This window comes from Ammospiza caudacuta, chromosome 1 (assembly GCF_027887145.1).
Source record: "Ammospiza caudacuta isolate bAmmCau1 chromosome 1, bAmmCau1.pri, whole genome shotgun sequence".
NCBI classification, from domain to species: domain Eukaryota; kingdom Metazoa; phylum Chordata; class Aves; order Passeriformes; family Passerellidae; genus Ammospiza; species Ammospiza caudacuta.
This window is the reverse complement of record NC_080593.1, coordinates 126,546,048-126,618,136: the sequence shown is the minus strand read 5'-3', so window position 1 is coordinate 126,618,136 and position 72,089 is coordinate 126,546,048. Positions and strand designations below refer to the sequence as shown.

The 72,089-nt window shown below is 38.9% G+C and overlaps 1 protein-coding gene across 2 annotated transcripts; it reads left to right on the top strand.

Moving 5' to 3' along the window:
• Positions 1 to 35,611: 35,611 nt before the first annotated feature.
• On the top strand, positions 35,612 to 62,337 carry SNX16 (sorting nexin 16). 2 transcript variants are annotated; one of them, XM_058810164.1, is made up of 9 exons: positions 35,612 to 35,651; positions 40,096 to 40,560; positions 44,511 to 44,597; positions 47,915 to 48,063; positions 52,613 to 52,682; positions 57,168 to 57,304; positions 60,158 to 60,274; positions 60,536 to 60,671; positions 62,078 to 62,337. In XM_058810164.1, the coding sequence occupies exons 2-8, from the start codon at positions 40,189 to 40,191 to the stop codon at positions 60,639 to 60,641; spliced, it is 1,038 nt and encodes a 345-aa protein (XP_058666147.1). In that variant the 5' UTR covers positions 35,612 to 35,651; positions 40,096 to 40,188; the 3' UTR covers positions 60,642 to 60,671; positions 62,078 to 62,337. The 2 variants fall into 2 exon arrangements, with proteins under 2 accessions (XP_058666147.1, XP_058666138.1); XM_058810155.1 differs by lacking the exons at positions 35,612 to 35,651; positions 62,078 to 62,337 and adding an exon at positions 36,928 to 37,033 and having other exon boundaries at positions 60,536 to 62,051.
• The last annotated feature ends 9,752 nt before the right edge of the window (positions 62,338 to 72,089 follow it).

The following is a 72,089-nucleotide window of genomic DNA, read 5'->3' as shown; positions in this document are numbered from 1 at the left end:
ATTACCCATTAGGCTGAGGAGTTTTATTTTCCCCCTTTCATTGAATAAGTGCTGAATTACCCATATCACTGAGCCATCTCACTAAATGTGGTGGCTGGCTGCTGCTTGCCAAATAATCATTAAAAGTTTATCTGTGAGGAACTCCAGGCATTTAAATACATGAAAGCTGCCTCTGCTAATAACAGAGATTTTTATTCCATTCTGAGAGGGGTGTACACAAATTCTAAAACTCACTATACATGCTAGTATAAATGCTCTGTGAATACTTGTGGATTAAGTCTCTTCCTTTCATAAGAAGAATTTAGCAATCTTCAGGGACAGGGTTGATGAAAATTTGACATGAAATCACTAGTGAAGATTTATAATCTTCTAAATTCTAAGAGTCCCCTGTTCCATATGGATTGTATTTTGAATTGATAGCCAGCAGCCATTCCAAACATCAAATTTCCTATTTTAATGAAATATTTAATTTCACTTTTTCTCTAGCTTCATGTTATTTTTAATTTTCTCTTTTTAATCAATTTACTTCACAATAGCAAAAAAATGCAACCATTAGGCAGTCTATATCTTCCAATCTAACTTGATGCTACCTATGTATTAATGTGTTTCTCTAATTAAATTGACTTAAAAAAATAGAAATCACTTAAAATGTACTGCTGCTGTCACCTAAATGTATGCTGTACTGTGCCACACAAAGATCTGCTTATTAATGTCTCTGTGGAGCTTGAGAATAAATAAATTTATATCAAAAATATTTTTATTGAGAATAAAAAAAAAACAGAGAGGTGTTCTAGAACTGTATGGAAGAATCCTCCTAGCTACTATATATAAGCTTTTTCATGTATTTTATTCACTGTTTATACGTGGAGTTAACTGCTTCATGGTTTGCAGAAACAGGAACAATGAGGCAGGTTTAGTCACTCCATTGAAAATAATGGAATAAGACCTAGTTACTGGACCAAATTTGACCCATTTAGGATTTTCACTTATTGGATGTGCTGTGGATTACCATTTTATTTTTCAGCAAAAATTTTTATTAATCATGTGCAATAAGCTCTGATAAACCTAGTCAAGAAAGACACACATCAATTCAAAGCTTTTTCAATTGTCCTTCACATTTTTTGACAATTATTTTAGATGTTTAAGTGGCTTTTTTTCTGCTCCCTTAAAACTAGAGCTTTACACACCAGTCCAAAGATGGTGGGGTCCCTGCCCAGGAAGAGGTTGAGGCAGAGCTCAGTGGTAGCTCTCCAACCAAGCTTCAAGCAGTGATGAAATCAGTTTGACTACTGTACAAGAAAGAAGTACTTCTTATTTTCCAAAAATTTTAATATAGCTGATTAATGCCAATAAGCTAAGTCACATGCTCAGTGTTTTCAAAAGCATCAGAAAAAGTAAGCCCAAATAATTAATCCATTTGCTTGGTAACTGGAATAAAGATAGGCCGGAGAGGTAGGTCAGATCATCATAAAGCAAATCTCAGTCCAAGCTCAGTCCTAAGCATGCTGTAAATTAAATTGTTTGCTTTGGCCTTCAGGCATTTTTAGGCCATGTACCAGAAATGCAAATTTCAGTCATTTATCAGTCTTCTGTATTGAACTTCATCAATTGAACTTCAACAATTCAAAAATAACTCAATCTTATTTCCATTCAGTCAGATTTTGTCATCTTTTATGTCAGAGAAACTGCTTGCCCAGTGAAGTACCCCACCACATGCAGCATCCTTCTCCTCACAACTCATGTACGGTCTGAAGACAAAAAAAAATAATTAACATTTAAGCCATTATTATTACATCTCAGTTTTCAACTCACCTCTCCAATAAATACATACCAACAATGGCAATAGATAAATGTACTATTATTGATTTAAAGACTTTTCATCTGGTACTATTCTGCTGAATTAAGATCTTGCATACTTTCAGAACACAGACTCGGATTAAGATTCCCAAAATTGTTCTGCAGACATGAAAGAAAACTGACTTCTATGCGACTGCCTTTGGTTACTGGAAGTGAAGTGCTTGTACACAGCATGCTGCCTCTGCCAAATCCAGCTGAACCCAATTTTACAGAGAAAAAATTCTATGCAGGAATTTCAGACAATTACAAGTGAGTAGTGCTTTTAATTCTGAACATATTGAAAACTTAGAGTAGATAAAATTACCTATACAAATGGCAAGACTGAAGAAATTATTCAAATCAAAGTGTGTTAAGTACAATTAGAAGTTTAGGTGGAATAAATGCACAGTGTGACACAAGAATGATAATGACTCACTTTCCTGTTTCACAAGCTATTTTTCCTACCTTCTTGGGATCTGATTACAGATCTAGTCTAGAAACGTTATTTTTCTTATCATTTCCCAAAAATCAGCATTTGTCTCATAATTTCCACAAAATTAGCTCTAGATCTACTCCAAAAAAAAGTTCCAAAAGGGTCTGTTTGGTGGCCAAAACCAAACAGAACCAGCTCCTGTGACAGCACACCTTTGTGCTCCCACCTGGTCCGTACAATCACTTCATGAGATACCTCCAGCTGCACGATGACATGGACACTCCAACTTAGTATCCTAAAAATATCCCTCTGCCACAGCCAGGGTGCATCAAATTCAGAAACTCTGAAGAATTTCGTTCAACAAGTCAGACAAGTCAGACATGATTTGTCAGGACATTTCAAATATTTCACGATTTTTGCTCCTAAAACAAATTTTGAGTTTAATCAAGTTTCTGAGGAAAATACACTCACTTTCAACTAACGAACTTAATGGAATGCTAACTTAAAAGAATTGACTAAGAAAAACTGCTTTCCTCTTCTTTTTTTTTTTTTTAATTCCATAATTTTGTGAATAAAAGTGTTTCTAACTGACTCAGTCTCAAGATAAATTTAATACTTCAACAATACTCCTCAGAAATTAGCTGTGGTGACAAAATCAGCACATATTGCATGTATTAAAATGCTACTGAATTTTCTGATTGCAAAGGAAACATTTTAAGATCGTCCTTGAATCACATGCACCTTCATTGGAAAAGAAGGGAAAAAAGAAAAAAAAAAGAAAAAATACTCTCTGTGAACTGCTGCTATCTACTGGAAATTAAATAGAAAGGCATTTGGTTTATATATGACTAGAATAAGTCAAACCAAGGAAAATAAAGCAGCATACTCTCTACAATACTACCCATAATATGTGCCTTGCTGACTTGATCTAATAAGAAAATAGTTTTAGCTACTTGTGCTATTGCTTCAGCTAGATTCATACACAGATTTGTCTGAACTCGTGGGCTTTGTGGGCTTTATTTTCGAGTTTGTTTTTTTCTTAAATGGTCTCAGATGATTTATTCCAATATATCACCTTCTCATCGCTCAATAAACAAGCTGTTATTTATACTAGGTAGTACATTTATACTAGATAGTACAGTTCTTCAGACTAGGAATATGCCACTTTTTTTACAATACCCTGAACATCAAAGGTTCCAGCACATGGCAGAGGTAACACTTCAAATACCAAGAGATGCCCCTCACCGAACTCCAGCTGTCACAAAGACCAGCATCAAGTTCAGTGTTACCATTGAGGCTTCTCTGCAGTCGATGGAGAAAGACAGACACCTCCAGAGCGTGATTCACCTCCTCTGTTCCAGGAGAGAGAAAGCACTCACTGGAAGTACCTGCCTCTCTCCTGAGGTGACCAACCAGTCCAGAATGGATAGCTAACCCTCCGACACCTTCAGTTAAATGAGATGACTCCCACCCTGGCTGCCTGAGGCTGTACCTAATTACCCAGAAAAAAACAGGGCTTACTCCAGGATTTTCATTGTTGATCTGGGATCTTCCAGGACTTTGCTTGGTTTTCCTTTCTGCAGAAATCAGAGCAGCGAGATGAAAGGAGGAAGCAGCCTCATGCACTCCAGGGTCACAGCCTGAGCAGGAGGCAGGATGCAGGCTCTGACAGCCCCTCAACAAGATTAGCAATGGCAGCTTACAGCTGTACAACCTTTCCCTGCTGCAGGTGTGCCTGCTCAGCGTGGTGCAGTGCTGCAGAGAGAGCCCCGAGGCTCCCTGGAACGAGCCAGTCCAGAAGCAAGGCAGCTGCCTTGACCCAGCCCTGTGTATCAGCTTTTCATCACAGCTAATTAGCTACTTTAATTCAGCACACTATCCTTGTTATACAGGCTCTACGCAGTTCAAAGACAGCTTGGTTATATCTTCATTTTGGATTTAGCCAGAATGCCTGGGAGCTCACACAGATTTAACTTACTTGTACTTTTAAAGGTGCCTCTGCAACTAAAGGATTGGAAACACATTTTCCCCACATGAAAATTTATTTTCTGGAGCATACTTCAGGCTCAGGGAAGATAAGAGAGGAGACCAGTACAAGGACAAGCCCTGAACTACAGGGCTAGAGACAGTCTACAAAAACACAAGAAAAAGGTATTTCCACATTCAGGAACCTCCACAACTCCAAGGTCAACCTATTCCCAGTTCTTATAGGCTCAGATAAGCTTATAAAGTAGAGGTGAAAAACAAGTGTCTCTATCTATTCCTTCAAAAATTTTGAATGCTAAAAATTTCAATCATGTGTTACAACCTGGTATTATGTAAATTTTTTCCTTTTTGATCTATGTTTCAATTAAGAGGTTTTGAGAGGGACCTTTGCAATCTCCAGCAATGACAGAGCCGCCACTCCACACTTAGGTCTGGATGGCTGAGGCATGGGCTCAGAATCACCAGAACCAGTGAGTTCTGTGCAGTGTCCATCCTGCACAGCTTGATTTCTTCCAAAAACTGGCATAAATAGTACAATTACCTAGGACAGTCGGTGAATTCAGTGCACAGTGATGGTATATATGCTGTAAGTCTTTCCCACACATCATCTCTTTCTTTTGTTGGATTTAGCCTGTATGGTTTTTGGGAAAGAAGGCTTCTGGCTCACAATACACCGAGTCAACAGTGAAATGACTTTTTTTGCTGGTTTTGTCTGGGGTAGTTAAATTTCTCCACAGTATGGGGCTATGTTAACAGTGTTGATAATTCAGGGAGGTTTTTGTTATTGCTGATTGATGCCAAAGCTTTCTATACCTCTCCCACTGCCCCAGCAGTGAGCAGGCTGGGCATGCATGAGGAGTTGGGAGGGGAAATAGCCAGGACAGCTGACTCCAACTGACCAAGTGATATCTGATACCATATGACATCATTCTTAGCATAAAAAGCTGGGGGGAAGGAGGAGGAATTGGGCAGATATTCAGAGCTGAGCTATTTGTCTTCCCAAGTCACCTCTATGTGCCATGGAGCCCTGCTTTCCTGGACATGACTGAACACCTGCCTGCCTATGGGAAGTGGTGAATTAATTCCTTGGTTTGCTTTTCATGTGTGCACAGCTTTTGCTTTGCCTGTCACGCTGTCTTTATCTCAACCCACAGGTTTTCTCACTTGTACCCTTTTGATTGCCTCCCCCCCCGCACCAGGGGTGAGTAAGCAAGAGCCTGTGTGGGGATTTATTGCTGGCTGGGGTTAAACCATGACATTTTCGGAGTATTCATGAGCAGACATCAAAATGACATAGAACTTAACTTTGATATATATTTTTTTCTCAGTTTCTGAGGGCAAGGAGCAGTTTAATACATCTACAATATGTAAGGCCAAATGCTCCACTTCCACAGTCATGTTCATAGTGTGAAGAAATGAGTTGTACATTCCTCCTTCTCATAACCCCCCAGGTAAAGGGAGCTCTCAGAAGAAACAGGCCCTCAGCATCACCTTTACAAAAGGCTCTAAAAACAGTGATGGGGACTGAGAGGAACACAATATCTCCTGGCAGTCTCCAGCTAGTATAGAAGATATTGCAAACTCATAAAACACTCAGCTTCAAGCTTCATATTGCCCCACCACCAATAATGGCAGCTGAACAATCCTCCTTTTTTCTTTTTCCACACAGCAGAAGAGAATCCATTTCAGAAAGATTTGATCCTTTGTCCATTAGGAACAATAACAAAATTTGCTAGAGATAGATGTGGGCTTTTGATGGTTCACTGAAGTTATATCTGTGCAATAAAACTACCTAGCTTTGAATTCTGTGTTCTAAAGATGATTTGGTAGGATATGAAAAGGAACCGGTATTCTTCCATGGGTTTCTGAGCATAGTAATTCCACATTCTGAAAGTTTCCATTTTCACCATCACAATAAATATACCAGACCACTCGCTGACATCCACTACTGAATATGTATAAGTCTTAAACAAAGTTTACTTTGCTGAAGCCTGATACACTGTGTCAATGAAATCCAAGTGCAGTTTATTCAGGACCTGTAAGAAAGGGTTCTGAGGTATATCAGCATGCTCTGACTCTCAGCACAAACAAACACAGTCACTGAATAGAGTAGCCCAGTCTGCTAATACAGTCTTGGAAATAAATGTCAGGCATGCTTTCATCCACACTCAAAACTGAACCAAGTTGTCTAAAGGAACAACGTACCCTTTCCCATACTCACCAATCTAGAATGAAACGCTTTCACCATGGTACATGAGACTGGGGAAAAAAAATAAGAAACTAATTCCAACTCTGAGAGGAACTCTTTTTCTTGTTTTGTTTTTAATTTACAGATTTTCACACATTACTCTCTCTGTCTAGTTTAAAATGTCTGATGGAAATTGGCTTCAGAGTTGATGACAAATCTTGATCTCATGGGACATAAGGAGACAACAGCTTGAGCTACAAATGAAAGTGCAATTAGAGTTACTTACATCATGCTTTCATTTTTAGTCACCCCACAGTATCAATCACACATAGTTTGTACTGGAAAATAAACACCAAGGAACTTGGGTTAAAAATGATGTAACTAAAAAGAAGTAAAAGGAATCATCAGTACCTTTCTACCCCCCCAACCTTGTGGGGAGGGGCCTGATTCCCCCTGAGAAAGATAAATGAAGGTGTGTTTACTGTCTTCAAGAAGGATGCCTTGCCCCACAAAGAATCACAGAATCACAGAAATTCAAGGCTGGAAGAGACCTATAAGATCATCAAGTCCAACCCATGTTCTAACTATTCAACTAGATCATGGCAGCAAGTGCCACATCCAGTCTTTTTTTGAACTCTTCGAGAGTTGGTGCAAATCAGATTCAACACATATATTCCTTGAAGGAAACAGTCACCTGCACCAAATATAACTCAAATTTTATAAAATACAGATAAGATTTTTTGAGAAGGGATATACAGTTCGTACAGTCTCTTCCCTGTACAACTAAAATATTAGCAGATTTTTATTTTTAATTAATTTGCTGTTTGGATAGTTCTAATTCTAACTACCCTCACATGGCTCCTACTAATCATTTATTGAGGAAAAACATGTGTTTATCAATTCATATTTCCTACACAATAATATGAATCCTAGCTCCTCAATGTTCAGGAGAAATGCCTAAGAGCAAGCATTTTGTTTAAACACAACTTGGTTAAAACTAAACATAATGCAATTGCCCATAAGTGATGAAACAGCTAAAACAATCTCCAGCTCCCTTCTGAGTGGTGGGGGGAGAAAGGAGATTCAAAATGAAAAATTAGTTTCAGATTTTAAAATGAAATTATGTGAGCCATCCAGACCTAGTGTAAACACCACTGAACATTAAGCCAAACAGATAATCCTCTGCTCAGGGAAGAAAAAAGAAGTTCAATCTAAATTAATGTTCAAGCATGGGATTAAGTAAGTAAAATTACAGTCTAACCTCTGTTCCACCAACCCCAATCATAAGCAGCCCAATTCTGCAAAGAAACAAGTACAGTGCTTTCACACTGAATGCCAGTAAAGCCAATGTTTGCCAGGGCTGTATCTTGGGTTGTTGTTTATGCCATGTTCACAGTCAGCATCGACTGGCGAAGACACCAGACCAGAGCTGACTCCCAGCTGGGCTGTTTGCCTTACCATTGGTTTAGCAAGACAGAAACAGGGAAGAACTAGGTGTCTCAATTTCTCAGTTTCTGACAGTAGCTGCTGACTCCTCCTTTACAGACAAGGAGACAAATTCCCAATTTAACAGGATTGCAGAGTAGTTTCACATGCAACCCTAGCAGAATCATGATGAAATCAAAGAAAGAGACCATAAATGAATCCTTCAGTGTGATAACAGGAATCTCAGCCCAAGCTCCAGGCACACTGTGGTAGCAGAACTGATGTAGGTCCATCATCCACTGTTCACTGAGGTGTGAAAGCGTTTGTGCAGACATGAAGAGAAATCCTTTCTCCAAAGAGAACCCAGGATAAAACTAAATTTTCTCACTGTGTGGTGATTATCCCAAGTGGCCTTGTACCAAACACCCTTCACAACCATTTGTACCACTCAAACCTTCTGAACTCTCTCTCCTTGCAGGTGCCCCTATGTAGCGTACAAGCACAGGCACACTCTCAGGGTGCTTCTTACCTTAAATAACCTTCAGTCCATGATCCTGGTCCAGGAAAGGATTTAATGGCATATATCTATGCTCTTTTAAGCAAAGCAAGAAACATGCATTTAAACATCTGATATATTGGCATTTAAGTTATGTGTAAACACTCTGCAAAATAAGCTTTTTCTAGAAGAAGAATGGGAGAAAGGATGAACTATCAACACTCCTCCTTTCTTTTACCAGACACAGAAGGAGGCTCAGGACCAGTCAAAATATCTTCAGAAGAGCTCTTGGTACTAGTCTTACTGTTGGTAAGTTTAATAATTTTAACATCAAAACATTTTATGTATTAGAAGAGTAATTTTTGCATGCAACTGGATAGAAGAGTAGGCAATAAGGTGGAATGCAATACTACAACAATAAGAAACCATGCCTCCGTCATTAAAAAAATGTGAAAGCCAATATAAATGTTTTACCATAATATACCCATTTTTTAAATGTGTGGCCTACTAATCAGATAGAAAAAAATCTTTCAACAGACCAAGACTGTAAGAATTCAAAATTATCATTATGATCTGCAAAATATTACTATTTTTAAAATTCTGAATTATGATGTCAAACATCTGTACTGTTGTGTGTGTGTCAAGAAAGTGAAACATTCTTATCTGTGTCTCAGGTAAACAGAGGACCACATCCAAGGAAATGGCAAAACCTTCCAAGCACACCAATTAGTCCAGACATACTTTTATTATTTTTTATTCCTTGTAACCTGTTAGTCAGGTTTTTGATTTTAAAATAAATTTCTTCTCCCTCCTTTCACTTCAAGAAAAATGGACAAAAAAGGTTCAACAAAAATTCCTTTGCATTTGTAAAATATATCTTCCCCTTCAGCTAGAACTCATAAAAGGACATTTTCCTTATGTCAAATTTTGCCACAAAAATGTAATTCTGGCTCAGTTACTTTAATTTCTCTTCTCACCTGCTTGATCAATTCAAATTATACAACTGGCAAGAGTTGTTAACTGAGCTGCAGCTTAGTTAGTTCAAAGGCAGCTGGGAACAATAGGTATCTTCCAGAACATGCCCAAAGAAGAGGAGAAACCTTCACATTTTGCAGGGGAAAGTCAGACTACAAAAGTTTTAGAAAGAATTAAACTAGGCAGGAATAATGTTCCATTTTGCCAGATGCATTCAACATTTTTAAACTGAATGGCAGAGTTGCAAGCTCAGGATTTCTCCCCTGCTGCCTGCCAAGCAAGTCAGACCTTCAGCCCTTTCTTTTTACTTCAGTCTACTTAATGGATGGCAACACAAGACAAAATCCTTGATTCAGTTCTGAGCCCATTTACAATCCATCAGTCCAAGAAAGAGAGTAGATCCCGAGTGTTTTGCTAATAAGCTAAACTCAAAATAAGCCCATCTTTGTCTTTAATATACAGACTTTAGCAGAGAAGTGTCATTTTCCCAGGAAAAATACAATAGAGTTTTTTTAAATAACTGGTGAAGCTGCAATGAGCTTCTACATAATATGTCATCAAGTCTAAACATCAATGTTGACATCCATATTAAAACTTCCAACTTTTAAAATCACAAATTATCACTTGTTTTTACCTCCAAAGAGTCAGCAAATGCAAAATTCAGTTATTTTGAAGACACAGGGCAGAGGCCTTACTCAGGTAAGGGGATGTACTAGCAAGCTAGGTGAAAAAAAAAATGTTAAGCTAAACCTAATTTCTAATGAAACTTCATTACATGCAAAGATTTCCAGAATGAAGCATTTGTACTTTTGTGTTGGAAGCATGTCTTAGATTCGTTTGCCATGTTAGAGAACTGATGAAGAATGACCTAGCAGAAGTGCCAAATGGCAAATTGTATTGTGTTGATCTCAGAAAAGAGACAACTATGTTTAAGTCTTTATTTCAGGCCAAGGAAAGCAGAGACTTTTATTTACCATTATGTACTTTTAGTGTCCTAAACCCCTGAATAGTTCCTGTTCCATTATAGCAGGCTTTCACCTTTGTATTTATTATTGTCTAGCAAATTTCAATCTCAAGTGTTCCTTATGTTCAACCAAGGCTAACAAGCAAGGTTTATTTCAGATGGTGTTCTGTGCACTCAGAAGCTTTGCAAACCCAGCTCATAGCTCATTATACCACACTCAGCTCTGCATAAGCAATTCCATTGACTTGAACAGATTTGTGCCCAATTCCTCCAGGTCTGACTAAACAGTGATCTCTAAAACACTCTAGAGCAGACCTCAGAGCTGCTTCCATTTATTACTTTGTCCCACAAGCAGCTATTCTACTATCCAGCATTAACTTCAAATTAATTGCACAGCACCGCAGCCAGCTAGTTATCTAAATATACCTGAGGTAGGTAAGGAGTGAAGAGCACACAGAAGAAATTCATCACCAATTCAGATGGATATCAAAAAAATCTATAATCAGCAAGATACTGCATGAATATATAAGAACTTAGACCCATTTTGTGAGTTAATTCTCTTGTATTTCATTATGAACAACTTTCAATCATTTCTTTTTCTCATATTGATTAATTGGTTGGAGTGAACAAGACAATTTTTAAATAGTATAAGTCTGTGCACAGAGCCCATGATGTAGTCCATAAAAATCAGTGATTTATTTTTTTACTGTTCTTGACAGAATTATTTCAATGGCAGGCTCCAGCCAGCACCCAGACCATCTGGCAAATTTTGTCTTGGCTAGGGTCTAGGTGTGGATTTCACTGGTGAAACTCCCCACATGGATTTTCTCACCATCCTCCAGCCCATGACAGCAGCTCCAGCATCACAGCAGATCCCAGGCACAGGAGAGCAGATTGCACAGCAGATCCAGACCTGGCACACAGCTTCAGGCAGAGCAGACCCTGGCAAGAGCAGCCAGCAAGTCACCAATAATGGACTGAGGAGCAGCAAATAAAAAGGGAGGGCTCAGAGGGACCAAAAAATGGGACAGCTCCAATGAAAAACCAGCACAGGTGGAAACTCTGATGCTGTTCTCAAGCCAGGCACTCTGAGAACGTGCTTAGAGATGTTGTGGAATAGACCAGGAACCCTGAGTGAATCTTGACAATTCATTTGGTATATGACATATCTATTAGATAATAAGAGCAGCTCAAGAGCAGTAGGAAAAACATGCTGAAGGAATACTCCTCATGATCAAGAGCAAGCCAATGAAAACAATAGGGAGTGGCTCCTTTTCTCTTATTTCAGCTTCCTCCCATGAGAATTTTCTTGGGTCTTAGAAGCATTTGGATATTTATTCTTCTTATTTTATAGATGCAAAGACAGCTGGAATTACAAATTCCTCTTATATACTGGGATTTCAATTTTGTGCCACACATGACTGTAGAAAAGCAAGTAATAATGAAAGACTGTGGAACATCTACTGTCAGTCAAAGCCTCAAATCCACTCCATTTGTACAGTAGATTGGTTTTGTTGCTTCTTTTAATTTAAGGGCAATAAAAAGTTTTATTTTAGAATGAATAACATGCAAGGCTTTGGAGCTCTGCATCCAAACAAGGCTTTAGCAGTGAAAGCATACACTCATGTCTTATTGTTGCTATTATTACTATCAATATTACTGTTATGTGATTTTCTTTCCCAAAGCTTTGTTACCTGGGTGAGTTCTACCCTTATCTATCATTGGAATAATTTATCAGTCCCATACCCATTGGAAAAGGACAGGTCTTCTTTTCTTCTTCCTTGAATGTTGTCTGCTCCAAGATAAAATATAAAACCTGCTGTTTTCTATCAAATATGTATGAATAGGGGAAAAAAATAACATTATATTTGATATTGTACATCTTTGTGAATGTCACATACTTTTCCATGTAATATACAATTAAGCATACACACAAGAAAAACAAAACTAAAAATAAGGATCAAGCTAAGTCTGCTTTTCTAAGCAAAAGGAGAAGCAAATGTAAAAATTGGTCATTTTACAGAAGCTCCTGGCCCTACAGGTCTTCAGAGAGGCTTCTGATGGGTGCTGGGAGCTCTGCTGGGAGTTATAGGGAGGGCAGGGATTGGTGTGCTGCAATGCCCAGCCCACCCCACAATGGAGATCCCAGCCCTGTGGCACCTGCAATGAGCCAGCCTTTGGGCTAACACAGCCTCAGGAGTGCTCACTGACAGGGGTGCTCACCTCACTGTATGTGTTAATGGTGGATTTGATGCTCCTGGAGGTCTTTCCCAACCTTAACAATTCTATGATAAACAGTATCCATACCCTTTTGTAGCATGAAGGAAGAAAAACACTTTAACAGACACTTAAACAAACTAGAAAGGCCAGAGTGATTCTGGGGCTGAAGAAGAACTTTGACATATTTTGCATCCCATTTTGTCAGATGCTGGATCGTGGTGAGGATGCAAGTCTGTGCCTGTGCATGCACCCCACTTTCTTTAACACACACAGACACACTCTGGTCCCCTGCAAACATCTGCTGGCACTGAGAGTCCTTGTGCCTGATGTACCAATGCCCTGGTGTCCTTGCCCAGATGTGTTTATTCCAGAAAAAACTGCAATCTTGAAGAGGATACTGAAAGCATCCCATAATTTTCCCGTTACAAACCATACCCTCAGCAAGAGCACTTTGATAGCAGAGATCAGCACAACCCCACCAGCACATCCATACCAGCAGTGTCTGGCCTGAGGTCCTGCATCTTGACCTCTCTTTCGTCTTCAGCTTTCACCTGTCTGAATTACCACCTTTCACTTTCTCTTACAGCTTTTTCCTTCAGCCTTGATCATCAATTTCCCTGCTGCACAAAGGATGCTGAGGCAGGATTATGTGCACTAAGATTTATTAACAGGATGCACTGCTGATGACACACATCAACTCTAATAGAAAAAGTAATCTTGAGGGAAAAAAAAACAAAAACAAAAGCAGAGAAGGGCAGAGAAAAGAACAGGAGAGAGGAAAATGCAGAGAGGGAGAGAAAAAAACTCCCTGACAGCCAGTTAGTAAGGGCAGCCATGAGGTCCCAGGTGAGCCTCACCCTGTGGACAGTGTCTCCAGTGATGATGAAGGAGGAGGACATTTCTCCTCATCCTAAATGTTTCACTGAAACACACTTAAATTCCCTATGGACTGCTGCTGCTTATGATGGTGTTAGCACAGACCAGAGTACACTAATATGATTCAAGCCCTATACATCAACTGATTTTTAAGGTTTTTTCCACTTATATTATTAGATAATGTTTACTGAGCATTTGTATTACTATTATCTACTTGTTGTACAAAGCGCTCATTTTCTCTAATATAAATTAAAGCCTATTCATATTTTATTGATTGTAATTATCTCACAGTCTTTCCTAATATTTCTCTCAACTTCTACTGAGGTAGCAATGCCAGAACTAGGCATCTGTCTGCAGATTAAAACAGAACAGAGCTTTCTGAGTTCCAAAGACTGAAACCAGAATTTGTACCATCCTATCCTTGAATTAAACTAGTAGGCTCATTACATTTCTAGTTATCACAGGCAGGGCAGGTTTGTATACAAAAGCAGACTCCAAACCAGCAGGGGTATCTCAGCAAGGAGGCCAAGGACTAAATGCACATGGTGAGTAAATTATCCTCTCATCTTCCAAACTGCTCCCTCTGGATGGCATAAATGGCATGCATTAGTTGTGTGCACCAGCACAGAAAAAATTGAGGCATGTTTCTGAACGATTAATGATCACTTTATCAAGATGGAACAGGTGGACTACATAGGATGGCAGCAGCTAGACAAATAAACCAAATTGTGAAATAAACAATTTGTGAACTTAATTTTATTTCCAAGGATTAGCTCTAATCACTCCATTTGGATTCTGTCCTCAGCTTCCATTACAGCAAGGTAAACTCCCAAGTGTTTGAGATATGTGTAGCCTTGCTGAGCCACTGACCATGTTTCTCTGAATAAAGACAGGATTCAATTACTAGCATTCAAAGGTTAATAGGAGAAAAAAAGAAGACCAAAAATTACTCAGAAAGTTCCAGAAAATGCACTGAATGTCAAAGACTGCAATCCAAGCAGTTACTTTCTATCATAACATATGATTAGATGACTAAATCTACCTGTCAACATTACAGGTTGCTAAATATGGGAGGCGACCACTGAACCTGAAAGATCCAGAGCAAGACAAGACAAGGCAGACAAGCTTAATTACTCCAGTCCCTGAAAAAGTTACAAGTGATTTGCTGACATTGGCATGGAGGGAAGAATACAGGCCCACTACCCTGCATCAGGATTGTGGCTCAGCCCACAGGGCATCACCTGGGAACGGTGACAGGCAGTGACAGGCAGAGGGGCTTCCAAGAAGCCCACTCATTCCACAGAAGAAGGGAAATGGGTCAGTGCAGCCCATTCCCTGGGAAGCACACCTGTGCTTATCTGGTGATCCAGCCAAGCAAAGCACGTGCCACTCCCCAGAAACAGGGCCTGAAATCTCAGTTTCCCTTGATTCTTGTGTAGAAGATGTTGACTTTCAGTGTTCCCTGACTCTTATGGAAGATGGGTGACGATTCCAACGCCAGACTGGAAATTAGGACCACCCTGTGTGTCCTGTGGGTTTCCTTTCTCAGATGAAACGTCCCAGTGCGAGTGAATTCCAGTCCACGCTAGGGATGCTCCATTCCCTAGGCTGCCAGTAGAGAGAGGAAGGAAGACTTCACATTAGGAAGACTATATCCTCGTTCAATGCTGGTGACTTTTCTTATGCCAATTTCAAGACATTTCCACCCTTACTTAGAATATTCAAAATTCATTTCCAAAGTGGTGATATTTGTAAATATTGATCTCCTGGGTTTCTTCTAAACAACCCAAACTAAACCTGATACAGCAGCACTCCAGCAAACAAAAATGCTTAGGTGATAGTATCTTTTTTATTTCATGAAGAATATATGAAGTTCATTTGGAAAAAGAACAAAAGACAGGACAAAAAATAGGCCAGAAGGGTAATTTCAGAAAATTGGTAACAAGAAGCGAGTCTTTCAGCTCCCACAAACCCCATAGACACAAAACCATTAAAGCACATACTGTGGCAATGGAATAATTTGCCCTTCAGGTACCTATAAAAACTCAATTGTAAAAATATTGAATATATAGTATGCTGTTAACTCAGAGATTACTTGTGTGCCATCTTTTACAAGAAGCTGTTATTCATTAAACAATAATATAGAAAATGGGACAACTGATTTATGTTCCAAGAGGCTGTAGTTGCAGTTACAGATAGGATGGATGATCATCCTGTACTCTAAACTTCACCATTACAAAAGTTTGGTATAAACCAGAAAGTATCACCCAGTTGGAAAGTTTTATAAAGAAGTCTTGAAAAAGAATAAACATAAAACCATTTCCAAGAAGCCTCCAGGTCCTTCTGAGATGTGCACTAACCTTTGAAGAATCGATCTACACATAGTCCTCAGCCACATTGTGCTAGTGCTTAAAACTAACAAACTCTTGCTAAAACTGTGTGATTTAAATTGTCCTGGGTTATCTTAAACTTCTCAGAAAACCTCCTACTGCACAGCACCACAGGAGTGAATTGGTTTAAAGCACATGACATCCTCCAAGTACAAAGTTACCACCAGAGCCTTGTTTCTGACCCAGAAACTGAGACTGCCTTTTTGTTACAGAACAGATGGTAGCAGGAAATCAGCACTAATGCATGCATCTTACAATTGGCATTTAGCACTGTTTGTAGTTTCTAAATGTGGTTTTCCTCTAAATAAATGCAACCAAAGCATTGTGAGAATTGCATTTTTGTCTTCTTATAGATTTGCAGGTTAAATAGCTCAATATACCAGCACAGTTACTTTTTCTTCTGAATCTCAGGCCCACAAATTCACTCTGGGGAACAGGAAGTCAAGCTGGGTTTTTTCCATCTTAAACATTACTACCAGAAATAAAGGCTTCACAAGACAAATTTAACTCTCAGCTGTGCTTCTGTAAATTCCCTACCTTTAAAGCAAGCTTCTAGTTTTGAACACCAGATCAGGTTAACTTAAATCTTAGATGGTTCTCAGGGCAAATATTTAGGTTTTGGAGCTGAGTTTGGAGGGATAGAAGTTATAGGAACACATCTAATGCAGGGACTTGGGACCCAGATGCATATTGTCCAATGAAGGGTCTCTGCTAGTGGTCAGCCCCACTCAGCACACTTGAGTCTCTGAGCATGACTTGTTGCAATGTCTGCTGGTTAGTCCTCAAAATCCTTTGGCCTTCAGACTCCTGACACACACAGAATACAGGATCAACTAGGCTGGAAAAACATCTAGTCCAACCTAAGTGATGTAACACCACCATGTCAACTAAACAATGGCACCAAGAGCCACATCCAGTCTGTTCTTAAACACCTCCAGAGATGATGACTCCACCAGCTCCCTGAGCAGCCCATTCCAATGCCCAATCACTCCTTCTGTGAAAAACTTTTTCCTAATGTCCAACCTAAACTTCCCCTGGTGCAGCTTAAGCCTACGTCCTCTTGTCCTATTGGTGGTTGCCAGGGAGGAGAAACTGACCCCCCTTTTGTTACATCCTCCCTCCAGACAGTTGTAAAGAGTGACAAGGTCTCCCCTGAGCCTCCTTTCCTCCAGGCTGAAGACCCCCAGCTCCCTCAGCCATTTCTCACAGGACTTGTGTTCCAGATCCTTCACCAGCTCCATCATCCTCTGGACACAATACAAAACATCAACATTCTCCCTAAATTTAGGAGCCCAGATCTGGACGCATGGCTCAAGGTGTGGCCTCACCAGTGCCGAGTATAGTGTAAGAATCACTCCTCTGGTCCTGCTGGCCCCTATTCCTGATACAGGCCAGGATGCCGTTGGCCTTCTTATTGGAATAAGAATCCCAATATTACCAGGTAGATTGTGCCTGGGCCAGTCTGACCCTTGCTGCTGGGCCAAAGGCAGCAAGTGTGGTCTATCACCCCAGAGATACCTTTAGCTTGCTGGAGATTGCAGCTGGGCATTGAAACAAGTCCAGGCTTGTTAGGAACTCCGTTTACCTCAGGAGAGAAGGCTTCAAGCTAATGGTGAGGAAGAAGGAGACGGATTCTGCCGGAGGGTAAATATCCAGAGCTTTATTCCATGGTCACAGAGGTCTGAATCTTGGTTACAGCTCCAACAGAATCCCGAGCACATGGTCTGATTACCTTTTTTAAGCTCCCAGGGCAGGGGAAAGGGAGGGGACAGGTGAGCCACCAACCAGGTGGGAGGGGCAGGGTCTCAGGGGAGGATGACACCCAGACAGGCCAATGACCTCTGGGCGTAGGGGCATCTTTTGAACTTGACCAACCACACGACAACCTTCCTGGAATGTTAAGCCTGATTGACAGGACTCACTCAGCAAGGGGGCGAGGGGGAAGGGAGAGAGGTATAGAGGCACACCTGGGAAGGGACCCGGAAGTTTAAAACAGGCTATTACAACACACCGCAACACCTTCTGGCAGGGGACAGATGCTAAGCACAAGCAGGCACACCCATGCTTAGCTGTCCTTCCTAAGTGAACACTCAGCTCAGGCTAAAAATTTACACAGCTCAGTTAGTATTCTCCTGCACTCCTCAGAGCTTGTGGGAAACTGCTTCAGCATTGGCTTGGGCTCAGTGAATTTGGCAAAGTCAGTTTGGGATCGAGTGCAAGGTCTGGCCCACACTGGCAGCACGTTGTAACCATTGCACTGAGTTGCATAAAGAACAAAGTCATTTCATGGGCAAGCAAGGAAAACTATTGCCAGACCTGCCAGTGTGGGACACTTCATTAAAACTAATTTCTAAGCTCCAAGTCTTTAGTAAACCCCTTAGGTTTAGACCAGCTCTAAAACACTGCAGCACAAATTCCAGAAAGCCCAGAAATTCTTTGAAATAACATTTTTACCTGTGAAATGCTTCCTAATAAAGCAGACAGTGTCTTGACTGAAGGGAGCCCCTTCTGAAGAGAAATCTGCTAGACCTCCTTACTTATTTGGATGCACAAAGCTCCACAGCAATATTGGTACATTTCTGAAAAAGCTTATGGCAAGCCATGTTTATTTATTTGTTCAGGTCTACAGGTTCAAATTGCCTCAGCTAACTTATTTGGAACTAATGCCATTATAAATATTTGTAAATGTCAGAGATTATCCTCCTGGTTGATTTTGTATTACTTCCTCTTCAGTGCTTTAAAATGATACAGTGCTGTCCTATTTAAATGTACTTTCTCCAAGTACATGCAAATGCATCAAATTCAAGAGTTTCCTATTGTTTTCAAGTTTTTCAAACGGTGGCAAAAATCAACAACCTGATTCCATAAAAGAAGCTTCCTTGTACTATCATTGCATTCATTTGTGAAAAAAAAAATGCAATAAATAACTTTAGACTGCAGAACTGGTAATGTCAAGGTTCTTATTGTCTATCAGAGAACAGACATAATTAAATATGCAAAACAGTATACACTAAAGATTTGCTGCAGTTTGACCCATCTACCCCAGAGTTATCAAAAGAGAAATGTAAACAGACCAGTAGCACTTACTAGGGGAGAAGCCAAGTGTTTGCTTTGAAAAGAAAAAATTCTCCCCACTACTTCATCTCTAAAGCCCCTTTTAGACAAATATTCAGAAAGGGAATTATTATGAAAATTAAGACAGAAATTACACCAAAAGTAGGCCAGGTAATAATACAATCAATCTTGTCATAACCAACACCTACCATCACATAATGGATACAGCTTCAGTGCATATTATGCTCCATTTTTATTTTTGAGTTTTAGGTGTACTATACTTTGCTTGAAATATAAATAAATAGGGACTAGAGCTGTCTAAAGACACAAAATCAAAACTTTAAGTACTAAAAATTGCACACTTCTTGTGTACTTAAAATCAGCTTGACCCTTACTACTTACAGAATGGAGCTATATACAAGACATAACAATAGGAATTCATGTATTCAAAGTTTGTTCATTTTTCTGGTTTTGCTTCCTTTTACATTCTTAAAAAAGGCTAATAGTCATGGATGCATATCCCTGTAAATACTTGATAGCACAGTAAAACACAACATTCTCATTTTAATCCTAAAATAATGTGAGCAATAATCTAAGGAGCAGCCCATGTATTTTTTCTGTCAGACCACTTAAAGAAAATCAAGTTTCACAAAAGCAAAAAGTGGCACTGGAACAAAGCAGCAAAGAAATTACTTTGAAAGAGCACATCCAGCAAAGCATTTCTATAACTTTCATTGCTCAAAAAATTGCATTAATGTTTGGATTTATCAGCTAATGACTAATTTTGGTAATAACACTACATCCATTCTTGTAAGAGGAGTCTCACTGTTTGGAAAGGTGAATGAGGTAAAAGACTGAGAAAAATCAGGGGAAGTAACTTTGAAATTATGTATTTGCCAAGACCATTGAGTGTTCTGTATTGAGCAAAACAACCTACTAAAGCAGCCTCACTGCAACACATACTTCTTCCAAACTAGACACAGCTTATGCAAATCTTAGCACTGATATACTTTATTGTGTTCAGGAAGCCACTACATAGTCCATGGTAATTCCATATCTATAAAATTTTCCCATTTGAAAATTATGTTTACAATGGCAATACTCCTAATCAAGATAACCAGATGTTAAAAAGAGTTTTTTGTGAATACAGTTAATTCCATTCTAAGATACAGATTATATTATGATACCAAAAGAATTCTTTTCCTGGTATAATACATATCTTCCTTGGAAGACATGGGGGGGTTACCAGAAAATCTTTTAAAATTATAACAGAAAGCAATACTTCTGACACCCAAAAATGATAAATATGCAAGACACAAAATAAATTCTTTATTATCAACTTGCGAATGAACGAGAACATGAGGGCTTTTATATGCTGGATGAGTACAAGATATCTCCCTTACGGTTTATTTGAACTTTTCCAGAGAAGAAAAATTATTTGCCTGGCCACATTTTATCACTTATAGCACAGATTAGAGAGAATCTTCCCTCCTCCCCGAGATATATTGCAGGTCTCTGCCGATGTCTCCTGAACACTCTTTTGTGGGAGTCTTTCTTCAAAAATGGCAAAGGTGACCCCATGTAGATGAGGGATGAGCTGCAACAAAAAAACCTTAAGCATCATTAGCTATGGAGATCACACTGTTTTAGGCAAACTACCAAAGATGAGCAAGCAGTTTGCTGGAATGTTCAAAGTATTCTCACCAAATGTAAGGAGAGTTAGTGATACATCCATGAGAAATGCATAATGCAGGATCAGCACAAATGCACACCATGCATACCAATTCAAATTGCCTTCCTAAATTCACAGAAGAGCACCTTCCTCATTTGTTCCTCTGTACAAGAATTGTTCTATACAGACAATAACTGATATTAAGAACTTTCCTAGGGCCGCTAGATTCAACATATTATGTAAATGATGGAATCCATAACTTTTCTCCATCTAAAATGCAATTATAACTCTTATCTGTGATGTAGCAACAGAAAATCCTTTCCTGCAAGGAGATGATCCCAATCAGGTTAACCTGAATTTTGACATTGATTTGCATAGAAAAAATATTGGGACTCTGACTACTTATGCATGAAACAGCAGTTATCTGCCTCCAAGACATTTCCTACATTGGTACAGATCTGTCACCTTGCATGACTCTCCAAGCTTCCAAATTGAGCTTCTGAAGTGGTCTAATTTTCATATCACTGTTCCAAAGTCAGCAGCTATTACCCATAACTAATATAATATGACAACACTCCTCAATGTCTCACTCTTCAAATGCCCTTAGTCATTTCCATCACTAAAAATTTAGAATTATGCATGCTGGGAAAATGTAGCTCAGAAGCGTAGAGTCTCTTATGCACAGAGATTCCTCTCAAACTTTTAGTCTCAAGTTTTCAGAGGTAATATAAGCCCTGTGGATGCAACTTCTTCTCAACAAATACATTTCAAAGCAATGTTTTCTTCTATGGGAAACATCCTTGAAAATACAATAGAAGGCATTTTGATCAAATTGCCTTCTGTTTTCCTGCTACCAATCACACTCAGTTCACACTAGTTAAGCCATCCAGTTTACCTGGATGCCAGCAACCCACTAGAGCTAATCCCAAGCTCTGCAACCAATTTTGCCAGCACAGCTCTATATTACAGAAGGGAAATATTGACAAATAATGAAGTATAATTACTGCTTGTGTTCCTCAAGGTGTATTATCCTACTGACTTCTTCTTTCTCTTCCCGAATCAAACATTTCTTTTATGACAGCTCTTCTTTCATAGCAGACTGAGTTAATATCCTAACACTGGGCTCAAGCACAAGCAACCCAATTTTGTCACCCCCTCTCACATAAACAGCACTTTGTTATGTAAAAAAATACACTGACCCTACAAGCACTTTTACCTGAAATGAGTCAGGTGACAGACCAAACCCTTCCTATTTAGAGGGGGCTTAACGTGTAGAATACACACCACCACTGCCTGTTCCACTGCTCTGGCAGTACAAAATGGCCTTGAAACGAGTGCAAATGCAAATGTCAGATCAAAACCAGCACTGTCCATGCATACTGCAGAGTCATTAGCAAGGCACAGAGTGTGAAAGATAGGCACAGGTGTTGTTCCTGTGCACAGCAGACAGACCACAAGCGACTGATGGGTGTGCATGGCTGAATAACAAGAATAAAAGGAACCCAACAGTCAGTCCTCCACCCCTTTATCAGAGGTTCAAATGCCCAGATGTAGATCCTTGCCGAGAAAGAGGGGAACAAAAATGCCCTACAACAGCAGCAACTGCAACTCTTAGACCACCAGTGGGAGTCACTGAGACCACAGAAGCATTCCTAATGCTTTCTATTACAAACTTTATAAAAATCTATCATAAGCATTGAGACATGACTGGGGCCCAAAGAAGCATGGCTCAAAACTCAGCATGAGAAAGCCGTCATCAAAAACAAGTAAGCACCACCTGAGAAACTCCCTCCGAAGGAAATTAGCTCATGTTCTAAGATTAGGTTAAAAGAGTTAAACATGAACTAAGTAAAAGGCAGAAATGTAAAAGTGGCTTTGGGCAAAAACCTATCTCCTAAAAAATTTGTTTCACATCACCTGACTTCTTGGCACCTAAAGGTGAGAGAAAGCATTAACAAAAGCAACATTTTCCCCCTACCCTGAAATCTTAAGACTGTGATTTTGTCAGTCAGCTGAGTGATCAACTTACCTTCCCTCCATCATCAAGTATTTGACAGGGTGTTATTTTATCAGTACTAAAAAGCCCTGATGTCTCAGTCCATTACAGAGAGTTTCTGAGAATAGAAGTCTTTTCAGCTGGCAGAAACATGTACAGAAGTGTCTAGAGAAATCTTTAAAGACTTTTTAAAAGTAAACCAGTCAATTTCATGTACTTGACTTGTGCCAAGTTTTTACTGTCATGATCGTTGGAAGCATCCTCTGCATGCAGGATAAAAAGTAAAGAGTATTTAATTGTGTCAAATGCAAACTTATATGTGTCAGTGCAATGACACACAATTTATTAATCTGCAATAAAAAAAGTTTTTGGGTTTTTTCCCAATGGAAATAATTTAATGGACTCAAACATATTGAAGCAAATTAAGTAGAAATAGAAGACAGTTCTCTCAGAACCAATATGAACCCATTTATTTAACAATGTCTTTTTCCTTTTTGGGATGCTAACCTAACTAAAGATCAGGTAAATTTTGCTTTGCTTTAGTTTTAAGGGTTAGAAAAGAAAGCAGGCAAAAATAGAAACAACAAATTTGTCAGACTATACTTAACTGAAAACATAGCCAAAGATCATAGCAAATGCAATCAAGAACACAAGAGTTTTAAACTAAGCAAGCAGACAGCATTTAAATGGGGATAAATTTAGAATGAGACTAGCAACAAAATAAACCACCCCAAACTCTCTAAAATCTCAAAACTTTTTCTGCTGAACAAGAAAATGCTAAGACAGGCCAACACGGAGAAAGAGATTAAAGAGAGCAAAATACATTCCTAACAGTTAATGCGATGCCGTATTTTTTGTAGCAAAAAGGAGAAATTTGATCTGTAAGTGGAACTAGTTAGTCAAGATTCAAAATTTTGCCTATAAACACCTATAGTTCATAACGGAAGTAATTTTAGAAAAAGGTGGAGACACTACAGGTGATATAGAAATCTAAAGTGTTAAATAACTATGAACAAGATCTAAAAGTTTTGGAAAATTGTGAACTTTTTCCCCAGTGTGATTAAATTCAGTGATGATTAGTGCTAATTTTCCATTAGAAACCCTTTTTGAAAATGAATGATGGACAATTCATTACACATTGTTCCTCTTTTATGACTTCATAAAATAGATAATAAATGTATTGCCTTTTATTTTAAAAATCCTGTTGAAAACATACAAGGTAGCTTGTTACACCTTTCAGCACTGACTCAGCTACAGGAAGACAGCAGTTTTGTCACCCAGGAGAAGTGCCTGAATTATTGATCTGCTCTCAGTGGGGTCTAAGTAAATATCCCAGCATTCATCAGCAAATCACACAGCATGCTCTATTCAGCACCTACCACTACATTATCTTTTAGGGACACACACTGAGATTCCATTAGTCCTATTTCCAGCTTTTAAAATTTGCATTCAGGGACTTCTTGAATCTTCTTTTTCTTTATGGGGATTCTCAAATTCAGATATGAGGCTTAAAGGAAAGCTCAAGTATGTTTGTAGAAAAACCTGAGGGGAGATAATAGATTTTTTCAGACCACCCAGAAAGCTGGGATGCCTCATCCTTTTCTTTAACCACACTGACTTAAAATCACACATGACAATAGGAAGTTAGCACAGAAAAAGATAGTCTTCTAATTTCACACAGCTTTGTGAGAGCATTATTCTTTCACTGTTGGAAAGCAGAAGGAAATGGCACCCATACCCATTGCTCCTGAAGAGGTTGCTGAGATATGTGTAGAGATTCACACAATTGAGACTGATGCTGCAAATTGCAAAACAGTATCTCACTGAAAAACATAATGAGCTATTTCAGGAAGCCAAAGTGGGAACAGAGAGTGTTTCAGTGCATTTATCTAAGCAATCACAATTCAGACTTCAAGGCAATAGAAGCAGTAAAATAAGTATAATCAAAGAAACTCACTTGTCTGGGTACATTTAATAAAAAAGGATGAATGTGGTCCTAAAGAAAGAGTGCTAATCTGTTGGTTGGTCTTCACCAGCATATTTTCTTCCCTAAGTCCTGGTAGTGGACAGGCTATATAATATTCTTTTCAATGTGAATAAATGTGAATTCTCTGCAATACAGAAAATACATACAGCTGCTAGGGGTAGAGGCAAAGATGGACCTTCACCCAGAAATCAATCATGTTATGGCTAGTTACCTCTTTCCTCATTAGCAGCACTGGCTCCAGAACAAACATCTGGTCCAGACACATGGATCTTTAACAAAACATGGCAATAATTTGTTTTTCAATTTCCCACAATATCCAAATATATAACCAAGAGCACAGCTCAGATTAACCCTTCTCCTCTGTATTTTCCCTCTGAAAATGAAAAAATAAAAAAAATAAAAAGAGAAAAGAAAAATTAAGGCAAAAAAGAAAGCAGAAAGCACAAGGGAAGGGTCAAAAGCAGCAACTGAAAAACTTAAAAACTTCTATCTTGGCTGATTGAAATGTGATAGTTAGGTATCTAGGTCTATAACACCCACTTCAAGAGATCTTGGTGCTAGTCTGGGCCTTTGAACACTTACAGCACATACCTACCACTGTTGACCTGTAATTCAACACTGAATTCTTAAGTAACATTTTCTGAGAGAAAATGTTACTTCTGAGAGAGATAGAAAGTACTGTTTTCCCCATTTTCTTGACTCCAGAACTGAAACAGACACCTCAACGACTAATTTGAGGCCCCTGAAAGAAAAGTTATTACAGACAAGCTTTCACTGCAGAAAGTCATGGAAAGTCCATGCTCTTAAGTGACAGGAAACACTGCTTGCTGCCTTCAGAGTGAGTTTCATCACTAACATTTTCAGCATGAATATTTAACACTCACTAAAATGTCACATTCTCCTCTTTTGCTTTTCTTTTTTTAACAGGAAAAATACATAATACATCTTCTGTTCATCACTGCTCTTAATCTTGTAGCTCTCATGGAAAAGTTTAACCCAAATGCCATTTTCCTTGAGAGTTCTTGCATGTATTTCCTCCCTGGCCATAAAATCAAAACTAAGACCCAGCCAACTGGAGAGCAAGATTTATGTACATGGAAACCTATGCAAAATGATCCAAAAAGAATCTCAAAGAAAGGTTATCTCAGAAAAACTGAAGTTCTCTGAAAATGCTTTTGTTTAGTGCAAGCTACTAGGGATATCCACTTTGAACAAAACTTTGTTTAGATGGCTAAACAAAGGTAAGAAGCCTTGTTCCTGAGAGGGTAGGAAAGATGTGACAGTAGACCAGATGGCACAAGAAACCAGTCAGCAAAAAGGACACATTATCCAACCACTCTACATCACTCAACTTTTTCCTACATCACGCACTTTAATTTTTCCTAAAAGGACTGTCTGCCATGTTAACTACAATTTTCTGTGCAATGAATCCTCAACCACTGCTTATTCCTTGGTATCAGTTGGGTGCTATCACTCCAAGCAATCTTTTTTTTTAATGTAAATATCTAACAGGAATAAGAACAAAACAATCAATTCATACCAAATAGACCACTGAATCATCTCCTGAAGAAGCCAACTTCAAACCACTATTGATATGGCTGGAAAAGGACCCATGATTTAGATAAGAAGGATGCTTTATGATATTGGCAATCCTTTTGCCCTCTACTTGCCCCCACAACCATCTTTCTAAAACTTTCATCAGGGAAGGAGATTAAGGAAAGATGGCTTGTAATGCAGTATCAGATACAGTGCACCAAAAATTTTAGCTTCTAATCACATTCCATTTTTAATAGTCATATCCCAGATTATTTATTTTTCAGACAGCAGCTTAAGTTATTTGAACAAATTTGTGAGCAATTTCCTTTACTCCATTTCTTCAGACATTTGCAGTAATTTCATAGGTTTTACATTATTTTCTAGCTCATCACTTTTACTATCATTTTTGACTCAGAGCTCTTTTCTTTGATGTACAATAATTTGTTGTGAGAGCACAGGATATCAAAGGACAGAAAGATCTTCATCATCTAATGTGCAGCATGATCTACATGTCAGAAAGAAATAGCAAGGTTATTATTTATGCTTCCTCTCAACCATCTCTCTTGCACAATAGTCAGATTGCTGCATTCAAATTACAGCACAAAATTCATTTCACACCAAAGAAGATCCATTTAATACCAGGCAAGGAACCTTGTGGTGTAAAATCTTGTATTCTACATTGTACAGAGTAAGAAAAGGCCAGCTGCCTTTGTCCCAAATTGTTCACTGCTCTTTAGATTAACCTGCAACACCATCCAGAATACAGCATTTGGGTCCTATATGTAACATTTCTTCCTTTTTTTTTTTCTTGCTGTGGTTTGTTTTTGTTCTTCCCTATTTCACTTTTTCTTTTTGGTGGAAATCTGTTTTAGCCAACCAAGACAGAATCTCTTTTATTTCATTGTCAACCCATGCCCTGAAAGGTGGTTGATGCAGGTTAGCCTGGGTTTTGAGCTGCATGCAGTAATGGCATAATGTACCTGTCATTCTAATTCATGAAGCTGAAAGATAAAAATCAGCATCAACAATAAAAAGAGCAACATCAGCTTTTGTTGTTTTCCTCCCTTTTATGTCTATTTGTCTTGTTTGGTTTCCAGCAAAATTATATCAGAGCATAAACTTAGGGAAAACAATAGCTTTAATCCATTCAAGGTACATTTTCTTTTTCCAAAAAAGACATTTGATAAACTCTACAATTCTACCTTTAATATAGTTTAACTAGAAGAACTCCCTTCTAAAACGTTTTTATATACAAAGGAAAACAATTAGGGGATGCCAAATAAATGAAAACTTCTTACTTTTTATTGTATTACCTATTTTTACAGATTTTATTTTAAAATGTATCTTTTAAAATCCCACTTAAATTATACTTCAGATTTTCCAACTACTTTTTTTTCATAACTTGATTAAAAGATTAAAACAATTTGCAGTGTCAATTGTGGAGCTAATAAATCAAGGTCTTCACACTGAAACTTCACTATTGTACAGTGAGTGAGAATAACATGAGACCATTTAGGAACACTTACAAAAGTAACACCATCAAAAATAAGGGGTTTTTTTTCAATTATGCCAATAGTATGCATTTATAGGGATGTGGGTATTAGTGCCTGTAGTGGTGAAAGGCAATATTGGTTTCTGATTAAAACCTGACTGTTCTAATATTGGCTTTGTTCCATCACATGTCTCCTTTGAAATACCCATTTACAGTTCTGACAGCAAATCTCCACCTAACATTGCTTACCTTTCTTACAGCCACCCTTGTTTTCTGCCACCTCAGCCTACACTTACAACACCAGCCCTTCCAGCCACAGCAATGTTTTCATCCAAAAGGCATCCTAATGACTGCCTTCCTCATGGGCACATAAAGGATATTATTCACTCATACAATTGTCCAATTTTCCCCTTCATTTAAAATTATTGAGATTTGGGGAATGCTGAAATATGCCAGCAATCAGCTGTGTCTATGTTCCAAGGTGAAACTCTGCCCAGTCTTGGTGAGAGGCATGGCTGTATCCTACCAGCAAGGTGGGAGCATCCCAACTTCTGCCTCCCTCCCTTACTCTTACACCTAATTGGAAATTAGGCATGTGGGCAGTTCAGAAGGAAGGTATTGGCATTCCAGACCCTGGAACCATGTCCAGATAACATCAAGACAAGTGATACAGAAAAAATTGTGAGGCAGCCTTGCCTCACAGTTTCTGTGATTGGAGGCTTCCTACCATAACTCCTCGGTGAGACTTGACACAGCTGAGATCTGCTAAGGCATTCCCTCTAGAGCTCGTCTCTCCTAAGAAAAGTCTGCTCCATGTAATCATCCATCATAAATAAATACTGTCTGATAATAAATTCTATGTCAAGGCCTCAGGTAAATAAGTGAATGATCTTCCTGTGATAACCCTTGCTCTCTCTTATCAGCTTGTCTGAAATGGTTTTTATCATCACTTGTTTCTTCCTGTTCAATATAAAGTTACAAATCCATCCAGAAACTAATCATGTTTTTCAATGTCTCTGCAAATGTTTAGCACACCTGTGTGCTCTGCAAGATAACAAGAACAATAACCACTAAACAGTAGCCTCCAGTCCTAGAATAACCTGCAAATGTTAATGCTTAATTAACATGTCAGTGTGCAACATATCCTTTAATTGCAATTCACAAAGAAAGGTAGAAATAGAAAAAGACCAAAAGGCTAAATAAACAGAAAACAATAGAAAGCAAAGTTCTTCTGAATAAGAGATTTTGTTCTTCTTCAAAGCCAGAAGTCCAAATTATCTGCAGGGCTTTTTACAATAAATTAAGTACACTATTGTATAATACTCATCTAAAACTAACTCCATATTGCTACTTCACAAGAAAAAGATAAGAGTATGATTCTATCCAACTTTCCATGTGTGCATGTCAGGTATCGCAGTATTATTTCAAACTCGACTTCTAGCACAGAAGATAAAACTGCTAGAATTTTGGCTGGCTGAACAGAATTTGAGCACAATGCAGAAGCTTACTTAAGTGTGGCAGTACTGAACACTGCCACCCTGGCACTTACTGAAGCACAGGGTGTGCTCATTTCCATATCAATGCGACACATGTTTCTCCTAGACAAAGCTGTTTCACACCACTGCAGCTATTTGAACTTTGGAAATAAATGGAAAGGTTTCTGCGTTATTGTTAAAAAACAATGAAACTTATATCCTTTGTGCACAGGATACAGTTAAAGAACTCTGTCCTTTGTAGCGCTGTATTAGTGATTTTGGGCAAAAGGAACGCATTGTAACAGAGCTGTGTTGTGCAGGAAAGACAAGCATCACTTTAAATCAGAACACAGTGTTGCATAAGTAATAGCAGTGCCTTTCAGATTTAGAAAATTATATTCACTGCAACTTTGTTCATCTGCTGAATGAGCCTATAGCAAAACCTGGGAATCGACAATAAAGTGAAATTTAAGTGATTTGTCCAAGGTCACAGAGAAACACTGGAAACAACTAACAGTCTGTCCCACTTGTGTGTCCACTCATGTTTTAATAAGACCAAGTTTCTTCTCCTTACCCCACAGAGAAAGAAATACTTTTCAGGCTGTCACAAATCAATAGTAAAATACACTGTACTGTACAAAACAGTAAGCTGTAGAGCATTTGGAAGGAAAACCAAAACCTTCAAGAAAAGCTGTCTCAAAGGACCAGAAGCTTTGTCACATCACATTAAAACCCAGGGCCCCATTGCATCCAAAAGGGTATTACTGGGAAAGAACCACATCCTCCCTGCAGTGAAAGCAAGCAAATGGTTCAATGCTGTAAAACCAAGACCATTTAAAATCACTACTTTTAGCTAAGAGCAAACTAACCATTTTTAAACTTGAAGCTTCACAGACATATAAAGAACTCATTATTGTATATGAATATGACTCCTCAGTCTAAATGCCTGTAATCCATGGCACAATACTTTTATTTAGATTGAAAAGAAATCTAGTCTACTAATGTAATCTACTAAATTAACAACAATTCCATATTCTATGCTCCCTGGGTTTTCCTTACAATAGTCTTTTCACAATGATTACAGGGAAGAAAAAAAAAGAAGGCGAGAAAAAAGTACTTTATTCAGAAAAAAAAGTATCAGAAAGTACATTTAAAGATTACTTGTCAAGTTGCCACAAGTTGAATTTTATTTTGTGACACAACAGCAAATGAGAACAATTTTTTCTCCCATGCTCTTTGAAGAATAGATGCTTTTAAGAAAACAGAAATAGAAATGGTGCTGGTACCTTTTTGTTCTTCAGCAACAGCAGGATGGAGGGTCTCTAAGCTCACAAAATCACAGAAGGGTTTCTGATGAAAGGAATCCCTCAAAATCTTCTAGTCCAGCCCCTGCTTAAAAGAAGGGTCAGCTAGAGCAAGTAGCTCAAGGCTGTGTCCAGTCAGGTTTTAAATATCATCAAGCAACAGCTTCTCTGGACAATTTATTCCAGTGTTTGATCACCCTTACAATAAAAATGTGCTTTCTTATGTTCAGATGGAATTTTCTCTATTTCCACTTGTGCCCTCTGACTCATTTCCTGTCACTGGGAGCCACTGAGAAAAAGCCTGGCTCCAACTTCTTTGCACACTTCTATCAGGTATTTCTGCACATGGGCAAGGCATCCTCAAACCTGCTCTTCTCCAGGCTGAACAATTCCAGCTTTCCATTTGCAGATGAGTGCTTGCATGTCCTTGGCATTGGTGAGGCCGCACCTCAAGTGCTGTGGCCAGTTCTGGGCCCCTCACTTCCAAAAAGACATTGAGGTGCTGGAATGTGTCCAGGAAAGGGTAGCAAGGCTCGTGAAGGGTCTAGGAAATGAGTATTATGAGAAGCAGCTGAGGGAGCTGTGTTTGTTCAGCCTCAAGAAGGCTCGAGGGCACCTCATCCCTCTCTACAACTCCCTGAAAGGAAGTTGTGCTGAGGTGGGGGCCAGTCTCTTCTACCATGCCTGAAGTGAGAAGAACAGAGGCAACTGCCTTAAGCTGAGATGGGAGATTCAGATTAGATACAAGAAAAATTTCTTCCACTGTTAAGGTAGCCAGGCACCAGAGTAGGCTGCTCAGGGGAGGAGGAGGAGTCGCTATCCCTGGAGGTGTTCAAGAAGTGTCTGGATCTGGTGATGGATGATCCAGTTTAGTGTTAGGTGGATGGTAGGACTAGATAATTTTGAAGGTCTCTTCTAAAACTGATGGTTCTATGATTCTATTTATTAATGACACATCATTATTAGCTGTTGGTGATCAGAACTACTCGTGTATTTTAAAGCTGAAGCAAGATATACCCAGCCAGGACAGGGGCCAAAAATGCTAATGGTAAGGATGAGAAGGAAGAGAGAAGGACACAATTTTCTAGTAATTTCAGTAACTGCTACTGGCCAGAACCAAATGTTATAACTCAAATTATTTTAAAGTTCACATTTATAGTTCATTTGTCTGAAAACTCTGGCCATAACATCCATGAGTTTCTCTATCCAGATGCAATCCCTGAGAGAAATACTCCTTATAATTCAAAGTAGACTTAGCCTCTGGCAGACAGAATTTTTTAATTCCCTAGAGGCTTTTGCTTTCTTACTTGAGGACTCCCATCTAAGAGAGAAGCACAGCAGGCACACCTGAACAGAAAACTGTTTAGTTCCATTCATAACTCAGTGAATTGCCCAGACTAATACACAGCAGCTGAACCCATTATTCCACAAAAAGACTACCAAGTCTGCCTTTATTCCATAAATGGACCATTATCATTATACCACATTGAAACCAATTTAGGTGTAGCAGGACATAAAGAGTAAGGTAAATGACAAGCATCAGAAGACACTATACAGATGTTACCACGCTGGGAGTATTCAGTGGGGTGCCATAGAGGTAATGTCTCCCACACCTGAAGTCATGGTCAGGGGTCAAGTCTGAAATTCAATACCTGAGCCAGAAACCATAAAGATCTACAGCTAATAAAAATGGACTTTGGGAAAGCCCAGTCCTCAGCATGCTACTTTAAACTCTGAACAAGACTGCAGGCTTCCAGGAGCCCACAACTGCACAGGCAAGGTACCCCACAAGGATTTCAAAGGAAACTTGAAAACAGTCAGCCACAGAGCAGTGAATCACAGAGGCAAACCAAACCTGCAAAGAACCAGCCCACAGTGGAATCCAAATCCTATCTCTTACCTCTCCCCAAGGCTGGATATCTGAAATGGGGTACTACAACCTCCCAAGGACAGGAGCTCTCAAAGGATGTGTGAAAAAGGTCATGGCTTTTTAGCTTTTCAAAAACCAAGGTCCTTCTGAACATGTGCTGATATCGCACAGACACAAGAAGTATTAAAATACTGATACACCCCCTCTGAAGTGGAGACATTAAAATTACAGGGCAACTGCTGAAAGTAATTACAAGGATCACAACTTAGGATCTGGATGCCCACATGAAATTGCTGCTAGTACAAAATTCCCAGTTTCAATGCTTAAGTCTTTCAAAACATCCGGCTGTACATTTCTAAAATTGTGCAGTTTTTCGAATTTGGAAGGAATTAAAGAATTGCCTTTAGAAGAAGCTCAGCTCCATCACTTTTAACACTGAAGGCTCTACAGCTGAGAAAGAAAATTGGCTGTTTTGTCATAAAACAAATATCCTCCAAGTCACAGATTTCACAGTATCCTTACAGAGAAAGGTCCAAATCTCACTGGAATATAATGGGATTGAATGCATGCATTCTAAACTACAATGGAATTTAAGTGCCTACATCCAATTGAAGCGCAATTAAATTTGAGTACCTAAATCCCATAACCTGATTGAAAGTCTACCCTCAGTGTTTCACAGGATCATGGAGGCAGGTGGGACTTTGAAAACATACCACATTATGACTCAACTAGAACAAGAGAAGCTGCATTTAATTCAATAAGATTATTTCACCCTTCTCACATATAGGATTATTTTCTTGGGTTTTATTCTTTTACAACAGAAGGTGGCATTGCTGAACTACCAGTGTTACACAATTAGCAGATCCTGCATTCTCCTTCCCAGCAGAGAAAGTGCTGGGAAGTTCACAGAGGTTGCATAAAGTTGACTTACATTAATAAGCTTTCCTGATTCTGCAAGCCCAAGGTTAAAGTAAGCTAGTGGGCCAGCCAGCATGAGCAAAAATCATGGGTTTGGCATACAGGATTACAACGGCTGCACAGATTTTGATCAGGCCTATAATATATATATACACCAATCCTTTGGAAAAATAAATAACTAGCAAACGGAGGCAGAACACACGACAGCTGGAACCAATATATGCCAAAAAAAAAATAGCTAGGAAATACTTTCCACTGTTTTACACATTCAGGAACTAGTTTTGTCGTCCTCTCGCCTCAATTGCAGGGTATTGCCACAGGGTGGCTCATCACGCCTGCGATGGAGTCTCAGCCCTTTCTGCTGACAAAAGCAAGCCGGAGCAAAGCCGCTCTTTCTCCAAGCCGGATTGCCACAGACCGAGCACACAGGAAAAACAACTACAAAGAGAAAACCTGGAAAAGCACAGACCCAATTTTAATTCACCTTAGCCCCGCATAGCTTCTCTCCCGCCAGTGAGCCAACAATCATCCCTGATGATTTTACAGGGGGACAGAACCGTGTGACGCGAAGGCAATGAGCCCACATTCCTCAGCAACCAAAAATCCCACTGACTTCCTTGGAATGTCCAAATGGCCAAAACGAGTCAGCCTCACGCCTTGTTCCTATACCTGCTCACTGTGACTAAACAGATCTCGTTCTCTTCAAAGGGCGTGGGATAGGAATCCTGTTCGCTCGACAGTGCCATTATGGAAACTGACCTCACGATCACCTCGGGGCTGGTAAAAATTTGGTGTTAACCTCTACAATAAAACAATTGGTGTTAACCTCTACAATAAAACAATGTCACAAACTGTTAAGAAAGCAGACTAGCCAGCTGAAAAACGTGCACTTTTAACTATCAAATGGTTCTAGATGTGAAAAAAACTTCATTTTTTTTTTAATAAAAGGAGCTTCATACAGGTATCAAACTTAATAAGTAACTCTTTACAGTTAAATAAATTCAAACATGCATATGCGACTAAATTATTGTAATGATCAAACACTATTGACTGCTATAACACAAAAGTGTTCTGAACAACTGGAAATTAGAATTCTCTTGTTTCTAACTTTTTTTTTCTTTTTTTGCTGCTCTATGTTAAGGAATATTTTCATCCTGAGTGAAACAAAGTTTAAAGTTATTATGTACTTAGCATATTTGGTTTGGTAGTGCAATTTTCAAAATGCAATTTAATCAAATTCCTCAGATTTAATACAGCATTTTACAACCTAGTGCATTGTCTCTTATCAGTACTACATATTTAAAATAGAATAGGACCCAAAAAAGTTCCCCATTGCATGGCTTCTGAACTAGTCATTCACAAATGCTTTTTGAATGTATTAATTCTATTCATGATGAATACGAGCTACCCTGCCAAATCTGAGACTATTTCCGAAAAGACTAACATCCAGAAAAACCACTAAGTTCGAAATTAATTCCAGACAGCCCAATGTGGGGCTGAAATAACATGACAGAGCAGGGGAAAAAACCAAAAAAAAACCCACTAAGCACAGAAAAAAATTTCATTAACATCCTAAAAATATAATCCCAAGGAAAGACTCACACCGCGGTGGTAACATTGGCCCCCAGGGCAGTAATAACCCTGGGCAATGGGCAATGCCCCAGGCCAGTCGTGTTTGCAGGCACAGCCCGGATCCCCTTTCAGCCGCTCTACTCTCATTTACGTGCCCGTGCCATGGAAAAGGTGTTGAGTTTATGATAAACAAGCAGAGGAGTTGTGCAGCACAAACGAGAGGTGCAGTGTTTTCCAGAGCCGTGAACACAGGAGAGATCTCAGGGAGCGGGTATTGCATGCTTAAGTTATGTATCAAGAATGTAAAACTCATGAAGAAAGAGTACTTTTTAACAAAAATTGTGCTGTATTCGTCTATTTCACAGCACCGCACTGCTGCTAAGGTACCCTAAGTCACTGTGAGGTACTGATTTATTCCCACCCTAAGTCACTGTGAGATACTGATTTATTCCCACCGCTATTTACGAACAGTGCTTTCTACCCCATCACCCAGGAAAGTCCCAGATCCCTTCGATCCGTGAAATTTCACACAGCGCTCCACAACCACTCCTGCCGCGCTGCCCTGCGCACACAGCTCGCGGTTCAGCGGGGACAGGTGAACCACATTCAGAGCCCGCAGAGGCTTTGGCTTTCCTGTGCTCTTTGGCAGATGCCGGGGACTTTCCTTTGCCCAGGAATTGGGAATAGGGAGACCCCCAGGCCTAGCCCGCCTTCCCTCCCTGCGCGGCAGCGCTGCGACCCTCAGGGGGCGGCCGCACCCCGCAGGACCACACCGCCACACACAAAACTACAAGCCCCATAATGCACCGCGCCCAGACACGGAAAAATGACGCTCACGTTAGCTGGTGGGGCACGCCGGTCTTTGTAGTCCCTGTGCGGCCCCGCCCCTCCCGCCGATCTGGGCAGGCCCCGCCCCCTGCTCCGCCCCCCGCGCGGGGCGGGCCCGGCGGTGGCGCGGCGGAGCGGGGCGCGCGTGGCGGGAGCAGGTGAGCGGGGCCGCCGTGCGTGCGGGCGGGAGCGCCGGCACCGGGAATCAGGGGAGCGGGCAGGGAGGGACTGAGGCAGCGGGCAGCCCGTGCGGGAAGGCCGGGGAATGGAACCTCCCCGCTGCCCGTCCCGCGCCGGACGAGAACGGCCCCCGCCGCCTCCGCGCAGCTGTCGCAGCTCCCGCGCACCTGTGGGAGGCGGCGGCGGGCGGTAGCACCGCGGGGTCCGGTCCCGCTCGGGCGGGACGGCGGCTACGGAACCCCCCCGTTCCCCGAGGCGGGGCCTCGCCACGCCTCCAGGTGTTTCCTCGGCCGGTTCCCGCAGCCGTGCGGAGGCACCGGGAGGGTTCCCCGGGCCTGCCGGTGTCACGGGCTCGGGGCCGCCCCTGGAGTTACGTAAAGCGGCAGCGGCGGCGCTCCCCGAGCGCGGCCCCTCGGCGGCGGGGCCGGGCCGGGCGCTGCCCCGGCGGTGCCGGCCGGTCTGCCTTGGGTCTGCTCGGGTTCAGAACCGCCAGAAGCGGCGCTCCCCGACGTGCGGGTTTGCTGCGAGGCACCCGCGGCTGCTTCCAGTTCCGTAACAGACTCTGCGGGGCAGGAGTTAGTGCTCTGTGTGTGAGGTGTGATAAATAGCCCCCCCAGTTTAGCTTCATAAGCAGGTAAAAAATGCTGTTAGGTAATTTGGCTGAAATCGGCACGAAATTATTATTTTACAAAATCATGAAACCTAAGTCTGGAAGTTTGTTTATATATTCCACTCGTTCTCTAGCTGACTTTCCTCAGTAGCACTTAAACCCTAAACATTAGAGATCAGCTTGTGTGCGTTGCCCTAACAGAGGCAGAATATATGTAACCAGATCACACATAGTATTGCATAGCTAAAAGTCTTATAAATCCAATTACAACTGTTAAGTACGGATTGTTTTGTTTCAGATCTTTTATCCTGGAATCGTGTGGCTTACATCTTTCTCACTGAATATACAAGCCATTAGTTTAAAATGGTCTGGATCTGCGATAGCTGCAAGCTGCAGGCAAACCCTTTTTAAGTGGTTTTATTACAGCCTATTTGCCTCTCCCGCAGAAAGGGAGGCGGCTGCTGTAAACACCGGGATAAGTCGGTGTCGTGCTGCTCTTGTAGCATGTGACGGCCGCGTTCGCGGGACTGTCCTATCCTGTTTCAGATCCTGCAGTTCAGCCCTTCCAGCAAATGTTCTCTTCCTTCTCTTTTCCTTCTTAACTCGCACTTGGGAATCAAACTAAACAAAATACATGTCCCAAACAGGAAGCAAATTTCTTGCAGAAAGTCAAGTAAATAGCTAGACAAGAAAGTGCAGTGTCTGGGGTAAGAGCAAACTGAGCACACAAACCCTCCTTGCTGCACCGAGGTAAGTAGGGAGTGACTTGGTTTGTCTAAAAGGATTCTTTTTTTAAATGAAATTGTTCTCAGTTCCTTCTATTGCATGAATTGGCATTAAACTATATTAGTAGGTAAGGCTGGATTCCTAGGGCTGTGACCCTTGTTTGAGCATTGTATTTTCTTCTGATATTTAGTAGTCTTCATAAAGTGCAGATTGATTTGATTTTGCACCTTGTTGTAAGTATTTTACATACTAGGAAATTGTGATACTTCTACAGTTGGATTTATGTATGTATTTGGAAATGTGTTAGTGAGTCTGGTAATATTTTTGTATATTTCTTTCAACTTTTTTACAAAACAATATTCAAGTTAAGTGAAGCTGTGTGCTATTTGCTCACTTGACCTGACATTTCTGTTACTCAGAGAATACTTTCCTGTTACTTTTTAAAGTTAGAGGAATCTCTGTGTGACACAGGTAGCATCAGCCCCTTTTATTTTTCTGTGGGTATGTTTCCTGTGTCAGATTGAGTCAAGAATGGCCTTCAGAAGAAAACAGTGTCATCATCACCTTAAATACTCATCGACTCACAATTTGGGGTGGCCTTGCAGAGAACAAAAGAGACTAAACCAGAAAATGTACCCTGGGAGCAGGCTTAGTGTAGAACAGCTGCTAATAAGTATCCAGGCCGTCGTACCGAATTAGAGCTGGTCTGGAGTGGAAGCTGCTGAAGCACAAGCAGTGCAGGTGTTGGCCTTCTCAGCACCAAGGGCTTTTTCCTCAGGGTGGGCTGTGGTGAGCTCTCTTGCTTGCCAAATTGGTGCAGCTGCTCAGAAATTCGTGTGCAGTTAAGAGTAATGTGTAATAAGTAAACAAGCTCAAGATAGTGAGTTCTTGACTGGCATCTCACTTGAAGTGAAGAAGTTCTTCTAGGAAAGACTGTTCACAACTATTGTAACTGGTAAAAATGTCATTGTGGGGTTTTAGGTTTGGTTCTTTGTGAAGTGATGAACAGCACAAGGTTTTTTTAGCATCTTAAAACTGCATGAACTCCTAGGTTAGCTTCAACAAATAGCCCCTGAGATGTGAGTTTATTTTCCACTCCAGGTTCACAGTCATGCTATAGAGGATAATCACTTTTTACATATAGATAGATTTTTTTGTAGTCTAGACTCGTTTAGGTTCTTCCTTTTACAGGAGTTTAATCCTATACCTCCCAATAACATATGTCCCACCCAGTAGCTGGGTGGGACATTGTTTAAAGCCATACTCTCAATTCTTGTGCTGGTAGTATGGAAGAGTCACTGAAGTGGCAAGTGAAAAAGTAGTTACCTTTTTTAGTGTTTCATTTAGATATTGTTCAGAGAATATTAGTAGAGAAAATTTATCAGACAATGCTTCACACCTTGCATAAAGAAAAATTACTGCAGAGCTTATTGTTTGAGGCAGAAAATAGATTTTCTTACTGAGATGTGGGTGAAAAAAGGGATTTAGATGTGGTGTAGCTCCAGGAGAACATCTTGTCCCAGGACAGGTGTGACTGGCTTCTCTCACATGGAGTGAGGCTGAGGCAGGTCAGGTGTCTGACACGTGGCTCCCCTCCCACAGCCAGGCACAGGGCTGTGCTGCAGCAGAAGCTCTGGATGCTTCAAATCCCATCCCTGACCAGCTGAGTGAGTCAGCAGGGGTGTATGACACTGACAGTTCAGCTCCCTCAGATGCTGCTGAGTGTCCAGCCACATTCCACAGTGAAGCAGAGATATTCATAAGAAATGACTGCCAGTTTGAAATTGTTCTCCTGGTCAAGTTAACTGAGTTTTCTGACAGGCAGTGTGTGACAACTTCCTGATGTAGCTGACTAAGTTTGTTTTTCCTTTACTCAAGGAATTTGTTCAAGAGAATTTTTCAGTCTTCCTCATGTTGGTTCATTTAAAATTTATGTCTTTATTCCTGTGCTCCAGTATTAATTTAGAGCAAGACAGGGGAAGCATCACTTCATACTCACAGTGAGGATTCTCATTTGGTTTTACTGCAGTAGGTGATTGATTGTCTGGTGTGAATCAGGTTGGCGGTTTCCCATTTCACAGCTTCCTGCAGCCTCCTGGTTGATTAGTTTATTCCTGGGTAAATGGATCATGGCTCAAATCCTGTTAATCCAAAGAGGTGGCATTTAATTTGCATCTTGTAAGAGCTCATCTTTGGGTACTTTGTTAAAGTGAGGAGATGGTGCCTTTTTGGCAGTTTCATACTGCTGTCTTAATTTTACTTTGCTTTTTTTCCAGAAATGTATACACATGCACACAAAAGACTCATTTGAAATGCTTTTGTTGAAGAAAAAAATACTAATTTTTTTTTTTTTTTTTCTGTACACCTTTTTTTTTTCCATTTTAGTCTTCTGGAATGGAAAACCACCTGCTGTAACAACCCTGCTTCTATTGTGCATGCTTGTAAAACTTAATTGCTGCAATTCAGACTCCAGAAAATGTGCACATTTTACATTGTGACAAATGTCTGCAACATTATATACAATAGAGTTGTTTTGAAAAAATATTTTGCATTGGAAACAGATCCACTGTACTTCAGTGAATGTGTAATATGCAAATATGTTTTCACCTAAGTTGTTTACTGTCATGTCTTTTGATTCATGCCGTGTATATTGGTGCCTGTGTGTTTGGCTTGCATGGTCTGCAGTGGATGTCTTACAGAACCAATTCTGAGAAAACCTTCTGTACTGCTTAGATAAAACAGTCACTGAAGCTACTTCTTGTATGCCAGAAAAATTGCTGACTCTTTGGATAAAACCAAATAACACTTAATTCTTAAAGGACAAAAGGATTTTTCTGTTTTGTAATCTTGCTTTACCTCTTTGCCATTTTAATAGCTGTGGAAGACAGAACTCCTGTAAAGCTGTCTGTCAAATGGGTGAGATATAACCTAAGAGCACCATTTTATACAAGCTAGATTCTTTGTGAAAGTGTTTTACCATCAATACTGCTATGTACCATCTCAGAGCTAATACAGATTCTTTCCCAAAGCTCTTAGTAGTGCTTTGATTTCAAAATGACAGCAGTATTTTCTGTCCTTAATTGCAGGTGCTGTTCCTGAAAACAAGAGCAAACATGGTTTACACAGTGAATGAAGCTTAAATTCCTGGACCAAAAACTGAGGGCTTGTTTTCATGAAGGATGGCAACACCATATGTTCCTGTTCCTATTCCTATTGGAAGTTCATCATCCAGCTTTACAAGCAGAAACCAAAGAAGTTCTTCCTTTGGGAGCATTTCAACGAGTTCGAGCTCCTCGAAAGGACAGCTGGAGGACTCTACAGTTGATGGTCTTAAAAAGATGAGTGTGCCTGACCAGATTGGTTCCACATCATCTGCATGTAGCAGTCCCCTTGTTAGGACTAAATTTACAGGTCTGGATACATCCATAGAATACAGTACTCAGCCTGTAGAAGAAATAGAGCAGAATGAAGATTCCAGGACCTGGGAAGATCGACCATCCACACCTACTATTCTGGGCTATGAGGTGATGGAGGAAAGGGCAAAATTCACTGTAAGTTTTGGGCATAGTAGAGTTGATCCTGTAATGACAAGATAGCAATTCAATGTGCTTTGCATTGTCTTTCAGGAATTAATCCTGCAGTTCAGGGATGTTACCAGTTTAGCTTTAAAGTACTTCCTGACAGGAAAATACCATTCTTGTTATACAGGTGGGAAAATAGGGATTAGAAAGCAGTCTTTTCTGTAATTGTGTATGTAGAATAGAAGGAATTAATTCTGTTTCATGTATCAATTTCTGCTGGAAAAGTCAGGAATTCCTTGCAGCTACAATTCCTTATGAAATTGAACTTGTGTAAGTTCTGTGTAATTAAACTTCTTAAGTAAAATGCAGTCTTCTATTTGACATGAATGATAAGAAACCTTGATGTTGGCCCTCTGTAGTTATAAGTAACTTAGAACATTCCTGTTAAAGTGCAAACATGTTGGTTTCACCTTCTTGCCCAGCTCAGTTTCTAGTAAGGGGAGATCTGTTCTGCAAACAGACTGGGAAGTTGCTTATGCCATATCTTGTGCCAGAACAGCAGCCTAACTGCTTTGTATTGATTTTTCTCAAAGTGCACTGTAGTTGGCAGTTCATTTTTTTTGTCTGCCATAAATATATCAGTGTACTTCCACATTTGTTTCTCTGTGTGTTGTTGAAATATTTCTTTGAGTTTATACAATGATGCTTGTGGGATTGATGGCTGTTTGTTACTGATTATTAATTATATTTCCTGAGATGAAAAATATTAATTAGATAAGGAGAAGGAAATAGCTTTTTTTTCTCCTGTTTTCTTATAGATTAGAGAAGAGCAGAATCTTTATGACAGTTAGAATAGTAATGAAATCAAGATCTTTTAGCCAAAAGTTAAGTAATGATGCTTTTTAATTATTTTAGAATGATACCTGTCTTTTCCTGAGATTTTCAACTTCTAACATTTTCATGCATGTTAGCATAAGAGAAGAGCAAAATTTTTTTCACAGGTAAATTTAAAAAATGTTTTAAATAATAACCTTCAAAACCAAAACAACAGTTGATATTGCTATATGTACAAGGATTAGTCTGCAAATACCACAGAATCATTTAGGTTGGGAAAGACCTCCAAGATCGAGTCCAGCCTTTGGTCACCCCCCTGACAACCAGATGATGGCAGAAAGTGCCACATCCACTCATTTCTTGAGCATCTCCAGGAACAGTGCCTCCACCACCCCCCTGGGCAGCTCATTGCAATGTTTAACCACCTTTTCCATGGAGGAATTCTTCCTGATGTTCAACCTGAGCCTCCCCTGGCACAGCTTGAGGCCTCTTGTCCTGTCACTGGTTGTCTGGGAAGAGAGACTGACTCCCACCTGGCTACAGCCTCCTTTCAGGTGGTTGTAGGAAGCCTCCTTTTCTCCAGGATAAATGTCCCCAGCTCCCTGAGCCACTCCTCACATGACTTAGCCTCTGGACCTTTCACCAGCTTGTTGCCCTTCTTGTCTTTCCTGAAGACATTGCCGAGACATAATGCAGAGTGCCTGCAAGGTGTTCTGTATTAACAGTGAGGACTTTGTCCCATTATTGTGTGTGGAAGGCCAGGTCACGGTACAGGTGAAACATTCTTCCATTGTAAAATGCTTGGATGCATTTTTGCTCTTCCTGATCTCACTTCTATTGCTGAGTTGGTTTCTGAAACCACACAATTAACTGTTTGTTTTCAGTTGCATGTTCTGCATGCAGGTTGCTCTTGTGCATTAAAGCCAGCAAGTAATTAGTCCTTAGAATTTGAGTTGCTTTTGCAGTGCTAAATCAGTGAGATTTAGAAGACAGCAGAGGACTGTGGAAAGCAAATTAAATCACTTGTAAAAGAGAGGAGACCCAATTGCTGAATTTTTTGTTTACTGTTGGTTGCATCTCATAGTTTCCAAAAATAAGAATCTGATTTGGCTTAATGATGTCCAAGCTTCAGGAGTTAAAATGACAATGCATGTTAGAGTACGTGGTTGCTGAAGCTTATGGGAGAGAAAACCTAGGCTGAAAAATATCTCCTTGTAAACATTTAGTCTTAAATGAATTTGAGGTCTTGGAATGTTCAATGAGCACTTGTTTCTTTTTCTAAAGCCAAGTAAAAATGATAATGAGATGCTGAATCAGCCAGAGAATGTTGCCATATATGGGTGTGTTTTCATTGATGATTTTTTTATTTATAGAGCAAAGCAATTCATGATTGAGTGGAGTAAAATGAATTTGTTGAATTAATTTGCGATTTTTACCCAAGATCTTGTATGAAGGAACTAAGAGGTGTTTTTTAGTATTCTAGTTCTTACTAATTGCAAACCTTAAAGAAAAGCCAAAAAACACCCAACCACCTTTTTTTAAACTTTGGCAGGAAAACCAAACATGTTTGTTTCAGGTTGCCCATAATTTTGAGGCCATTAATCATAAGTTGATTGCACTCCCTGTTACAGTTAAGTTCATTGTAATCGGTGAACTTTTTTAAGTTATCCAATCTTCACTTGGAAGTTATTCCTTTTTTTCTTGTATACATGTTTAAACAATGCTTTGCAGAACTTAGAGTAGAATACAAGAATAGAATACTGATTAGCAAGTAAATTTGCACGCATATTCCAAAGTTTCTTGTTCTGTGTTTTAATGTGTACTAGCAAAGAATCTTCACAATTTTACATTCATTAATTTTATTTATGAAAATAAAACTGCTTATACTTTTAGTATGACAGTAAAGTAATAAAATATTTGGATAAGCATTTAGACATAAAATGCAAGGCAGAAAAAATATATTTTAATGCTGGTTTTGTAATCAAGTCCTGCAGCTTGAATTTTAAAAGGTAATAGCTTTTTCCTCTGTCACAATCCATGACTTCCACAGATGATGTGTCTTTAAAGTGAAATTGTGTTTAAAACATAGATAAGAGAAGTACTTACTGAAAAATTGCTTTTGATTTGCACCATAGTTATCTGCAGTTTCTGTAATTATCTGGAAGTTAATATATTATGGAATACAAAATTGCTAGAAACAGTCTCAGACCTGTACAGAAGTTGGCTAGCACTGGGGTTATCACATGTTGGGACTGCAATAAGAAAAATACACTTATCAGCTGAGACAACCTGCTGTAACAGCATGAAATACTGCAGAAGATTTTAGTATGTAACAGATTAGAAAATGTTTTAAATAGGATTTGGTTAAATGAGGGATCATTTATCATTATGGTTCTAAAAATACCTTTTTCTTTCTTGTATTATATTTTTTACACACAGACTGGGAAAAATAACCCAGTACAATTGAGAGTACCTGTCTTTCCCAACGTTGGAGAAAGTAAGGTTTTGACATTAGACACTGTTTGATGTTTTCTAGTTGAAGTTGTATTGTTGGATTCATTGTGTTCAGGCATTGGAATATTAATCCTCCTAGAAAGTAATTTAGTGTTATCATTATCATCATTGTTTTGTTGCTTATCCATTTGTTTTTAAATAGGAGTATGGTACTGCTGTGCTGTTGTCTTGCTAAATCTCATTCAAAGTATCCATTACTTCAGTTACACAGTCATGGTATCATTCTGGTGCAGTTTAATAGTGAAATCTTATTTACCTGGAAAGACTAAACCTAATGTTCAAGACAAATGCAAGGGAGGATGTAATTTTATTCTGCATCATTTCTCCTTGTGAAACAAGTCAGATGAGACATTTTGAAGCAATATCAGACACAGTACCTGATGATTAACAATCACCTTAAAAATAGAGAGGCCTCCAGGATCAATGAGTAAAACTGTAATTTTGCAAAGGTTAAAGTAGATCACAGAAACACACTTCCCTTACTTTTTTCATAGCCCAGCCTTTTGTTCTGTTGGCAGTAAATTCTTTCTTACAGACAGAAATAGTTATATGTATTTAGGAATTACAGGAACTCCTTCCAATGCAGTGTGAAGTTTTGCACATTTTTCTTATATTTCTGTCTTTCCACACAGGTATACAAAATACTGGTGAAAAGAAGTCCAGAGGAAAGCTGGGTGGTGTTCAGACGGTACACAGATTTCTCCAGGCTTAATGACAAGGTGGGGATTATAAACTGGTAAATTCTCAGCTCTCTTACCTCACTTCTTTCATGTCTTATATTTTTGTCACATCTTCTATTTTTTTTTTCTGATTTTAATGCACATAAAACACATACTGTATTAATAACTGGAAAAATATGATTCCTCACTTTTTCACAGATCATTAAACAGCTGATGTAAAGAAGATGTAACAGCTTCATCTGAAGCTGTTAGTATGCTTCAAACTTTATATTTATTCCCAGTTTATATGATAAAGAAATTAACTCTTGAATATTTATCACCCTGCATGGAAATAGAACTAGGGGCTTGTATTCTCTTGCAGGAATGATCCAGTAGTTATTTAGGTCTTTTCTGTGTAACCAATTCTGATTTTGTTCATCATAAAACTGAAGTTTCGTGAACATAAATATGTTCTTTGTATGTTGGTCAGTCTTCAGTTGTTTTTAGTGTCTTCAAAGTTAATAGTGAAATACTGTATCAGATCTTTAAAGATGGAGGAAACACCAGATGAATAGGAATTCTAGGTCAACAATTTAATACTCTTAGATTACTTAAAAGGAAAAAATGCTTGTCTGAAAAGCACAGGTTTTTATGATTGGTAAATAGTATTTAGCTATCAAAAGTAGAGAAATAATTGCACTTCCTTTGTCCGCTGTTAACTCCTAACAATAATCTTTCGTTGCCAGTTCAGCACACTTTCTGCTAGAATGTTCTTTCATGTTTCAACATGAACCTTATTTCTTTACCCATTGTGAGGGATTTTTTGTACAGGTTATCACTTTGGATTTGTGTGCCTAATCAACTAAGAGCTAAATTCGGCTGAGATTTTGAAAATGGTTTTGGACTTACAAATTTCTCTGTGTTCTTGGTTTGACCTATTTGAGTATCTTCTAGGCTACCTTTGAAACACCAGTGATGTCTAAGACTAAATTGCTAAGTGTGAATTAGTTTAGAGATTTCTTTCTGAAGAAATTCCTGTCTTAAATACAGTCTGTCTTAAATTAAAGAATGTCTTGATATTGGCAAAGGCCTAACTTCTTTTGAGAGAATGATATTGGTATTTCAACTCAGATTTTGGAAGTCAAGTCATACACCAATTTGCATTTTGATCACCTCCGTTGACTTAATGTGGTTGTTGGTGGTTTGAAAAATCAAAATGCCGAAATATCTATCAGAATAAATACTTAAATTTTTACTCATAAAGCCCTTAGTCTTTGCCATCAAATGTTTGGCTTTTACCATTATTTCTAGGTATTAGTATTTCTGTTAAAGGAAAAAATCTTTATTTTTTAAAATTTGTGTCACTGTCTGAAGCTTTTTCACCTTTCAGTATGCATCTAAACCATTTACTCTTTGGTCTGTAAGACATTTTACTTTTTATAGTATAGAAATATCAGCTCTAGGAGCTTAAACATACCACCATTCAGGAAATATTAAAGAATTACAAAATAGTAACATAATAATAGTTTGGAAACACGTGATGAAATGGCCATTCTTAAGAACCAAGAAGTTCACCATTTCTCCCCAAGACTGTGACTCATGTGATGTGAAATGTGTCACATGGTGATGTAGGAAGGAGTAGGAAAGGTGCTGGATCCAAGCAAGCAATCATGGCCAGAATAAGTTGTCTGACCCATGGGTTTTCCTGCTGTGTCTGAGGAGCACTCAAGAAAGAATGCCCCAGGACTGTGCTGTTGAAAATTATCCACTGACAGCAGCTGGGTCTTACCTTCTTCATCCACAAAAGGAGTAACCTGTAGGTGTATTCTCTCCTTAGAATTAAATTCTGTGATCCATGTGACCAGACAAGTAAAAGTTACCATTCAGCAAAATCTCTGTGTTTGAACCATTTCCCAGCAATGGTTGTCTGCACTCTTCTGTACAACGAACAGGAACTCATTTTGTTACATTCTGTGGGTTCTGTCCTATTCCAATACATTCTTATATATATGAAATTAACGATAACTTGGTAAGAGATGAAGGAACTTTGGAGCACCAAATATAAACTTAAAAATATAAAGAAGGGTCTAATATCAAGATGAAATTCAGTATCAGGAAAACATACTTAAATAATTAAATTCAGAAATAAAGAGCAAGGCTTTGACAAAAAAACATTCTGTAAATAAGGAACCAGAATCTATCATGGGCTGTTTGAATAAACGATATTTGTGTTGTTTAAAGCGTACCTCATGCTGTGAAACAATAGTTACATAAGCAAAGGTGATCCATTAATGTGCTTCTTCCTTCAAAGTGTGTAGAGAGATTCTATTTGATGTGCAGTATCTGTTCTAAATTTTCTAAAAGTTAATCTGGTGAAAGAGCTGTCAGTTATAATTTTCTATCACTGCAACATTCATATTAATCAGTGTACACAAAACATCTCTGACAGAAGCTGGCTAGATCCTGTATTCAGAAAAAATGATGAAACAATTCTTGTGGCAGCTGAGATACCAAATTTTATAAAACCTATTTGCTTTTTCCTGTTGGTTGTAAATCCTCTCCCAGATTTTTCTTTGTCAAGCATAACTTTGAAAAATTGTTTTTTATCAAAAAGTTAAAGTTTTTTTGATTATCATGCATATTAGAAGAATAATTGTCACTTTTGGAAAGGTTCATTGTTGTATAATTTTATGCTTTCATTCACTTTATGTTTTATTTCTGAATTCAGAGAAGAAATCTGGGTATTTCTGATGTCAGCTATACCCCGTTGCTATTTAAGGACCTGAGAAATGCAGTTTTGCATGTTACTAGGGATTGAGCCATACTTGCATATTGAAATTTTATTATTCTGGGTGTACAAAGAACTACTTTTTACAAGAAATATCTCATGCATGTGTTGTAATTTATTCTTCCAGCCCCCTGAGAAAGACAAGTTGCAGAGTTGTACATCTGTCATGGGGTTTTATTCTATATATGTGTATATGTAGTAGTTTTTATCCCTGAATACTTTACAAGAAATACCACTGAAATTATTTTTCATTGATTTTTTTTTTACCGTTTTCTTATGTGTAGAGACTCAAAGGTTTTAAATAGCAGACTCAGACATTAAATAACAAAGCAAAGGTTTTCATTCCTATTTTTATGTGTTAAATTTGAGGAAAAATACAAAGCACTCGACTGCATAAGGCAGCAAGTGACAGAACTGTGTCTGCAATTTAAGTTGTAATTTGGATTTTCCTTATGGTTGCGACTTGTCTTGTGCTTGAACTTTACCAGAAGTCAGAAATGTCTTATAAATCTGAGTAAAGTCAGTGCCTCTGGCAAAATTAGTATTTTTCTCAAATTTTTTCTTTTTTTGTCTTTAATTTCAATTCCAGCTAAAAGATATGTTTCCAGGCTTTCGGTTGGCCCTTCCGCCAAAGCGCTGGTTCAAGGATAATTACAATCCTGACTTCTTGGAAGATCGACAGCTGGGGTTGCAGGCATTCCTCCAGAACCTAGTAGCTCACAAAGATATTGCTAACTGGTAGGTGATTAGCCTTTGCTTGTTCATTTGTGGCTTTGTTCCTGTCCATACTCCTCTTGTACAACTCCTAGACTCCAGCAGTGTGCCTTCGGGCGGTGTGGTGAGGGATTTCAGTAACATTCATGCTGTGCATTTGGTCATTATGTCAATTATTCAGTGTCCTTTTAAATTAGTCCCATCTTAGCAAAAAAAGTGGAACTGCAGTATTTTGTACAGGGATAACTAAAAGCTGTAATACTTAAAATGTTAGAATAATTCCATGTTTATTCCTAAAACATTACTTCTCTGTGTATAATGCAGAATTGATAATATTGTTAATTTATACTAGGTGTGTTAGGCTTTCATAATGTAGAGTACCTACACTATTATGCAATTAGTTCTTAAAATGTGTATTAAACTAGAGGTTTTTATTGACATGGCATTAAAGCAATTTACAGATTCCTGTACATAAGTAAATGTAAACCACAAATCAAAAAAGTCTTAATAGTTTAAAAAACATAATGTGTTTAGGCCAGCAAAGTGCAAAGATTTCTTTCAACAGTATCTTTTTTTGTACAAAGTGGGAGATTCTTCCAAAGCAGGAAAATGAATAGAATGTAATTCTGACAAATGAACTGTAAAATAATTTTCTTACGGACCAGAAGAGAATTTAAGTAAGCGACTTGCTAGAGGCAAAGCAGTTCATTTTAAAACCTTTGCCAGCATTAGAATTAAAAAAGGTTTTAAGGTTGCTATACTAGAGATTCTTTTAGGAATGAGTCTGAGAACCTGTCATCATCTGAAGCTTCATTCAAAACAAAGAGTAAAAAATGTTCTAAAGCAAACCTAATTCCCTCAAGACTTTTAAAGGAATAAAATGTTAAAATTTTCAAGTGCTGGTGTGGGACTGTAAGACCATGTAGTGCTCATGGCTACTTTAGTTTTTAGTAAAAGCGCTATTATTATTGCATTTGACATGTTTTTATAAGGCATTCAACTGCTGAGTCTGGAAAACAGGGATTTGTACATTAGTCTGACTTTGGTACTTCTTGTAGTAAAAAAACCCCCAAAGCAGGTAAATAAAAATGATATAATGTCCTCTGTAGAGACAAACGAGTAGTTATGACAGGGCTCATATGAAATAGTTACAAGACAAGGGGGAAAGGATTGATGGAAATTTAGGGGTAGTACCAGTGGAATGTTAGATCACAGTTGTGGACACTGATGTTCAGGATTATCTGGAGAATGGAATGAACAATGAAAGCACAAACTATTGTAGAAGGATCCTGAGGTACTGAGTGACTTACATCAATTTTTGTGTCTTGAACTGGAAAGTGACAGTAAGTACACCCATACAGATTCATGAACTCAGCTAATTTTTCAACTTGGAAAATAACTATTGGTAATGATACCACTAGTTTGCTGAATCAGTTCAGTACTCAGCAATAGTCAAAAAAATTCATTGAAATTATTAGAGAAACTTAGCAGGGGGAAAAGAAGTTACTGCTCTGGGAATCTGAACTGTACTTTCAGATAGTTCAGTGCCAAAACACAGCATTCCATCTCAAAGGCGTGTCTGTCAGAGGTACAGAGAAAGCAAGGAAGAGCAGAGGAAGCTGCAGAAAAACTTCCTGCAAGAAGTGTTCTCTTTAGTCTGTTGTGTTAGGTGAGCAAACAGGGTGTGTGAAATCATCAAAGGGGAGAGGGAAGGTGAGTAAGGAATGTTAATATTTTGATGATTCATAGTCATCCTGCATTATGTCATGCTGAGTGGCAAAGCTTTGTTGTGAGATGTCATTGGCAAAGCTTAATAGGTTTAAAAAAGAAATGGGGCTCAACTTATGAGTTTCTGTGTAAGTAGCTATTAAATATGATTATATGGGTGAGGTATGCAGCTGAGAAGTTTAAAAACTTCCTAATAATTAAATTACATAATAATAGGTGTGCTAAAAAGAATCAATCTCATCCCTAAATGTAACTTTTGTTATGCAGCTGCAGACACACTAGTGAATGGAATGGACTTGCTTAAATAGATCTAAAGTCTTTCTGCTTCATATTGTTGCAGCTAGTCCAGCATTTCAGCTGGCTTGTTTGTATCTTAGTGATGATGGACCATGTTGGACAAAATAGTGTTTGTCATAGTTTAAGGCAAAAAATTCCAAACTCTAACTTGTTGACTGTGTTGGTTATCAGATACAAAAAGGAATTAAAATGTTTGTGGAATCAGTTTGTCTTTTGGCTCATGAAGAGATGGTTAACTGAAATGTGGTTTCTAGAACTTTTGTCTGTGTAGGGCTCTGCATGAAGACAAAATTTTTTAATAAATTTTATAATCTATTGATATGGTTCTAAGGTTTGGATCTGTGGAAGGTGTGAATTCTTCAAGTGATTAGAATGAAGGAGATTTGACCATCTAATATATTTACCCATTTATCAGAGAATAAATTGACAATTAATGGGAATTAATACTTGTACCTCACATGAGCAGTGGTGAGCATTTCACCCTGTTTTTTTCCTTTAAAACTCACCAAAACTTCTCCAGTTTTGCAAGTAAGTCAAACTGCTTGAGTCAGACCTAAACCAAAAAAGCCTTTTTTCTTTGTAGAGAAGTCTGGTTTACTTCTCTTCATACTTTATGTACTGTATTCACAGTGGGAAATTTGCCCTTCAGGGATAGGAAACCTCATTTGGTATACCTGTTTTTAATAAAACTAGATTCACAAAGTATTTTAAAAATAAAATGGAGGATAATATATGCAGGTGGCTATATTTTTGTTTGTGTTTTATAGACTTCTTCTCTTGTTTTATGTTGTATTGCAGATTCAGTGAAAGATCAAATTGAAGTCCACCCAAAGAGTTAAATAGTGGTCAGGAAAATTTCATACAACTGGTGAAGTGGGTGAAAGAAGTTTAACCTGCTAAACAGAATCTGGCTTTATATAGATGACAGAGCTGTCCTGTCTCCACCCTGTGTAAGAAGCTTGGAAGGGAGGAACTTGGCCAGCTTGGAGTCAGGGATGCCATGTGCTGCACTGCCCCTTGCTGCCCTCCTGAGTGCTGGCTCTGCTCCTTCCTGGAGAGGGATGGCAGCCTGCACAAGTGTACAGCAAGCTCTGTCACAGGACAGAAGAGATCCCTGTGGTACTTTAAAGGCAGAATCTTCCATTCATGAAGTGAAAGGAAGAGGTGTAACACATGGAGAGGAGAGCAGGGTCAGAGCAGACTCTCAGAGCAAAGCTAGGCTGTGAATAAATGTTCATGCCATCAGGGGCCTATTTTAGGTAAAGAAAACAACAAAGTAAATGTTCAGTGTATTTTAAATAAATGTTCTTTAGAGTCTTCCTAAAACTAAAAGTGATGGTATAATGAAATGATGGCTGTTTGAAGAAGTTTCTGCTCATTTTGCTTGCCAACCTGAAGCTGGTTGATTAGGATGGTAGCTGGATGAAAGTTTCCTTTCTTGTGTTTGTGCTTTGTGAAAACCTCAAGTGCATGTGAAAGGGTGGAAAGCAGAAAATTACTGCCTTTTGCCCTCACATTTTCCATGGGGCCCAGGTGGGAAGAAGAGACAGAAAATTAAGTTTGGATTCCCATTTTTCATTTTTGTGCACCCATTGCAGTAGGAGATGATTTAAAGATTTATAGTAGTGAGTGCAAGCACAGCATTGGTCCTAAGTTACTGCTTGCTAATTAATTGTGAATACAGTGTTCTAATTTGAGATTCCTTAAAGAAGAATGAATTCAACCGAGCAGGAAAGTCTTAAAAAGGTGGCTGAAGGGACATGTTTGGAGATGTTTCGGAGTTCTGTGAAAAGTAATCTAAATTTGGAAGACAGAATGAGACAGATGCTTAAAATACTCTGTAGTAAACCACAGGATTACACCTACTTCTTTCTTCTGGTCTTTGCAAAACAACACACAGAGGGGGATGGTAACTGTTACACAAATCCAAATGGAATGCATTAGTTTGAAATGTCTATTCAGAGATGGCTATGTAGTAGATCCATGGTACATTGTCTTCTATCATTTTATAACTTATTATTTATATAAAAATGCACACTGTATATATAAAAATTATGTGTATGTGTCAGTAGATTATGATCTTAGCAAAAGGGAGACAGGTGAACATGCTTCAGTGCTCATAGTTAAATCCCCTGATACCACCTGAAGGGGTCTGCATATGAATTTTAACAGTATACTTTTCATCTATTGCATAATACTAATTTTATAATAATAATAATTTACTTTTCTCCAGGAGAATTTTTCAAACCTCTTCAATACCAAAGTGATAAACTTGCCAATTGTCATGGAGCTACAAATTCACTGAAAACTTTAAAAAATCATAAAAAACATGTTCTAAAATTGCTTAAACATCTTCATAAGTTGCATTCTAAATACTATCCCTGGTCAACACATACAACTGAGACTTAATAGTTTGTTAACCATTCATTTGTTAATTGTTGTGAATACTTGGGAGTAAATTTAAAGAAATACCTCAATTTTTTGATCATTTTAAGTGTTGTTGCTGGTTTTGTACTTCCAGTAATTCGTTCTCTTTTACTTGGTAAAGCCTTGCAGTGAGAGAATTTCTTTGTCTGGATGATCCTCCGGGTCCTTTTGACAGTTTAGAAGAGAGCAGGGTAAGTAGGATAGAAACAGAATGCAAAAAGCAGGTGTTTTTGGAATATTGTAAGATCTGTATAATGACACAGAATGAAACACTTTTGTTTCTGTTCTTTCACAAAAATCACAAAATGTTGTGTTTCTAGAATGGGCAAAGTCTGATAAATGGTGCACACTGATTGTCTGACTGCTGTACTTCATCCCTGTCCCAAAATATATCTTCTTTTTTGCCTTTTTTGGGCCATGGATGAAGTTTGCTTTGTAAAGCAACTACTTATATAAGGCACCTACTAAATATAAGGAGAGATTTTATAATTTTATATTCAGCAAATTGTTACAGTGCTTATACCTTAGACTTCAGGTCTTTCTGGGAAATGTTTCTTGCTATAAAATCACAGAATCATAGAATGGTTTGGGTTGGAAGGAACCTTAAAGATTACCTACTTCCAACACCCCTGTCATGGGAAGGGATGCCTTCTCATGTAATGAATGCAGTTAAATTATTAATTTTCACGACCAAAATTAGTGTTCTTGCAGAAAAACTAAGCAGTGTCAAGTAGTGTTGTAAACCAGCAGCCTTTCAACATTTATATGAGCACACTGAAGTAATAATACTGTGTGTTTCAGTCTATTCTCTTAGAAATAAATTTTAGTGACATGAAGGGCTGTATCAAGGTTGTCTAGAGCAGATGATCTTAGTTTCCTTACTTTATAGAATAACTTTGTTTTCAAATTGTATATACATTGTTAGTCTTGCAGAAATCATGAATGTTAAATGATGCTCATTCAACTAAATTTATATTTGCCAGTTTGTTTTATTTTGCATGTTTGTAGGATTGCCTTGGTTCTTGTTACATTGCTATTGCATGTGAAAGATTTGGTTTTTTGTCACAAGCTCATATTTGATTTCCATACATTCCCTTTTCATCACTGATATTTAAGCTGATGATTTTTTTTTAATTACCATAATTATTTGTTCAAATAATTTAAAAAAATTAAGTGCCTTCTTCATTGAAATTTCAGTCATGCATGCTGTGGTGAAATCTGTGTTATTCTTCCACTGGAATTTAATCAAACCATTAAAACAGCTGTGCTGTTGTAGTTTTAGCTATTACCCATTTCTGTGAAGTTGTTGAGACAGCTGTTATAAAATTCTCGAAGAGATACCACACCTTTATGGAGTGACTGGGGTTGGAAGGGACTTCTTGAGATCATCTATTCCAGCCCCCCTGGCTCAAGTAAGCTCAGCTACTGCAGGTTGCTCAGGTCCATGTCCAGTCAGGTTTTTAATGTTCTACAGAGGAGACTTCACAGCCTTTCTGTTCAGCCTGCTCCAGTGGCTGACCACCAGCACAGCACAAAGGGGCAGCCTCTCAGGTCTCATGGACATTAGTGTATCCATTTTGTTTAAGTGCTCCCTGATCTGCTCTTCTCCCACTGCAGGTGAGTTTATCTTGACCTTCCTTTCTGGCTGCAGGGAAAGAATTACTCAAGGCTGTTTTTTCCAATCAACACAACAAGTCCATGGTTTCCCATCTTTCTTTTGTTGATGATGCACTTGTAGAATTCTCTTTTTGTTTCTTTTCACATGCCCTGCCAGATTCAGCTCCAGGTTGTCCTTCACTTTCATAATCCTGTACCTGTAAGATTAGACAGCAGCCTTACATTACTCCTGTGTCATCTCTCCATGCTTTCACCCCTAGCAGAGTTGCTTTTTATGTCTGAGCTCAGGAGACCCTTGCTCATCCACACAGGCCACCTGAGGCCTTTGCTTGTTGAGCTGTACTTACTGACCCTGCAGGTGATGATCCTTAAATACCAGCTAGCTCTCCTGGACTGCTCTTTGCTCCAGGATGTTTTCCCATGGATTCTTTCTTCCAAGCAGCTCTCTGAAGAGATTTTTGAAGTTGGCTCAGCCTGAAATCCATGGTTTTGGCCATGCTTTTTGTCTTGCTTCTGATTGTTAGGAGAAATCCTAAATTCCTGCATACTAAAAGCATCTATATCCATCCTTAATGTTTGTTGTTTTTTTTTTTTTTTTTCTTTCCCTGAACTGCCTTATGCAGGAAAAGCACTGAGGTTCATGTACTTATTCCTGGAGTTCATTTTTAAAGATATTTCAAAACTTACTTCTGTTTTGCCTTTCTATTGCCATCCAAAGCATCACAGAAAAAAACCTTCTAGTTTTCCTGATAATGGAAAATATGGATATCTTCTATTTGGTTTATATCTGTTATCCCAAGGACTTGCCAAAACACATTTATCTTTTCCAGGGGAGAGAGACAGGTACCTGCTCCATTAGAAGCTGATTAGCCCAAGAAATTCAATCACAGAAAAGTAGGCAAAATATTCACTAAATCTTTTTTTTTTGTCATATCCTTGGTAGTTGTTTCCACAGATCTTTTCTCAGCCATCTCTGTTTCATGATCTGAAGAAGGAAGCAAAGCTGGTTGTCCTTTCAGAAATTCAGGAATAATTAGTCCAGCCTGGGTATTAAAACTGTTCCAGACTCCAGGTGTCCAGCTGTCTAAAGAACAAGACAGCTCATTACACACTGTTCCCTTTCTCAGCTTTGGTTCACTTTTCTGCTATTACAGCATCCGTCAGAATATATTGATGTTTTCTTACCCAGTTTCAAACAGTGCCTGTGTTTGCTTGGACAGCTCATACCCAGATTGCAGATAGAGATGAGTTTTTTCCAAAGGCTTTACTCAGTTCTCAGAACAATGAAACAGTTTTCAACACTTGTGCAATATTTTTATCTATTTTGTGTATAGGAAAATTTCCATGTGCATACATCTAAAGGTTGAAATAATAAATTAAATTATATTCTTAAGGAAATAATGTCTAATTTTCAGTTAGGGTATCAGCAACCTTGAATATTTTTACCAAGAGCAGAAAAATTTACTTAATTGGCTTGGCTGAAATGGGATGACTGCTTAACCAGAGTGATAGCTAAAGCAATCACTATAAATGCTGTGTCAAGAGTGAGTTGCATGACACATGCTCTTGGCTCTAGTATATATGAATAAAGCTATTGCTTAACTCATGACTGGTCTTCAAGTGCCTGTCAGCAAAGATAAATTTGCTATTTGAGTCAATAAAATAAACTAAAATTCCATGGAAAATTCCTGTGTTATTGAATTGAAAACTCCTCATTTCTTTGTATTGTATAATTACAGGAAAACTTAATATTTTAAAGATCATGAGTCTGCTTCAGTTAAAGCAAAGGATAGTGTATTCTTGATGTTTGTAGCCTGTTCTAAAACTCTAGGACAAACAGTATCCTAACAGGATTATTCTTAACCGAGCTCATATTAAATGTTTATATTCAACAGACTCTGAGTTAGTGGTTAGTTGCTGGTAATATCAAGCCAAGAAAGCCTCCCATGTGGGGCTCTTATTTATTGAGCACATGTAAATTATTAAATGAGAATTGCACATTGCTGTTGGAAGACTTGTGCTTTCCAGTAATAGATGAGGAGGCTCTGTGCCAGCTCTTCTGTCACTTCCTGCATTCAGAGGATGTTGCATTAGACACGGGCTCTTCACGTTGGGTTTTGTGATTGCTCAGTGACAGATCCATCAGGGTGTGTGATACAGACAGGCCATGCTCAGCAGGGGAGCCCAGCATATTTGTCATGGCTGAGTAGTTAGTGTTCACAGCATCCTATTAAACATTTTCAAAATATTTTTTTTACCGGTCTTCTGATTGTCATGATTTCATATTTGTCACAGGTGTTTGGTACAGAACTGTACAGCTTTGTCTTTGTCCTGGGTAAGGAAAGAATATGTACTTAATCCAAATATTCTTCGCATCCTGGAAATATATAGATACATTGAAACTGACTTCCAAGTCATGTGGAAACAAAACTTAATGATGAGAAGAGGAAGCAGGGAGTTCAGTTTATGTTCCATATAGGCAAAAAGGTTCCAAATCAGGAACTGCTCTTCTGGTGTCTCTGTCATTGTGAGACAAACGATATTGATGGTGGTCACACGACTGACACCAAAATGGGAGGCAAGCATCAGCACTTCATTACCCTACAGTAAAATTCATACCTTTCCTCTGCGAATTCCCACAGACAGCAACACCAACTCCTTCCTCTCTCCATGACCTGCCAACCAGTCTTTTAGAACACACATCCCTATTGGACACAGCTGTGACCTATTAAGGGCAAGGTTGCTTCTACTCTTTGGTAATTAGTACAGCTGCAATTCATCAGGGAGAGGCTGCCCACAGCACCATCTCCATTCTCTTATAATCCATTCTCCCACATGATATGATTAAAGTATTTGCATTGCAGTTTAGCATAATAAATTCATCATTAAAAGCAGCATTATTAATATAGGATTTTTTTTTTATTTATGTAGCTTTTTAAGGTAATCAGTCTTAAGACAAGCAGCTATAATACTGTTACAGGTTGATATTTCTAAGAGAAAAGTCAATAAAGGCAGTCCACTGAAGTTAAAATGAAGATGCACTTAAATTTGTCTTTTAGGCTTTCTGTGAAACTCTGGAGGAAACAAATTATCGCCTACAAAAAGAACTGCTTGAAAAACAAAGGGAGGTTGAATCACTGAAGAAATTATTAACGGAAAAGCAACTTCATATTGATGCTGTTGAAAGAAGAATTAGGTATGTAGAAATTTTAAGGGTTTTAGGAAGTTAGCTCCATGAAAGCATTTTCTCTGTCTAGTCACAAGTACCAGCATTAGCTGTATCTTCGAAACCATTTTCCCTACGTAACCACATACAAAGCAATATTTTCAGTAAGCTCTTTCTCATATGCTGGCTAAAAGCTATTTAGTACAAATGACTGAGAAGCTTGTCCTATCTTTTTCCATCTAAAGTAACTGTGATTGTTTCCTAATCCTTTAAGTCCTGTAAAGATAGAGCAAGATTTTTGTTCTGCTTTTGAGGTGTTGAAAATGTGAAATGCCCTGCTAGAGATGAGTGGGAAAATTGCTTTGAGTTATAAAATTCTCTCTGTACTCAAAGCTTTCACAGAGCATAGTGATCAAGCAGTTGTATATCTGTGATAGTTTAATTTTGTTCTGAATTGCTTGGAATGAGGTGCTGCAGGTACCATTTAAATAGAATGGGATATTGTCCACTTAAACCCAAGGGAAAACAGTACCTGTCTGCTAAATTCTGAAACAGGAGCTGAGGAATTGATGTTGTGCTATCCAGTGTCCCATTAGAGCTGCTGAGTCAGTATTGCAGCATTTCCTTAGCAAAAGAGTGAATTCCTGTGGTCCCATTTGAACTTCATAGAATTATAGATCATCCAGTTTCTGCTAGACCAGGTAGTTCAAGGCCCCATCCAACCTGGCCTTGAACACTTTCAGGGATAGAGCAGTCACTTGTCTGGGCAACTTGTTCCAGTGCCTTTCACTCTCACAGTAAAGAATCTCTTCCTAACATGAGATCAGATGAAAAAAACATTCCCTCTGCATGTGTGTCAGACCAGAGGCAGTGAGGAAATTTATTTTTAAAAAAATTAAAATAACTTTTGTTTTAATACTGAATGGGTTGCTGAGTCCAGCATATCCAGGTTTACTAACAAATCACACCTTTAAATGTTCTAGTGAACTACCTCTGGAAAAGGCTTTAAATGCAATTATGGTGGCTGACTGAAAATTCTGATCAGAATACCATATTCAGGTTGTTGCTCACTCCTGAAGGCAAGTAATTGCATCTCAAAGATCCTTCCTCTGTTTGATAAGAACAGCTGCTGCCTTAAATAGTGAAATAGTCAGGAAAAGTTAAGTAACTTGCATTTGGTTAAAACATCATGATAGGGAATTCTGTGTGACATAAAATAAAAAGGTGTGAATAGCAAAAAGGGACTTGATATTTTAGTGTTTTCCCTGAAGATAGATTATGTTTTTTAAATACTCAAACACACTGCTAGTTTCCCAGACATATAAAATTAGTGAAAGTCAGCCACACAGTGTCTGAAGTCCTGATGAAAAATAACTTCTGTGACTTCTGGCTGTAAAAAAACCAAGATCACAAGTATTTTCAGTCAAGAACTTCAGCTTGTCTGATAGTCAATGAACCCAAAAGAAATGTGTCTGTCATTGGCCTTGTTGAAGTAGAATTTTTATTTGATGGCCTAACAAGAATTAAGCATCTCATGCCTGCATGCTTTAAAGGCCAGGTAACTACAATGGATGTGAGACAGAAGGGGACAGCTGGACAAGTCCTGAGACTTGCAAGACTATTAGTATTGTTATTATTATTGTTTTGCTGGATTTGGCTCAGACATAGACTGGTAGTCATGTTACAGAATGCTTTTAAGACTTTATGTAAAATGTATGCATTAAAATAAAATAACAACAGTAGTTAGAGCAATTTTAAAAGGGAAAGAAATATAGTGGTATAATTTTAAACACAAAATGGATCACAAGCTTTTGTTTCCAATTCAATGCTAAATTGATGTATGTTTTCCACATAGAGAAATGGTTTAGAAAAAAGGATTTCTTTGGTCAGTCTACGTGGCCATGTTCCCATTTTAGCTAAGCTAGCTAGACCATTTTCTTGTTTTGCCATTAAGAAAAAAACTGTCTTTATCACTAATGGAAAAATGTATTGCTTTGTGTGTGGTTTTGTAAAGTTACAGTGAGAAACTGGAGGAACTGTTGAAGAAATCTTCTTGTCATTCTTCTGTCTTCCTTTTGACTATATTTTGGTTATAATCCTTCTGCCATTTAGGCAAAATGTGTGTGGCTTAGTCTGAATGTAATTTTTCACTTTAAGTCATACACACTTCTCTGGGATTTGAATTTTGTGAAGTTACTAAATTGTCATGCAACCAGAGAATGATGAATTGGGCTGGGTTGGAAGGGACCTGAAAGATCATCTAATATCCACCCCCTGCCATGAACAAGGACACCTTCCACTAGACCAGGTTGCTCAGAGCTCCATCCAGCCTGGCCTTGAGCACTTCAAGGGATGGGGCATCCTCCACTTCTCTGGGCAACCCATTCCAGTGCCTCAGCACCATCACAATAAAGATTCTTTTCCCTAATATCCAGTCTTAACCTACCCTCTTTCAGTTTGGAGCCATTCTCCCTTGGGGAACAGTCCTGTCACTACAGGCTCTTGTAAAAAGTCTCTCTGCACCTTTCTTTTAGGTTCCCTTCAGGTACTGGAAGGCTGCAATTAGGTCACCCCAAAGCCTTTTTTCCAGGCTGAACAATCCCAATTCTCTGAGCCTCTCCTCATAGGAAAGGTGCTCCATCCCTCTAATCATCTTGGAGGCTCAGGGATTTAGAGGACTGAATTTAGTTCAGGAATAAGCAGCTGGGGCAAATAAACTGTTTAAATATTACTAGTTAAAGAAATGGGACATGCAGGAGTGAGATTGAAAGGTTACTTTCAATCTTTTTGGAGAAACTGCCAGGGCTAAAATGAAACAAACAGTTCTTCAGTGACAAATGTTTGCTGTATGGATTGGTGGTACTCTGTTCTTATCTGTTGTAGGGATTTATCTTTAGGAAAAATGACTCGTCAAATGTCAGGAGAAGAAAGTGAGTGCAGTGGTGAGGTGGAGTCTTCTGCAGTAGAAGCAGACCAGGGTACCCTGGGTGAGGACAGCTGGTAAATACTATTATTTTACTTGTATTTTAGTTATTCTTGAAGTTTGTGTTTTCAAATGTTTAGTCTTGCATTAAATCTCCACAGCTGAGAATTTCAGCATTTTACTGCACCTCTCTGCTGCATAAAGGCCCTCAGGATAGATAATTTTAGATCTGGAATAAGAGAGAAGTTAAAAAAGCTTTGTCAGTGTTTTGTGGATTGTCTGCCTAAAATGGCTCTAGAAAATCATACCAGTTTCCATTTATTGATGTGTCTTTGCAGCTCAGACAAGGAGAACCATGAGCCATGCTGGAGTGGCTCCTTGGCTGGAAATTCTGTGCCAGAAATTGAAGTTGCTGAAGTAGCCTATACCACGGATGAAGAATAGCTGAGCAGCAGCAGCTGTTACCTGGGAAAGGTTCATGTTAAGGGTGTCTCTGTGGGTAGGATCATAGAGGAGCTGTGAAGAATTCACAGAAAAGAGCAAGAATGCACATATTGAATGTTTACATAAATCCTTACAAATTATTAATGTAAGAAATATATCCAGTGCTGCTTTGATTTCAGTTTTTATCTAGCCTTTATATATTTAATATATTGAAGTCTAATAAGGGCTAAAATCAGCTAAAGTTTAGATAGTATATATACACAATTTGGCTGACTTTCCTAGCAGAATGACAAAAGTTTCACAGTAAATCATGGAACACATCTAACTCATATGTCATATATTGCCACTGTTGTGACACATTTGATGTGTTCATCTGTTTGGTATTTGTGTTTTCTTATAGCCATAAAATAATGCTTGCTGAAGTAAAGATGGACTCATTTGTGTATAGGAATGGAGAATGTGTTGGTTTTACATTCTAAAGTTGAAGAAAGTTTCTCTGGAAGTTTTATGCAATGCAATAGGAAAACTTCCAGTACCAAGAGCAAAGTAGTTACACCTTGGAATCATAGTTGGACATTGTAAAATGGTCATTTTTGCTGAAAGAACTGATCTGAGACCCCCAAAACACTGTGTATTTTCATCCCAAGATAGCACGCTGTAATATTTTTTGTTCAGTAATGCTGCTTTGAAAATCTGGGATACCTTTGTTATATACATGTAACACGTAACAACAAAATCTGTAAATTTGCCTTTTACTCAGAACACTACCTCTTACCACCTTGCTAATGCATTCATGTTTGTTTAAAAATATTCCAGATTATATGGAGGCTATTGAAAGACTTGTAAAGAAGCCATATTTTTTCCTGCACAGTTCATAACTAGATTGAATCTAGTCGCAGTGTATTTTTGTTTCAATATATTGTACACATGGGGATGTTGGTACCTATGTTGTATAGCCTATTTTTCAAAATGTATTAAGACGGGATATGCACTTTATAATTAAGACTCCATTGTGCCAAGTTCAGTTGGCTAATTGGTTGAGAAATGAGAGTTGCAGGGAGAGGATTATGTAGTGCCTTTTTGTATTTTACTTGTTCATTATTGCAGAATTTTGTTACAGTGCTCTGGGTCAGTTCTGTGGAATCTTTGATACAGCATTTTTCTGTTCTTCCCTTATTTACTGAAAGTGCCTTGTTTTATTATGCTTTTCCAATAGAAAGAATGCTGTTTTGTTTTAAATTTTTTTTTTTTTTTTGCCCTATGCCACCCACATTGTTGTTTAATGTTGTCAATATGCAGCGTCTTTGTGCTGGAGTTTTCAAAGGGAGCTTTGTACTTCAGGCTATGCATACAATGACCTTTATGCAGAACTGTATAAACCTTCCTGGTAAAATAAAACTATGGACAAAACACCTGTCTTCTTTTTTGCATTGTAGAAGAAAACAAACATTTAATCCCTTGTCAAGTAGAAGGATCAAATACTGAATGAGACATTTCTTACCTCAGAGATTTCCTGCACTTACTCAGCCTTGGTCTGAATCCTATTTTTACCAAAAGTTGTCTGCATGAAAATGAATGAGAACGCTGTGACACCAGAAACCTTACTGTACTTCTGTTGAAGGTAAAAGTAAAAAAGGAACTGATTTTTTTTTTTAATATCCTACATAAATCCTCACAGATGTTGAGTGAACTCAATAAACTTTTGGCACATTATTGAAAATATATGAAATCTTGTGTCCGATGTCACTTATATATTTGAAAAGATTGAACTTTGTCTATTAAACTATTGTTAGGTTTGCAACTATAAAGAGTTTTAAAAATATTGAAAAAGTACTTGGATCATACATGCCTGGGATTTCTTAAATACAGGAGGTAAATCTGAAAATCTAGACATTAAAGAAAGCATTAATATAATTTACAGTATAGTCATGAGAGGGCAAAGGAATGAAAACCTCAAGATTTAAAAGATACTTTGCTAACCCAAAGTATTTAGTATCCTATGAACAGACATTTTGGTTTAGGGGGAGCTTGTAACTAAACTGAGCTGGAGAAAGTGAATTTGTTCAGCAGCAGTGTGGTATCACTTCAACTCTGTTACTGGTTACTGAATGGTTATCATCCCTAAAGGACATGCAGAATTTGAGGTGGACAGCCCATTGTGGCCTTGAACATCTTGATCAAGGTTTATTCCAAGTCAATCCCATAGTGAATTTATTTCTGCTGCACTACTTACATCCATTCTGGCACTATTTTCCATGTGTTTCTTTCTTTTTTCACTCACTGCTGCAATTTCAGTACAGAAGAAGCCAAATTTCCAATATTTCATTTGTAAGAATTGACAGTGGACTTCTGTGCCCTGCTGAAAGTGCAGAGAAATATTCAAACTGGAATTGTAGCAGAGTGAGCTAGTTACAAGAATAACAACCCGTAAGAGGTTGTTCTTTTCTGCTGTAGGTGATTGCCTTAATAGCTCAGCCACTGATGTACAACAGGGTTTTCCCCTTTGTTTTAGATTTTAATACATAGTGGGTAGTTTAATCTTACTGGGGCCTTTTTTTAATACTGCATCTTGTAATCCTGCAGGATTTTTTATCCTCCAAAGCACATGCAGTCTGCCCACACCACTTCTCTGCTTTTGATTTGTGTACTGCTAAATCAATTAAAATGCTGACTAGTATTTAATCAAGAATGAGTCCCTATAAACTCCCACTCCATACCTTTCCCACTGACAACCATTAACTGGGTGTAGAACATTCAACACAACAGTTTACAGTTTTACAATTAAAGTGGAAAGGGACCAGGAAAGTTCCTGTTCTAGATGGTATGTCTGCCCTAGATGGGTTTTACTCTCTGCAGCTCAATAGAACACTTAAGTAATTTGACTTTTTTTCTCTGCAGTTTCTGTTCCTTTTTTGAAATGTAGCTACAAAGGAACAGCATTTATTGTACTAGAAAAAAATTGAGTAGAACTTTCTGTAGGAAATTTCATGTGGTTTGTTTGTAGAGGAGTTTTTCCTATCCTAGCTATGGCAGACTGATACATGCTGGGTGAGTGGTGTGGAATTCAAAAAAGTTATGTTCTGAAGTTGCTGCTACAATCAGGTGTTTTTTAGAAATGTCAGATAACACAAATCAATAGACCAAGGTCACAAACCTACCAAGGAAGGGAAGAATCCCACAGGAAACACTCTATAGAATGCCAGGTCTTAGGGGTCTTTCTTCCTATCATTCCTTCCTATATTTCAATTAAGTCTTGGTGCAAGAGATCAGAACGTTTCGATTACTAGACAGTTCCAACACTCCAAACTAGATACACATTTTTCCTACAAAATACAGAACTTGCTTTAAGGGTTGCTTGGGTAACTGAACTGTATCCTCACATGCATGTTTGTTGGAATCTACCTGTTGGTGGTTCTACACTATTATGATCTTCAACACATTGTTAATGCATAGGATCTTAACCTCCTAGGTGAAAGATGAGAGAGAATGGAAAAGACAGAAGGTAAAGAGGACAAGAGAAACTTGTCCATAGATTACACCTGAGCATTTTCCCCTTGGAAAATAAAAATTTGTTCACTCATTTGTTGATCAGAACTCCTCCACTAATTAGTAGTTTCTGTGTTGTGAGTGGTTTAGGCTCTGTGTCAGTTGTAACCCATTCAGGATCACCTTCTCCCACAGCACTGGGGTTTCTTTGCCAGCCTCACTGTGCTAACCTTTATCCCAGCTTTATTTCACAGGACAACTTTTGTGTTCAATCCTTCTCAGGTTGTGCATTGCAAAGAAAACACTGAGCCCAAGGTTTCTGGTCAGTCCTTTTGATCTGCCCAGGTTTTATTTACCTTTTGTTTCTGATGCAACTATGTGGATTCAGAGGAGTGGAAAAATAAGGAAAATAGTAAACATTTAGCATAAACATGCTTTATGCTAAACAATAAAATATTAATGTATCTATAGATATCCTTATTTTGTAGTAGATAAAAATGACAAACATGTCATCCTCAGAGTAACAGTGATTTGGTCAGTCCACAGATTATTCTCCAGCTGGGTATCTTGAGTGTTACACTGGAATACAAAATGAAATTTCTCCTTGGGTTGATGAGTTCAGAACCGTTCTGATGGTTGTTCTAGAGTCAGGAAAATGTTGTCATGTGACATGTCTAAGCATAACTCTGTGCCACATAAAAAGCATCTTTTTTCTTCTGGTGGGCATGTTTAAAAGCCCCAAACTGCAGGTTTATCCAGCATCATCAAAACAAAGTGATATTAGGATTGAAGAGTCCTGTTTAACAAGCGTCAGGCAGAGTTACACTGATGCTGCCCACAGCACAGGATGTGCACAAGCAGGATGTTTCCAAGACAAGCATTTTTCACTGTCATGTAACAGGAAGGCTGAAGGAGCTCTGTAATTGGCTGAGTTCTCAAATGTAATTCTGCTTAGCTGGATAAATCAGCCTGATGTGTATGCTATTCTTACTTAAGAAAATGAGAATTTTTTACATGAAGTCTTTCTGCAACAGAACAGTGCTTGACACTGAAATTAAAATTCAGGAAAGCTAGTGATCTTCTAACTCAACTGGCAAAGCTTCTCTTTGTCCTTTTATACCCTTAACCTCCTCCTGACATTGAGAAAAATGGTTTTCAGTGTAATTCTCTTGTGTATAATCCAGATCTTCACTGTTTTCCTGCCCCTATGTGTATGACTTGTGCCTTTTCTGTCTCATTAAGCACATCAGAACATCTAACCTGGGCTGGAATTCTGGTATGGCTTGCAAATAGCGCGAACTGGAAAGCAGGGCAGCATGGCTCTGGAGAAAGAGGAGGCATGGATGTGGGAGTGCTGAACTTGGAGTAATAATTTCAGTCCTCTGAAGTCCCTGCTAGCCAGAGCTGAACCCTTTGTCTTTGGGAGACAGGGACCTCATCTGTCACATGCATCACCTGTCAGGAAGAGATCACTCCCCACAATGCAGAAACCCTCAGCATGGGTCTTCCTTCTAGCAGAGGCTGATCAAAACACTGGCCTAATAAATGGGATTCTGAGATCAACTCTCAGCAGTGGCCAAGTCTCATCTATTTTAAGGGAAGGTAAAGGTTCTGCACCTTAACCCTTTGCTAAGCCTTCAAAAGCAGAGCTCCAACCTGTTTTCCTGGTTTTCAACACAATCTTCATGGAGACCTTTCCCCTTTTTAGCCCTTTCAAGCTCTTCATGGAAACCCTAAAGGCTTGCTGATCCATACTCAGCACTTCTTTGACTTGAGGATCACCAGAGTGCCAAATGAAGTTTGTCCCCACTTTGTATCTGAAGATAGGTATTGTATTTCCCTCTGCTGTGCAAACAAGGAACCTGAGGAAGAAAGCAATTACATGATTCACCCTAATTGCAAAGTAAGTCTGTTGGTGCAATCCTAGGGTTACTGCTGACCCCCTTGACTTGTCAGCAGACTAAAATTAGATTATTTGCTGATCCAGTGAGACTTTTTGCCTGTACAATACAGGAACTTTTTCTTGGGATATCTCAACTGGATTTCAAGTAGTTTTAAATATCCTTGCTTATAAATTATTCGCTGCTTCTAGATTTGTGATATTCCTTTCTTCTAAAAGTCAAATTGAACACACTAGGATACTTTCATGTTTCACGGAGAAACAGGTCTCTGTTTTCCCAGTCACATGTGGATTAATGTTTTTTCATTGAGAAGAAACCACAGCTGTCACACCTGTTTTATGGAAACACTGAGGTTGGTTGGTTGGTTGGCACTTAACGTGGGTTTGTCAAGCATTGTTCATCCAGCAAGCATCTACTGGGAGAAGGTTGTACGTTGACCTTTCAAGATCTCATTATTGCTTTGCATTGCCTGAAAAATCAATAGATGGATGGATGGATGGATGGATGGATGGATGGATGGATGGATGGATAGACAGACAGATAGATAGATAGATAGATAGATAGATAGATATAGAGCAAGGTTAGGAAGCAGCTGCTACATGTGGCAAAACAACCGGATCTCTCCTCCCAGATTTCCTGTGGCTCTTTCTAGGCATTTCTGGTGACCAGGTTATGGGGTGGACTGTTTGTGGTGTGATGGAGTCTCCCTTTCTCCCTCATTCTGCAGGATAAACACACCTGTTACACGGACGAGCAGAGGCAATAGGCAAGAGCTCTACCCTATTACAGCAGCTGCTTTGTGCATTTAGAAGTCTTGCCCTGAGAAGTTTATTTTTTTTTTGTGCGTGGATGTACATTAGGAATTTAGAAATCTTGCGGCACAGCTTGTGGGATAATTGTAAACTTAACAAAAACATCAGGAGCTTCCTCTTAGATTTTAATTTGTTAAGGAGATAATAATTTGCATCGGAAAAAACAGATGAGAAAACTGTCTCACTCTGTGTAATCTTTTGACTAAGATTCAGTGAGATGTTTGTGTGCCTATAGAGACATTGCTCCTGCTTAGGTGTACAAAAGCAGCCCAAAAAATGTGTTTCTCGTAGAGATAACTGCAGAGAATGACCGGTCATATTTGACTTAGTTATTCCTACCTAGATGGGCCATTGAAAATTAATTTAAGAATGCAGCAAAATTAATGTGCAAAATAATGGATGATGAAAGAGCACTAAACAATCAAAAATTCAGCTCAACTTTGCTGTGACTTAACCTGAGAAACAGAATGTGCAAATAATTGCTTTCATCTATTTTTGCTGTCAGCATGCTGTAGTTCACTATGGGCATCCTCTGTGAGACAAGTTTCACATCTGAGTCTAGAAAACCACGGAAAGAACATCTCAGCTCGTTCACTTTTCCAATGACGTGCGTTACACAAGACTCACGATTATCCAAAGGTCACAGGACAAGATCTCTTCTCTCAACAAAGAGGCTTCTATGGTCTGCTCTGGTGTAGCAGCTGTTGACTCAGATTTCAGTTTATTCAGACACAATATGTGCTCTAGACAGATTCTCAGGCTACATAAATTAGTGTCTCAACTTGTTATCATTTTCCCCCATCATTTTTTCTCTCCTATTGTCTTCTTTATAAAATTTAGTCCTTTGTGTTCAACCACAAGTGTCTGCTACAATACAATAAGATCTGTTCTCACGTTAGTGCTGTTACAAACCTTTTCCAGAACTACTTGGTTCACACGGGGGGATGTTTTTTTTCCTAGCTCAGTAAACTGAATTGACTAAAATATTTTGCTGACTGCCTGCAAAGCATTGGGAGCTGAAGGTTTTAACCTGAGAAGTGCAAGGTGGTATCTCCAACCTATGTTTGTCTATGAACTTCTGAAACTGCATTACAGCTGTAAGAGGGTGTCAGTTCAGATGGAATTTCCTGTGCCAAATAAACCCTCTCCTTGGTAAATCTACCTTTTAAGATTCAAATCCTCAATAAATCAAAGTGATTACTTTCACACATGAACATCAACAGCCTCAAAACCAGCACTGCAATACCTGCCTGTAGGCATGTCCCACATGCTCCCCCCTAACCCAAAGCAGCACTGACATTACCTCACAAAGACTGATGTGCTCTGAACCCTCACAGGGTCTGGGAGACAGGCTTGACTGAGAAATCCCTCTTGCAATTCAGTGTCCTCAATGTGTTCCAGTGACATCCAGCTTGCAGCTGGTCACTGCAAGGCACAATTCACTAACCCAGTATTAAACTTTTTCAAAATGAGTATTTTCAACAGACTTAAACCTTTGAGGTTGGTCTTACCTCTTTGTACTGGCCTGAGTGTGTAGAGAGGAGGCTGGTAAACTGCTGCATGATGATCTGCTTCTGAGCTCCTGCATTAGTCCAGAGCAGGGAACAAATCTGGGAGCCCAGGTGGCCATAGACAGGGGAAGAGAACAAAAAAGAAGCCAGAGAAGCAGCCAAGAAGGTGGGTTAGTATTTAAAAGAGCATTTTAGCTCTGAACAAGTGGGGATTTGTGACAGGAATGAGAAGAGTGGGAGGGTTTCACCCCTGGTGTTTGAGCAGCACTTACAGGCAGGCCATTTCCTCCAGCATGAGCGGTAAGACTGAAATCAGGTCCTGTGAGAAAACTGCAGCTTTCCAGCCTGCTGGAGTTTCTTGCTCTATGCTGAACCCAGAGCTCCTCCTGGAGGTCTGCAAAGTCCCAGCCCCGGTGCTGATGGACTCACCACTGCTGCTGGGCAGCAAAGCAGCCACACCAGGCACTCCAACACCCCATAAACACACAGGGTACAGACCATAGGTGGCTATGGGGTAATACAACAACCCTACACATGCCTATGCACCTGCAGTCCCAGCTGAGCTTAGTTTGTTCAGCAGCTGCACCAAGGTCCCTTTAGTAAGCTGAGTACAAAAGTAAAGCTAAGATATAAAGCTGGATATATTTATAAATTAAATGTACCTTAACACTCCCTTTACTCCTAAAGTGCAAGTTTAATTTTTTTGAGGAAAGGATGCTAAACTCAGGGTAGAGTTGGGGTGTCCATATAAATCCTGTTTGAACCCACAAAAGACTCCTTTCCCCATAAGACTTACATGGTGAAAGCTGATGTCACAGCAATGGGAATGGGAGGCACTGACACCACTTCCATGGGAGCAGACCACCAGCTCAGACAACAGGCATTTAATCCAATACCACCTATTTGATTAAATTTAGCTCAAATCACAGATCCTCAACTTGCCATTCAATCCTAGGAGAGCTGGATGCCTGCCTTTTGAGAAAGCCAGCTGAGGGGTACCTACACTGCCCTGCTGCCCTAAACACAGCCTGGGTAGCAGTGGCTGCTGAGCCAGCACAGGCTGGAAGGGGCTGCATAAGTGTCAAGCCCAAACTCCCCAAGATGGTATTTGCCCAAAGTTTATCTTGGTAAAGAGCAATTTGACAGTCAACTGTAGTAAACAGCAACCAGGGAATTATCAGAAGACTTCTAGCTGCAGGGGGGAAAGTTAGCCAGCATATATACAAGCAAAACAGGAAAACACAAGTGTAGTGTGCAGGAGAGAAGGGAGCAGGGGAGCACAGGGGCTCTGTGACCCTGCCAGACACAGTCATCTTAGGTATACAAGGTTGTTCAGAAATTTCTAGGCACATATTAGCATTTCATAACTACATTATCTAGTTCGATCTGCAGATATTGATCCTAAGAGTGTAGTTCAGTGGTGACCAGGTAATCACATGCTGATAACAAAACAAACCATTTACACTATGATCAAGGTCACATAAAGCAGCTATACTTTTCCTACACAATATACACCTGACTCAACAGTGCTATGAAGGTGGGTCTCTGCAATGGGGATAGATGAGAGAAAATATGACAGCTACCTGAAATTATACTACTTGTAATTCTTAAGATGTGCTGCTAAATAATTTTTGAGACTAAACTTTTCTCCTTATGTTTCTAAAAAAATGACATAATTAAAATAATATAAGCTCTACATCATGAAAGACAGTGAGATTTTCTAAATATTCCCCCCACACACTCATCCTGTTCTTCCACCCCCCACAGCTTTAGATAGCAGTGCTTGTTCCACAGCACTTCCTTGGCATTTTGTGACAAAGCCCTTAGGACTCACAAAGAGGAAAAGAGAAGCTGCCCAAGCAATTGGAACCTTTCCACACCAGAAAATGAATGGTGGTCCTAAATCACTGCTCCAACATTTCAAACATACATGTAAATATATGTGTGTGTACAGTAAAGGTGAGACACTATACACACAGACTTTAAAGAGATTCTAATAAGGTGAATGAAAAAAATGCCTTTTGGATTTGTCTTCATCCTTGCCTATCATATGTTTTTCTTTTTTATTTTTAAAAGACCTGATCATTCTTCCTTTCAAGTAAGGCCTGGAAAGTGAAAAACACATATTTCTGAAACAATGATGAGATCTTCAGGTCAGAGGGGAGGAGAGGGAAGTGTTTTGGATATATTAAATTAAAATAATTTCTTGCAACACCATGGTTAAATGTGAAGGAATGCAGCCCAAACACCACAGCTTACACTGGGGTGGGGTTTTTAGTTGGATGTTTTTTAAACCAAATCAACCTCAAAGAATTCTTGAACTATAACTGCCTGCTGAAAGATTAATACATCAAAAATATGAGAATATTTCAGAATATTCTCATATCCTTTAAAATAACACTATATCCTAATGACAATATAAGGAGGGTACTTACAGTTTTGCATGATAGGAAAAAAAATTTAATAAAATCATGTAACACAAACATGACACCAAAATATTTATTTACAGTGTGTATATATATATATATACATACATGAATTATATTTACTTTTTATTAATATCTTTCTCATTTTTTAAAGTTATCCAGGTTAAAAATGTCTAAGCTTGTTAGGAGAAAAGAAACAATCTCAGAACAAATAAGCAACAAGAAAGGAAGTCAGTTATAGTACACCATCTGCTGCACAGTCCTCCTGTAAAATATGTTCCAGTTAATAGGGTACATTTACAATAACACATTGACACTATTCACTCTCAACTGCTTACATACTAAACAAATACTATCTTGGCATGAAGAGAGGCATATGTTCAGTAAGAAAGAGCCATTTGTCCCACTGTTATCTGAATTCACACAGGAAAGAGCCACTCCCTCAGCTGAATTAAATCCCTACAACCCTTTTCCCTTGAAGAAAACTGGTGTAAAAAAAAATATGGCAACAAACACTCCAGTTACAGAGATCCAGGGTGCATTTTCCTTTCTGTACAGTGTTTCTGAGTATAATTTCACCAACCTCACAGCCTGGCCTGTGAACTGGTACATGAGTCTGTCTTTCAGGACTATACACAAGCTTTCAGAGCAGCTCATCTGAATATTCAGTCTCATTTCTTCACCTTTCAAAAGTTTTGTTTTTAAAGTGCTTGGTCTGAACATTAATAAGCTGAACACACCTGAAGCTTCTTCAGGATCAGCAATGTGCCCAAAACATTGCTGGTGGTCAGCAGTCAAATGCTGGTTTGCAAAGGAGAAGATCTCTACAGGATTATTTTGTCTCCACTGAGGGGTGCTCACATGGAAAGTTCTTATTCAAAAACAGCAGGCCTACATTTTCCAAAGCAGACTGAAAGTCACTTTAGTTCCAAAATGGAAGCTTAGAGACCCATTAGGTTGTAGAGCACTTTGAATATGCCAAGTGCTACCTACATAAGAGCTAAGCATTGTTAAACTACTAATTCAAACAAGAACAGAGGCTGGGAGCCAGCTTTTCCAAACTAACTATGGGACTGTGTTGGCTTGGCCTCATATTTAGAAATGCCAGAAGTGTCCACAAGCACACTGCCAGCCTTGCACAGTCACACCCCCAGTGTGTGCTAAAATGTTCTGTACACAATTCAGAGACCTGCATAAACTGCACACCTTGAACACAGGATTCAAGCCAGAAGGGTTAGCAAATGGATTTCCAATAACTTTGAATATTTGCTATTTTACTAAATATTCCTGCTTTCAGGTAGCATCTCATGCT

Excerpts from the sequence above, each read along its gene's own strand:
- SNX16 (XM_058810164.1), top strand. The coding sequence starts at position 40,189 with ATGGCAACACCATATGTTCCTGTTCCTATTCCTATTGGAAGTTCATCA. Across the intron at positions 48,064-52,612 it reads CACAAAGATATTGCTAACTG|CCTTGCAGTGAGAGAATTTC; the intron begins GTAGGTGATTAG and ends TACTTGGTAAAG. Across the intron at positions 57,305-60,157 it reads GCTGTTGAAAGAAGAATTAG|GGATTTATCTTTAGGAAAAA; the intron begins GTATGTAGAAAT and ends TATCTGTTGTAG.